This window comes from Triticum aestivum, chromosome 1D (assembly GCF_018294505.1).
Source record: "Triticum aestivum cultivar Chinese Spring chromosome 1D, IWGSC CS RefSeq v2.1, whole genome shotgun sequence".
Taxonomy (NCBI): Eukaryota; Viridiplantae; Streptophyta; class Magnoliopsida; order Poales; family Poaceae; genus Triticum; species Triticum aestivum.
In genome coordinates, this window is record NC_057796.1 from 185,565,850 (window position 1) to 185,637,938 (window position 72,089).

At 44.3% G+C, this 72,089-nt stretch overlaps 1 long non-coding RNA gene across 1 annotated transcript; it reads right to left on the reverse strand.

Annotated features, from left to right (window-relative positions):
- Window positions 1-42,402: 42,402 nt before the first annotated feature.
- LOC123167077 (uncharacterized) lies at window positions 42,403-46,325 on the reverse strand. Its single transcript, XR_006483783.1, has 5 exons — window positions 46,004-46,325; window positions 45,264-45,761; window positions 44,532-44,694; window positions 43,665-43,944; window positions 42,403-42,905 (listed from the first exon to the last, which is right to left on the reverse strand). It is a non-coding gene; the product is annotated as an uncharacterized lncRNA (long non-coding RNA).
- Between the last annotated feature and the right edge of the window lie 25,764 nt (window positions 46,326-72,089).

The following is a 72,089-nucleotide window of genomic DNA, read 5'->3' on the forward strand; positions in this document are numbered from 1 at the left end:
CTGGTCCGGCCACGCCGCGAAAGTAGCAGAGATGTCCCGCCACGCCGCTGAAGTAGCACGGAGGTCCCGCCACGCTGCGGCGGCCTGCAAAAATTTCTCGCGGGCAGGCGAGGACTCTTACAGGCGCATGCATGCGATGGTCCATAGCCAGATGGATCAGATCTCCAGCTGGGCGAGGTTGCAGGACGAGGCTACCGGCATCATCCGGCAACTAGGGGAGGGCAATGCGAAGCTCCGCGCCGAGCGCGACCTGCTGAGGGCGAAGATCGCCGGAAGGGCGAAGCAGGCAGAGGAGACCGCTGCCTTGTTGCAGAAGACGGGCGTCATCGTCAAGAAACTTATGGACGAGAATTCCATGCTCCGCATCGAGTGCAACAAGCTGATGGAGGAATCCATGGATGCTGCCAAGCAGCGTATTAAGGACATGAAACTGATGAAAGAGATCATCGCCGCTCGTCGCGAGAACTAGTCTCCGTGACCTGCAGCGCATAAAGAAAGTAGAGATCAGCGAGCCAGATCGTTGTATGCGTCTTCCTTCTTGTTTTGCCCTTGTGTATTTTGGGCGTAGCCGCATGTGGATTTTTTAATGATCTTCCTAATTATGTAAGACAATTATTATCCACTCTCGTCGTCCTTATATATATTCATCAGTCTTGCTATAAGTCGAAGTAGATGCTATATAGGTCCGTCGGATCTTACATCAAGATCGGTGCAAAAATTTCTTTTTAGATTTTTTTTCTCTCTTAAATCTCAGTCGAGTGAGACATTGCCAAGCCATTAAACAGAGGTTCGGGCGCCATTAATGGAGACCTTGGGAGAGACGTGGACAACAGATGGAGGTCAAAGGGCTCTCCTCTCGATAAGCACGCGCAGGGGTCTGATCGCACGCCTCCCGTACTCAACTAGCTACCCTGCACGGCGCCTCCTAGCTAATTAAAAAAGGGGACGCTTGGCGGCACGTAAATGGTAAATAGAACACCCACGGTTTCAATAATACTTGTGTTTCCGATTGTAACGTGACAGCACTTGTTCCAAAATGACTTTGTTGATTGTTAATGTGTGCGCCTTCGCAAATCGGACAACAAAATTACCACAACATGTTGGTGCCAAGTCATGACACCAAGCCAAGTTTCATGATTTTCATGCATGTTTCAGATTTACAGGAATTAAAAAACCAAGTTTCCCAATGTTTCCAGCCGAGCCACGACGCCCAGATGTTTGAATTTCATTCCCATTTCTTGCATGGGACCTAGAAATTTACCCGAGGACACACATGTGATTTTTCAACCAGCTTTGGTGCATTGGAGCATGTGCTTGTATTTCAAATTTGAATTATGCACACAAAGGTGACACGTTCCCTCTCAGGACCACGAGCCTTCTTGAGAGAAGCTCCGGTTTGCAAGAAACTTATACCAAAACTTGTTCCTATTCTACCAATTTTTTTACCACAGCATGGTAGTACCATGACATGACACCATGCCAAGTTTCTTGATTTTCAGGCGTGTTTTGGATTTACAAGAATTTTAAAACCAAGCTTCTCAATGTTCTCGGTCGAGCCACAATGCCCAGATGTTTGAACTTCATTCCCATTTCTTGCATGGGACCTAGAAATTCACCCGAGGACACACATGTGATTTTTCAACCAACTTTGGTGCACGGGAGCATGTGCTTGTAGTTCAAATTTGAATTATGCACATTAAATGACCAGAAACTCAACTAATGTATACAAAAGGCCAAACGAACCCGGAATAATTCCAAAATTTAACAGGGCTCTCATGTAGTTCTATGTTGCCTCTATAAAGAAACTCAAGGGGGGCAGCGTATATTGTTTCGCACTCAAAGGTGACACATTCCCTCTCAGAACCACGAGCCTTCTTGAGAGAAGCTCTAGTTTGCAAGAAGCTTATACCAAAACTTGTTCCTATTCGACCAATTTTTTTACCACAGCATGGTAGTACCATGACATGACACTATGCCAAGTTTCATGATTTTCAGGCGTGTTTTGGATTTACAAGAATTTTAGAACCAAGTTTCTCAATGTTCTCGGTCGAGCCATGATGCCCAGATGTTTGAATTTCATTCCCATTTCTTGCATGGGACCTAGAAATTCACCCGAGGACACACATGTGATTTTTCAACCAACTTTGGTGCACGGGAGCATGTGCTTGTAGTTCAAATTTGAATTATGCACATTAAATGACGAGAAAATCAATTAATGTATGAAAAAGGCCAAACGAACCCGGAATAATTCCAAAATTTAACAGGGCACTCATGTAGTTCTATGTTGCCTCTGTAAAGAAACTCAAGGGGGGCAGCGTATATCGTTTCACACTCAAAGGTGACACGTTCCCTCTCAGAACCACGAGCCTTATTGAGAGAAGCTCCAGTTTGCAAGAAGCTTATAACAATCTTGTTCCAAATCGGCCCAATTTTTTACCATAGCATGTTAGTGCCATGACATGACACCAGGCCAAGTTTCATGGTTTCCAGGCGAGCTTTGGATTTACATGAATTTAAAACCAAGTTTCTCGATGTTTCGGCCGAGTCACGACGCCCGGATGTTTGAATTTCATTCCCATTTCTTGCATGGGACCTAGAAATTCACCCAAGGACACACATGTGATTTTTCAACCAACTTTGGTGCACCGGAACATGTGCTTGCAGTTCAAATTTGGATTATGCACATTAAATGTCCAGAAACTCAATTAATGTATAAAAAAGGCCAAACGAACCCGGAATAATTCCAAAATTTAACAGGGCACTCATATAGTTCTATGTTGCCTCTGTAAAGAAAATCTGGGGGGAGGCAACGTATATCATTTCGCACACAAAGGTGACACATTCCCTCTCGGAACCACGAGGCTTGTTGAGAGAATCTCCGGTTTTGCAAGAAGCTTATACGAAAACTTGTCCCAATTCAGCCAAGAATTATATACATATGAAAACAGGGTTTGGATTATCCCGAACATCTCGCCACCTAGACCAATGTACTCTGATTTGAATTCAACATAAAATGGATACAAATATTTGAATTGGAGATCATATGTTACATGTAGTTTATAGTGAAATATGATTACTGCTATATGCATGTTTTTTGTTATCAAGATAATATTTACATGATTGTATAACTTGACAACAATCATATTCAAATAAGGAAAATTGATTCAAATTTACTCCATATGGTAGACGACAATATATATGTTCATAGGATGGAGTAAAATGATCATATATGATGGAAGATCAAAATGTAGGACTACATCCATTATAAACCGCAAGGTCACCTAACGATATATTCGAATTCAACATAACATGGATTCAAAAATTGAAATTCGAGATCCTGGCATTTGTAATCATATAAAAAGGGACACGAATGTTTCTTTTGGTGGGAATTGATTTGTTTTTTGTTGTTGTTGAGGGAAGTGCGAACCGATTTGGTACTGTACAGGGTAATCTTGTTCTCCCATTTTTTTTTACATTTTTCTTGTAGTTTTTTCAATGACGTTTATAGCAATATAGTAAAAGGGGACATGACTCTCTTGTGTCTTGTATGAATTGTTTTTTTGTACACGTTAAGTTTGTTCCGCCGAACAAGGAATCCGCGCCTTGTTATCCCGAAATTTTAAGCTCGAGTATCTTTTGTCTCATCTGCTTTGAAACCCGCCTCTTCAACCCGCGCCGCGCCTTGTTATCCCAAAATTTTGACGCGCGCGAAAAATCCCTCCTCATCCGAAATCGGTCCCGCAGCCCAGACACGTGAAATCCCCCTTCTACCCCTCAGCCGGAAATGCCGGCTCGACGTCGCGGTGTCAAAACCGGTGGGGGTATGCTGGTAACTTACCCTACATTTCGGACAAGCGCGTCCCTAAGCCATGGCTCCCCTACCTTCCCCTTCGCCCCCATTCGTACACCGAGGCCGCCAAAACCCACGAAACCCCACGCTCCTCGGTCGGCCTCCCGACCGCCGCCCAGCCGGAGACACTTCCCCGACGACGTCATCCACCGCAATAGCTCGCCGTCCCTCATCCACCGCACTGGATGAGGATCCATCGTCGATCTTGTCGTTCCGCCGGATCAGCCGCCCCGTCCTCCACCTCCAAGGAGCTACCCCGATGTTTGCCTTGTCTATTGCGCCACCTCCATCCCCAAAGCGCCGTCTTGACCTGCCCCACCGGAACCGCAGCACCCTCACCAATTCCTCCATTGAAGCCAAGTCCAACTCAGCGCCACCAAGGAGGTTCTGCACTCACCACTTCATTTTATCTTTTATTCGATCTCACAGGGCTGCCGGTGCTCGATACCGAGCAGCCATGGCAGGTCTCCATCGACGGCGCCATCGCCGGCCACTTCATCCATGGTGTCTCTCCCCCATGTCGTTGCTTCCTCGGCGGCGACTTCCACACCGGCACTAGCTGCAGCTGCTCCGGCTCTCGCTCGCGCTGCTGCTGCTGCTCCGGCTCTCGCTCGCGCTGCTGCTCCTGCTACTCCGGCTCTCGCTCGCGCTACGGCTCTATTCTTTCCGTCGGTCGCGCTGCTGCACTGCTCTTGCTTTCGTTCATGCTGCTACTCTGCTATGCTATTGCTGTCTGTCACGCTGCTGCTCCGCTCTTGCTCTCGTTCGTGCTGCTCCTCTGCTCTTGCTCTCGCTCGCGCTGCTGCTGCTTCTGCACGACCTCCGACAGCTACAGGAGTTGCCGCTTTAGCACTCGCTCGCGGTTCTGCTGCACGACTTGCTCTCTGCTAGTGCGTTCCCTGCTCGAGCGTCTGCTGATTTAGATCACTGCTTCTCTGCTACTAGTGCTCGAACGCCCTAAACAACTATTGCAATGCTCTTCTACTAGTTCAATCAGTTTCGATAGTAAAATTCAGTTTCAACTGTAAAGTTCAGTTTCTTCAGTTAAGTTTAGACTAAACTGTATTTACAGCATCTGTCGGAGTGGCCGTGGCACGGCTGATGCGTTTTACATCTAGCACTTTTTGGTGATGTATTTTACATCATCTATTGCAGATGATATTAGAATCCCACTTCAGATTAACGTTGCCTGTCTTGTCCCGCTTCAGCCTCGCTGTCGTACACCTCACCGGAGCTTCTCCAACGATGGAACCGTCCATCACAGCGGAGCAGTGCCCTCAGCGTCGTTTCCGAAGGCCTCAGATCTTCTTCCCCGCCTCCGACAGTCACACCAGCATCACCATCCTCCACGTCCAACCCAAGGATGCTGAGGTCGACAAGGCTATGCCAAAGAGGTTGTACACTCGTTGCATCACTTTGTTACTCTGCATTCATGTCGATCCCTCAGGGATCCTTTGCTATGGAACTACTATGGTACTACTATTCGTGCATTTGTTTAGGAGTGGAGCAAAGCAAAACTGGAGGATTTTTTTTCCTTTGGTGTCTCTTTCAAAGAAAAATGGTAGGAATTTTAATATCCAATTGGACGTCCTTTTAAAATTAACATGCATGAAGAACAGGACTAATTGCATTACTGGCATAATAAGATTCTTATTTTTTTCATTTTCACATGGTTTGACTTTAATTTGACCATGTTTCTCCATTCCTGTGTTCTTCCAATTCATGTGAACCAAACACCGAGGTTTAGAGAAATCCTATGTTTCCAAATGCTCTGTTTTGCACGTGCATTCTAACCTATTCATGTGTTTTTCTTGTCCCTGTGTTTATAGAATCCTCCAATTCTAAGGAGCCCTTACAGATTTACTTCATTTTCAGATAAGCGTAAAAGAAAACTCTGTGTGTTATGTCCTGCTCCTGCCGTGCCGTCATCCACCCCACCTGAGGTGCACCATCGACAGAAGCGTTCACTGCCACAGAGATTCCCCCTGCAAACTTTCTTTCGCCGCCTCAGATCATCTTCCCCGTTTTCGGCAGCCACGCCAACTGCATTACCATCATCGACTGAGCAGATGAACCTGAGGACTACACAGTTCCGAAAGAGAGGTCGCAGTCTTTCGTGTTTGCTTACGTTATACACCGGTTATTATTACCTACTACTTTATCGTTCAAACTTCAGTTTTAAAATGCCCGTGGGTCTCATATCGAGGCAGCAACAAATAGTATCTGTCTACTATCTTGTTCCTCTGGGTTCTTCTATGTGGTTCATGTTGGCTGGGCAATAAACAGTAGATGATCCATTGTCTATCTTTTTAAACTGAAGCTATAATCTACTTGTTATCATTAGTTTTGGATCTATCCACTCGTTTGCTACCATCAGTCGTGATTTCTGCATGCACCCCTTAGGCCTTACAAAATCTAACTAATTTTTTATTATGCATGTCAGTTATTGTACACAATCGTACTGAACATGTAGAGAAAAAGAGAAGACCGTTGCGTGGGAATACAATGTCGTGCAGACGCCGCTCCATGGTGGGCGAAGTGGCCCCCCCTACCGCCATTCCAGATTGTATTCCATAGGAAGATAACTATTCAGATGGGGATTCAGAGGAAGCAGACCACTCCTATTTACCACCTGAGGTGTTTGATCTAACCTGGCATGTTGATGTTGGTCATATCATGCATATGGCGCCTCGCATTGCTTACATTATTCATCTTATATGTCATCAGCTTAGTTTAGATTTGCTTTGTGTGAATGCCACCTGTTTGGTTTCTATATCATACTCCCACCGTTCCTAAATATTTGTCTTTTTACAGATTTCAACAAGTGACTACATACGGAGCAAAATGAGTGAATCTACACTCTAAAATATGTTTATATACGTCCGTATGTAGCAGTCCATTTGAAATCTCTAAAAAGACAAATATTTAGGAACAAATTGAGTATATGGGAATTATGCAATGCCATGTTTTTCAGCCAGTTATCATATATGTGAATTATGCACGGCCATGTAGCCAGGCATCATATATGTGAATTATCTCATGCCATCTTTTTTTTCATTACGTATTCCATTTGTCGACAATCTGTGTATATTGAACTACTCTTCATGTGTATCAGCCATTTGAGCCGGTTATGGAAAAATCAGGAGTGAAAACAAGGTCTTCAAAGCAGGTAATGGTACCTGTCGTGGAATTGTCATGTCAGATGTCCTAGGGTGAGGACTTAGTCGTGAGGCCAGCGCATCTATGCAGTAGCTTGAGAGGGGTTGAGCAGAATCGAGAGACGCAACACAAGACGAGTATTTAGACAGCTTCGGGCCCCGGGAAACATCATCCGGTAATAACCCTACATGCTGTTTGAGGCTAGATCTCATTACGCTCATGAGGGAGTCGTCGTAAACCGGCTCTCCTCTAATTGTGTCTAGCCCTAGAGATTATTGATTGTTGCCTGTCCCTCTTTGGGGAGCCCTGCCCCTCCTTATATATGTTGAAGGGGCGGGTTACATGTGGAGTCCTATTAGGATTAGGACTAGTCTATCTCTAATACAAACCGGATACAAGTCCAGGTCTTAACTCCTTGTAAGACAAATATCCCTCACGCCTTTCCTTGTAAACCGGCCCACCATAGTATGAATCAGCCTTCATGAACCGCCCATTGGGCCATCGAGTCTTGTCGCTCCTCTGACCCACCTGCCGGATTACCAATGAATCGTAAACCGCCAGGTCCAAACGGGTCGCCAGTGAATCGTCAAGTCTCAGCCGGGTCTCAAGTAAAACGCCAGGTCCGGCCGGGTTATACTTCCGGCTGGTTTACGCTGCGGGGTATATCCTCGACATTAGCCCCTAGTTTAATTTGGATTTATCCATGTTAAACTAATCTCGTAAAACAAATACAAGAACAAAGTTGACAGATTATGCTCCGGGTTAAGAATTCTTGTAAATCGGCATCTGATCATCCTTAAATCCTTGTCATTTCCTCCTTCTAGAAAATCCGGGTCAATAAGCCAGCTTCATACTCAATTTGCTGACGTTGGTTTCTCACAGAAAAATATTGTGAAGAATAATCCACTTGAGTCGGCTTCCAAGGCGCTGGCTTAAAAAAATTTGGTCTTCAAATACTCATCTGATATTCAGCCAGTTTGAAGATGTAAAACTTGCCGGTTTAATATTACCAAAATTGCCGGGTTATAAAAACTGATAATTTCATGTCATGATTGTTTCCAACGCTGGTTCATGATTATTGATGACGCCGGGTTATGATTGTTGCAGACACCGGGTCATAATGATTGGTGATGCCGGGTCAATCTGGTTTGCTCAAAACTGATAATCGGAAGATATTTCTCCCATATATCCATATTACCTGTAGCTCCCAAGTCTTGAACAGAACAAAGTGATGATTTGAGACTTGTTTCCATATAATTACTGCCACTTTGAAGAAATCCATGTTGTTCATCTCTAGTAAAGACTGAATACTCCATATATGTAGCCCCCAAGTACCGGGTTGTCATGCTTGCAGCAACCTGGGACTTGTAATTGCGTATAAAAACTTCAATCGATGTAGCCCCCAAGGGCCGGGTCATTATGCAATAATGAGCAGGGACTTTGCAAATATAATCATGTAGACTTGAGCAGTGATGTGTAGCCCCCAAAGGCCGGCTTAGTAAGATAATACTGAACCGGGACTTGATATATACTTCAATGAAAATAACATCTTATAATGTAGCTTCCATCATAGGGCTTGAACCCACGTCCACAAGGTTAAGAGCTTTGTGCTTTACCAACTGAGCAATGAACCCTTTAATATAATGGATTAAGGCTTGTATACCTTGAATGTTTGACAGGAGCAATTGGTAGCCCCCAAGGGTCGGCTCATTATGATGTGATGAGTCGGGTCTTCAATAAGGCCAATAAAAAATGATTTTGCATTAGCCCCCAAGTGTCATGGTGCATGCTTGGAGCGACATGAGACTTGCATGTAATCTCAATTTGAATAATGTAGCCCCCAAGTGCAGGGTCGTAAGCCTGCAGCGACTCGGGACTATTCCTTCAATTGTAGAATAAATCATATCCATTGATAATATGATAGCCATTGCACTAAAGCGACTTTGAAAACCTTAATCATAATACTGGTTATTGATAACCATAAGAAAAATCCAGCCATATTGGCTATTTGAAGATTTGAATAATATAATCCAATGATTTATGAGCGCATGATTCCAATGGCGCAATTCAAATATATACTGGCAACTTATAATCCCAAGCCAGTCCGGGCTAATAAACACTGGATAATTTATCATCATACTGGCGATTTATAGTCAAAAGCCAGGTCGGTTTAATAAACACCGGATAATTTATCATCATACTGGCGACTTATAGTCAAAAGCCAGGCCGAGTTAATAAACGCCGGTGATTTATAATCATGCTTTATTCAACCTGTTTCTGCATACAGCAAGTTTAAAGTGTCCTGGCGGTTTACCGCCGGACGGGTCATAATGCCCAACATATAACCTGGGTTGATAACCAAGGCTGCACTAAAAAATATCAAATATGAAATATATCATACCTGTGACATTAAATCACATCACTGGTTGGCCAACTTTATTGTAGTAAAAGGTGATAACCCCAATCTTGAGTACTGATAACTCCTTCCATATTGCGCCGGTTTATGATAAAACCGTACCGGGTTGTGATAAACACCGGATTAACCATATATAATACTGGCGACTTGTAGTCAAAACCAAACCGGGTTGATAATCTCCGGATCATGACTGATCATATACTGACAACTTGTAGTTGACAACCTAACCGGGTTGATAAACACCGGGTTGAAAACATCACAAATCTTATCAAAAGAAAGAGAAACTTAGCAAATGGCAAATAAAACTGTTGTAGTTGAGGCTTTTCACGGGCTGCCAGGCCCCAAATTTGATCAAGAGGTGTAGCTATGGTTCGGGTTCGACCAAGCCCCCAAGTGATGCTGTGGCATTACACCGATCAAGAGGTGTAGCTATGGTTCGGGTTCGACCAAGCCCCCAAGTGATGTTGTGGCATTACGCCGATCAAGAGGTGTAGCTATGGTTCGGGTTCGACCAAGCCCCCAAGTGATGCTGTGGCATTACGCCGATCAAGAGGTGTAGCTATGGTTCGGGTTCGACCAAGCCCCCAAGTGATGCTGTGGCATTGCGCCGATCAAGAGGTGTAGCAATGGTTCGGGTTCGACCAAGCCCCCAAGTGATCAATAATATGATAAGCCAATAAGGCATGATACCCATGTTTGAACCGCGCATCATGGCAGCAGGTCCTCTTTGGCACCCTTTAACTTTTTGCAAGAGATAAATCCTTCTTGAACCGGGATTTTGAACCGGATATTGAGAGCTTCAAAGCTTCGTGGGAGAACAGATTTCCCTTGAACCGTATTGCAAACCGGAATCTTCTTTTTCAGCCGGAAATTTTATGACGGTCTTTCAACTCGAACTTGCGAGAAGTTAATTCCTTTTTGAACCGGACATTTTTTAACCGGATTTGAGTGCTTCAGAGCTTTGTGGGAGAACAGATTTCCCTTGAACCGGATTGTAAACCGGATATTTGAGAGCTTCACCGAGACTGACTTCCCTTTAGCCAGATTTTAAACCGGAATCCTTTCTGATGACCCGGAACTTCTTCATTGAGCCGGGTTTTTGTAACTGTCATATATTTTCTAAGCCGGAAATTTTCTGACGGCCTTTAAATTTTCATCCATATGGTAGTAGCCTCCGGGACCGGGTTATCTTTCCCTCCAACGTCCTGGGGTTCTTGACTTCACTGAAAACCGGCAACAATTGCTGAGTCATATTACTATAGCCCCCGAGTCTCAAGGTGACTCGAGGAGTTGACTTGAGATTCTCCATATTTGACCGTGATATAAACCGGCATAACTCGTATATCATTGGTGTTGATAGCACGATGTGAATCCACAGAAGGTTGAGGTGACTGCGGCGGGTTATAAATGATCCCGTATGAGCCGTGTCAGCAACTCGGCCAATGGTTCCTTCCAACTGGCAATTTGAAGTTAACCAAACTGTAGTGGCGGCGACTTGTGCGCCTGCCCATTGGACCATCCAGTGCAGATGGCGGCTTATAGTATATGATAATCTGCCTCCATTTTGTTGAAAGAAAAACCGGGCTACCCAAGCTGTGACTTGCTCAAACAGCTCATGCAGATAGGTGCGGCCCGGTATATTGATGTAGACCAGGCCGCGAGAGATGGATGGTAAAGGCGACCACAACATCTGAGGCGGCACAGACAGATGAACCGGCCGTGGCGTTGTAAGCCGGTGCGGACGGGCAAGTTGTCCTCCTTGCCGGCGTGGTCGCGAGAGACGGCCACGGCGTTGTAAGCCGGTGCAGGAGTCCGTTGAGTAACGACGACCACCTGTGCCAAAATATGTTGGCGTGCCTCCATCTCCGCGGTATAATATCACTTTTTGTCATAAATAATTGCCCTGCATAAACAATATTGCAGACCAAGGCAAAGATAAACTTGTTCTTTGACAAAAACAACATGTGCTAATAAAACAAACTTGGATGGATATCACCTGATTTGTTTGGACGGTGGATGATCCGTTTATCGCGACAGAGGTGGCTCAAGCAGACCAGCAACTCAATATAGTTCCGGCAGCTCGGGCAGACCGGCGACTTAATATAACCCCGGCGGCTCAAAGCGGCAAGGGCAGCTCAACGCGGCTCCGGCGGGTTGATGTAGATTAAGCTGCACGGGCGGTGACTTGCGCACGTATCCATCCAGAACATGGCGTGAACGTGCTAGCGCAAAAATAATATTGGCGCACGCTCCTTGGTGACACCTTTGTAATAAATAATGGTCCTGCGAAAAAATACCACAGACCAGTGTAATTGTTCTCGAACAAAATATATACTGATAAAATACTTAAAAAATAGTACCTGATGTTTTTGTCGGGCGGACGTATCAGTACGATTCCTCTGGCTTCCTCTTCTGTATTATGAACCATGCCATGCATTGCCTGCCCGTCCTTTCCTCCTTTTGACTCGATAGTTGACGAGTCCACAGCGGCGACTCAGGCAGACGGCGGCTCAGCAGGGCAGCGGCCTGTCACCAGCTGCAGGGGCGGGGTCTAGCAAAGGCGAGCAGATCGGCATGAGGCGAGGGAGCGGCCGAGGCAGCTTGTTGACATGGAGGTAAGGCGGTTCAAGGCGCGGCGGGTCGCAACGGTTTGGCGCAGCTACGGAAGCGACGCCAGTGGAGGTAGCAACCCACAAGCAGGGGTGGTCCGAGGCCTGCTCTAGCAGGGGCTGTGGCGGCTCTTATAGTCTTATTGGAAGAAGTAAGGTCGGCGGCTCAGAGACAGAATCCGGCGGGAGTAGCGACCCGAGGCGAGGCGGGAGACCACGATAGCGGTTTGACGAAACGCGGTCGTGAGCGGCTCGCAGCAGAGACAAGTAGCAGAGGCAATTGATGCCACGGTGGATCACTGGAGGGTCATGCCTTGAAGTGCATCTTCGTGTGACAAACAGTAGTACAAAAGTAGTACCTTAATTGATCTTTGACGTGAGCACTTAACTAATCTTTGGTGGATGAATTGTTTTTTTCTTCACGTGGAGGAAACATATGAGGCGATTCAGGCATGGCAAGGTCCGTCGGCGCAGTCGAGCAGAGGTGAGCGGGCACAGCCGGCCAGTGTCGACGGGTCAATGGAGCTGCTGCTCAGGGCGTCTCAAGGCAGAAACGGAGTCCGGGCTCAGCGTGCTACAGCAAAGGGCGGCCTGGGCGGTGGCGGCTTGAAGCTCGGGTAAGGCAGGAACATATCCCTGGCGGCTCAAGGAAAAAAGTACGCGACGGCGATGATGACTTGGCAGCGCGGCAGTGCGGCGACTCTCCCACTGCAGCTGAAAACAGGCGGCTCAAGCAGAAACGGCGAAGCTCGGCTGAGCCAGCGGCGGGTTGAAAAGCACCGGTGCAGCGGGGGCCGCAGCCGAGCGACCATCGGAGGCCCGTCCGGCGATAGCGGCTCAGGGACCAAAACTGAATCCGTATTGACCAAGGCTTGTAAGACGTGCGGTGATAGTTTGCCTCTGATCGATCTCTTCTTTCCTTGGTATTCACTTGTTGAACTCATGTAATAGCTTTTCCTTCCTGGTAGATTCCTTGTAAGCATGTAGTAACCAAAGTTGACAAAGGGAAAACCGATTTGGCTTATGGTGACTGTCTCGACGACTCCTGTACGCGGTAGCAGCGACTCGACGAATCAGACAAAGCAACCGTAATTTGATGAATTTGATACGTACGCAGCGGCGGCAACTCGGCGGATCTTGGAAAATAATCACAACTCGGCGGATCACAAAAAAAATGGCCGGCTGATGCATATCCTTCAAACTGATTCTTTCTTCATCCAAAAATTGCGAACTTCTCAAACCCTAGAACAGATCCCTTCAAGAACTCAACACCACCGTGCGCAGGCCCCAGGGTGGGCGCCAACTGTCGTGGAATTGTCACGTCAGATGTCCTAGGGTGAGGACTTAGTCGTGAGGCCAGCGCATCTATGTAGTAGCTTGAGAGGGGTTGAGCGGAATCGAGAGACGCAACACAAGACGAGTATTTAGACAGCTTCGGGCCCCGAGAAACATCATCCGGTAATAACCCTACATGCTGTTTGAGGCTAGATCTCATTACGCTCATGAGGGAGTCGCCATAAACCGGCTCTCCTCTAATTGTGTCTAGCCCTAGAGATTATTGATTGTTGCCTGTCCCTCTTTGGGGAGCCCTGCCCCTCCTTATATATGTTGAAGGGGCGGGTTACATGTGGAGTCCTATTAGGATTAGGACTAGTCTATCTCTAATACAAACCGGATACAAGTCCAGGTCTTAACTCCTTGTAAGACAAATATCCCTCACGCCTTTCCTTGTAAACCGGCCCACCATAGTATGAATCGGCCTTCATGAACCGCCCGTTGGGCCACAGGGTCTTGTCACTCCTCTGACCCGCCTGCCGGATTACCAATGAATCGTAAACCGCCAGGTCCAAACGGGTCGCCAGTGAATCGTCAAGTCTCAGCCGGGTCTCAAGTAAAACGCCAGGTCCGGCCGGGTTATACTTCCGACCGGTTTACGCCGCGGGGTATATCCCCGACAGTACCTGTTGAAGCATATATCTCAATGGTTACAGGGAGCTCCTCAGAGGAGGATTCAGAGACAGATGACCAGTCGTATCCCCCCTCCCCCGAGGTGCATGCTCTAACTTGGCAAGGTTATATTGCTCATATCATGCATATGGTGTCTTGCATTGCCATGCCATCTGCTTAGATTAGACATGCTTTGTGTGAATGCCTCCTGTTTGCTTTCAATATCAGATATGTGAATTATGCAATGCCATGTTTCTCAGCCAGTTGTCATATATGTGAATTATGCACCGCCATGTAGCCAGGTATCATATATGTGAATTATCTCATGCCATCTTTTTTTTTATTGCGTATTTCATTTGTCGACAATCTGTGTATATTGAACTACTCTTCATGTGTATCAGCCATTTGAGCCGGTTATGGAAAAAACAGGAGTGAAAACAAGGTCTTCAGAGCAGGCAATGGTACCTGTTGAAGCATATATCTCGATGGTTATAGGGAGCTCCTCAGAGGAGGATTCAGAGACAGATGACCAGTCCTATATCCCACCTGAGGTGTATGCTCTAAGTTGCAATGTTTATATTTCTCATATCATGCATATGGTGTCTTGCATTGCTTAGTTTTGACATCATATGCACAATATTGAATTCCATCTGCTTAGTTTAGAGATCATACATGCGAGTGCCAGCTGCTTAGTATATGAATCAATTATGTCAACTATATCATGCAACCCTGTATACTTAGACAACATTTATGTGAATTATTTCATCCCAACCTATTTTAGAAAGACATCATATAGTTTTGTCATGTCATCTTGTTTAGATACTCATCATATGTTGAATTATGCCATTATATCCTGTTAAGTTATCCATCATATATCTGAAACTGTGTCATGCTATCCTGTTTAGTTAGGCATCATATATGTGAAATTGTGTCATGTTGTCATGTTTGCTTAGACAACATATATGTGAATTACCACATCTGTCTATCATACAATGTTTGTACGTTCAATTTCTTTTCTTGTTTAACAGCCATTTGAATTGGAGGGGGTGATGGCAGTATCTAAGGGAGAAAAAACCCGCTCTTCACAAAAGACAATGCTACCTGTCGATGCAGATAGAACCATGGTTGTACTGGCCCACAAACTTGCCCCACCACACATAATCGAGACTCTTCCAGATTGCACACTTACACCATTGGGCAGAGAACCAGCTACAACCCATCTAACCCCAACCCCAGCGGATAGTAACCCACTTCTAGTTGACAAAGCACCATGTCCACCACAGAGTACCCCCACACGAGCAGTTTGTAAAGCAACTGCAGTGCCCAAAGCATGGAGACCACCACAGCGAACCCAAACTCCACGTTTAAAGCAGAAGAGCAACTGTTCTCAGGTCAGATTCCGTAGCTATGGTCCATACTCCTTTGCCGTTGCATCACTGTATTTACTCATACCAACTACTTTCGAATATGAAGGATCCAATTGAAACTCCAATGGCGCAACAGGTATGTTTTAAACCTATTTCTTTAACTGGATTGTTGTTCTAACTTCTTGCTCTATGTTGATTTCAGTTTCAGTTGTATAGACAATTATGTTCTCATGTGATGCACATTACAAGTGTTGCCAATGTTGTGTAGTTTCTCACACTTATATTCTGTCTATGTTGCTGTGTCTTCAAAATATATGAGTTGAACTGTGTCTCTATCTTGATTTGGCAACATAAACTAGAATGATATGGACAATACAGTGACCATAGTACATAGATATATGTTTGTTTCATGTTGTTATCCTGTCCACCTTACTACTGAACCAGTTTACCAAAATGAGTTTGGTATACTACATGCTAAACCTGTGATGTGTCTGCTTGTTTCTCTTGTAGTATGCGAATAGAATATTGGAGAAGAGCACCGCACTATGCAATGGTAGATAAAGTAATGCAGATAAGGTTCAAGATAGTGAGACAACCCTGTTGGTCTACAAGAAAGGTGATAAAAACGATCTTGTAGATAGTGAGAAAACCCCACAGTCCTGCGTTGATGTAGTGTTCGAGTTACTGGCCAGTATCGCTAGCACAAGCTCTTCGACCTCGCTGCCTGAATCACTTCGGCTTCTTCACTCTCAGCTACAAGCTGAAAGGCATCAATCAGCGGTGCTGCGGCAAGAAGCCGAAGGACTGAGGAAGTCCCTGCAGAATTCAGATGCATACTTTCTTGTGCAACAGCAAGCGCTGTAGGATTTAAGCGCCAAACAAGAGAAAGTTAATAAGCTTGCTAAGCATCTTGCCGGCATTATGGGTACCCAGGATATTGTTTCTTGAGCTCTTCTGAAGTGGTTTCAGTTCTGGACTTGTTTTGCTGTGGCGTTTATTTGCACTGGTCGCCAACTTTGACGACCAGTGTATGTGATATGCTGCTTTGTTCCCTATATTTGCACTGGTAGCGAACTTTGATGCCCAGTGGATGTAATATGAGCCGTGCTAGCCTAGCATAAGTTGCTTGCTTATTTAGTTTGTTGTTGTCTTGTTTATATGTTTGCTTGTAGTCAGTGCAGTTCTTTTTCCGCGGTTTGCTAGTGGCCGCAATAACCTATTTTTTAAAACTAGGCCACAATAACCATGGGCTACATGTTTACTGTAGTTACCATGGGCCTCCTACGGGCCGTAGAAACAATGGGCCTTCTAAGGGCCGTAGAAACAATGGGCCTTCTACGGGCCGTAGCATCAATGGGCCTTCTATGTGCCGTATGATCAATAGGCCCATGGGCCAATAACATACCGCATTATGGGCCGTAAACGGGCTAGATTTGGAATCGTCCATTCATGGGCCAACAATAACGGGCCGTCATTAATCGGCCGTATTGGACGACGCTATGAAAACGGCCCAACGGATTAACGGGCCGCAAATGGGCCGATTCTAACCACGGGCTGAATTTGGCCCAGAAAAGGCCAATAACGGGCCGTAAGTAACCAAATGCTGCAAATGAGCCCAAGAATAAATGGGCCCTGAGAAGGCCAAAAGATAACACGGGTTGGAAATGGCTCAATGGAATAATGGGCCGTTAATGGGTATAAAGGGGTACACTGTTCATTGCGGGCCAGATTCACCACGGGCCATTAATGGGCCAAGAGTTACAAATGGCCTCGTATGGGACGAAAGACATCATGGGCCATACATGGGCCGGAAGTTACAATGGGCTGGAATCATATTGGACGGCCCAGATGAAGCTACTGGGCTTAATTCCGATAGGCCGTAACGGGCCGTAAATGGGCTATATAGGAACAGGCTTTCCGTGGGACGGCCCGTTACCTTTTTACCAAGTCAAACGGGCCGGCCTTTTCACCGGAATGGGCCTCTGTTGGGCCGTGCCACATGTCGATGTATCATAGGCGCCTCCTGTCCAATGAATGGATGACATCTGTCCCAACGGTGAGCCAACACGTGTTTCCTTCGGCCAATGAGAATTTTACACGTGGAAAATTCTCATTGGTCCGGGCTGTTAGCGGGTTATCGGATCCAAAACCGGACCCGATAGCTTAAGGCGACCCGTTACGGTGGATGTCATGTGTCGGTCACCCTTGACGAAAGCACTTCCATGACGCGTGATTTATCATCATGGAAGTGGACACTTCTGTGATGATAATTTTGGTAATGTCATGGAACACTTCTACGACAGCACAGGTATGACTATCTTGATTCTGTCATAAAATCGTCATGGATATACATGCATGACAGAAAACGTGACCTATTGTGACAAACACGTATCATCATGGAAGTGTCTTTTTTTTGTAGTGGAGGCGGATGGCTCTGCGGGCGTGCGGAGGAGGCGTGCCCGTGTTTCGGCAAGTCTACCGTCGAGGATTTCGCGAGCGTGAATAGCGTCGATCTGCTCTAAGGGGGGCTACTTCCCCCCTAAATATGATGGCCGAATCCGTGGCCACCTTAGCGAGGTGGCCAAGGGGGACAACCTCAAGTGCAGAGAAAGAACAACTGGAAGAACTGGGGGGGATGCTGTCCGAACTGGCTTGTATATATATGTCTATGCTTGTTTTATTTTGTCAGTTGGGAGCTAAACACATAGAATTTGTTTTTAGAAAACACCAAAAATGAATGACAAAATCACAGCAAAAAGTAGTCAAAATACCATCATAATTTTTCTGTAACAAAGCAACCATGTGTACCAGTGTTCCTGCACATTTTGTTGAGGGGTAACACATTTTTTTCTGTAGAGAAGATAATGCATAACAGAGAATGTTCTGCATATTTCTCACACAAGAAAAAGTCATATAGGTTCCTAGCATGGCTTGTGTACATTTATTTTCCTTATTGGCTCTCTTAGAATGATGCGAGTACACTTAATGCAGATTATTATGTTGCAGTCTAGATGAATTACAATAATGTCTTTCGTAGTGTGTATATAATTTTTTAGGATCACATGGATGTGTATCATATTTTACAACGCGAGAATTATTCATCTTCATATGGTAGATACAACAAATACGTACAGGGTTCAAATGTGAACTTTTGTTATATCGAAAAGAGATGTTGGAAATAATTTAAACATTTGTTTGTGACAAGTAATTGCCATATTATAATTTTCTGTGTGGTCAAATATATCCGTGATGAATGGAAAAATGAAATATTTCTCTTGCCTACTAAGGGGCAAGAGGGACCATCTTAAGAGAGCTCTTTAAAAAAACACATGCGTGAGTTAATTGTCTGCTAAACAAACAGTAGCTAATTGCACACTAATTTGAAGATTAGTTTATATAAAAAGAGATAAATGCTCCGACGGTACATACACAGAAAATAGCCGAATAGAAAATTGATACTTTTTGAAGTTGCCTGTTCGTTGGGTCAGTGCAACACTTATTGCTGCTGCAAATTTGGCAGACGGGCAGACTTATCCTATACAGCGGCACTATTCATATAGATGTATATGGGGTTGTATACCTCTGAAACTCTGACAGGAATGAATCGCAAAGCCCTTTCCCGGGGATACCGAGCTACCTGACGATCGGCCTCTGCAACGTCGCTCCCTACATATATAGGCATATAACAATCTGACAGACGAGGGAGTAAATGGAAATTCGTCTTGGCACTCGGGCACACATGCTATCGAAATCTGGACCGAACAGTTCTCTTGGGATTCCTAGCAACTCATGTATTCTACTCTGTTGTATGTGCTGGACGGGCACGCGTCTCCTCATGAGCCTATCATCTTCAAAGACAACCTCCCCTGATCCGATCCACCTTTCCTCCTCATTTTTTCAAAAAGGAGGAATTCCTCGGCCTCTGCATTATGTACGCACCCACAACCCCTATTGCTACATATACTGGAACAATTACTAAAGCTTGCGCACGTCAATTAAATTATTAGTTAATTTTGTTTCTTGGTAACGATTCTCATGTTCATGGGAATATGATGCTGCATAAATTGGATACATTTGTTTTGCTTACAAATGAAGGGCCCAACATGGATAAAAAGAGTGAACATTGGAGCATGATCAAGCATGGAGAGGATGGAGCACGCAAGGGAAACAAGACGGAGTTTTCAGTGGAGTTTTCAGCACTTTGGAGCTACCATGATGGCATACAAGGACATGGATGAAATATAAAAGATGACCTTTCATAAATTTCATTCATAGCCTAATATAGGTGATGTGCCACCTTATGTTTGGGCCACGCCCATGTAATTTTGAAATACACTTAATTGGCAGTTTTTAGAGTCCGTATTAATAGGGAAAATGACTTAGGACATTATTTAGTCCCACCTTGTCAAGGGTGGACGGAATTCCCCTCTGTCTCCCTATAAATACAACCATTAGGGTGTGGTTTTAGACTTGGGTTTTGTTGAAATTAAAGTTCACCATAGTGCAATACACTTCGTTTGTGTTCAGCGACCAGGCCAAGACGTTTCAGAACCCCGCTTTGATTAGTAGATCTTTCCTCTTAAATTTGCAATATCCGGATTGCAATCTCAGTTTCTTGCTTGTTCTTTGTTTGCTTGCAGGAAATAGACCCCCGTGGTCAGGTTGATCATTCTCCGGTGTGGTCAATAACCTCTCGGAGTTGGTTTAGCGATTTCTAAGGCACGACGTCTTTGTACGTTGTAGTCAGATCGTCAAAGTCCACTCCACCAAAAACGATAGGTACCATCTCATTGAAAGATGGGAGACCTTCGAACCTATCAAGTGCTATCAGATTTCCAGGTTGCTTGATGAGATTTTACTCGTTTTTCGTAGTCTAGATCACATATATTTTCATACCTACAGTCCACGAAAAATCCCTCCCAAAAATTAAGGTTAGTCCATCATATCCGAACCAATCTGAGCCTTTGCACAATCTTTTCAGTGTTTTGCTTTGTTGAATTTACGGCTGCATCATCGTGTCGAGTTGTTGGTCTTAGCGTCTAGTTACCTTGGAGTTCCGAGTTTTGTTCACAGGTTGTCACGCCACCGCCGCACCATATTCATCGCCACTGCCTTACGCCACCACATATTCGCCGCCATCACGCCAATCTGAGTCCATCTCCAACACATATCCGCCACCAGTCCGAGTCTCCACAAGATACATATCGAGCACCAAATATGTTGGAGATATGCCCTAGAGGCAATCATGTATGATGATATTTCCTATGTGTTTATGAATAAAGACTATCCTAAAAGGTCCCTAGCCGAAAGGGTTGAGTGGACGCGCAACCAACTAGACTAGCATATGACACGGTGGATGGCTCGGTCTCACTGGCCATGGAGCACTGGATGCTAGCCGTATAGTATGGACTCGGAAGGATCTGGTTGGAATCGACATAGTCAGATCTGAGTCGAGATAAGGTACGAATTGGACAGACCCGACTATGAGACACAACGATATGTCAACTATGAGTCTCTAGCACAAAATATGTTCTATGTCCTAAAACTTGAGCCGGCGCATGTACTCGGGATGGTGACAGACCTGCTTTGGGTCGACCAAATGCTACTCCGTGACTAGGTAGTTACAAAGGTAGGTTTCGGGCTTGTCCAAACCCATGCTGCGAGACATGGCCGAGCAAGATGGGATTTCCCCTCCGATCAGGAGAGGTATACCCTGGGCCCCTCGTGTGATCTGACCAAGATAAGCATAGCCATGCAACAAGGATTATGAGATAACCTGTTTAGTGGTCAGCATCACTGGAACGAGAAAGAGGTCGGGCTAGCACAAGGATGACAAACTCGGCTTGAACCCGACAACATGTATCATGTGGCAAAGGGAACATAAGTGTGACATGTTGTACAGGTTCGCCAACCGGCTTCATTATCTACTTGGTGGTTGGCACACCTTTCTAGAGGCCGCTACCAGCCAAGCAAGTCGGAGGTGATCCGACCTCCGACCAAGCCGACCTGAACCTAATGGGTCCCGCACTTAAGGGAAGGAGCGTGTGAGGCTGGATACGAATCCACGAGTCAGAAATGGTGTTACTCGGACTCGGATCCAGGCCGAACATAATTTGGGGTTTAGGATCAGTACGAGGCCCAAGTGTTGAGCCCGCAATGGGTGCCTATATATAGTGGAGGCGTGGCACACTCATTTGGTTGATCTCTTCGGTGCCGTCACTAGGGCTGTTGGGGTATGATGATCTATGGGACCAGCGAGGCCCCTTTGCAGTTCGGCTGGGGAGATCAACGAGCACGGAGAGCAAATCCAGAGGTTAATAGTATGTATGTTGTGATTCCCTTAGTGGTGTCATGTGAACGTCGACTACATGACACTTCACCATATTTGGGCCTAAGGGAATGCATTGTGGAGTAGCAATTAGATGATGGGTTGCGAGAGTGATAGAAGCTTAAACCCCAGTTTATGCGCTATTCCGTAAGGGACCGATTGGATCCAAAAGTTTAATGCTAAGGTTAGAATTTATTCTTAATACTTTTCTCGTAGTTGTAGATGCTTGCGGGAGGGTTAATCATAAGTAGGAGGTTTGTTCAAGTAAGAACATCACCTTAGCACCGGTCCACCCACATATCAAATTATCAAAGTACCAAACACAAATCAAACCAACATGGTGAAAGTGACTAGATGAAAACCCGTGTACCCTCAAGAACGCTTTGCTTATCATAAGAGACCGTTTTGGCCTGTCCTTTGCCTCAAAAGGATTGGGCTACCTTGCTGCACTTTTGTTACTACTATCGTTACTTGCTCATTACAAATTATCTTGCTATCAAACTACTCTGCTACTTATAATTTCAGCACTTACAGACATTACCTTGCTAAAAATCACTTGTCATTTCCTTCTGCTCCTCGTTAGGTTCGACACTCTTACTTATCGAAAAGAGCTACAGTTGATCCCCTATGCTTGTGGGTCATCAAGGCTATTTTCTGGCGCCGTTGCCGGGGAGTGAAGCGCCTTTGGTAAGTGGAATTTGGTAAGGAAACATTTATATAGTGTGCTGAAATTTACTGTCACTTGATACTATGGAAAACAATCCTTTGAGGGGTTTGTTCGGGGTATCTTCACCTTGACCAGAACCACAATTAGCTACCCCTCAACCTACTGCACCTACTGAAAATATTGAATATGAAATTCCTTCGGGTATGATAGAACAGCTGCTAGCTAATCCTTATGCAGGAGATGGAACCGAACATCCTGATATGCACTTGATATATGTAGAACAAATTTGTCGACTGTTCAAGCTTGCAGGTTTACCCGGGGATGAAGTTATGAAAAAGGTTTTCCCTTTATCTTTGAAGGGAAAAGCATTGGCATGGTATATGCTATGCGATGATATTGGATCTTGGAATTGGAATCGTTTGAAATTGGAGTTCCACCAAAAAAATTATCTTATGCATCTAGTTCATCGTGATCGGAATTATATATATAATTTTTGGCCTCGTGAAGGAGAAAGTATCGCTCTAGCTTGAGGGAGGCTTAAGTCAATGTTATATTCATGCCCCAATCATGAGCTCTCAAAAGAAATTATTATCTAGAACCTTTATGCTCGGCTTTCTCGTAATGATCAAACCATGCTCGATACTTCTTGTGTTGGTTCTTTTATGAAGAAGACTATTGAATTCCGGTGGGATCTTTTGGAAAGAATTAAACACAACTCTAAAGATTGGGAACTCGACGAAGGTAAAGAGTCAGGTATTAAACTTAAGTATGATTGTGTTAAATATTTTATGAATACCGATGCTTTTCAAAAGTTTAGCACTAAATATGGACTTGACTCTGAGATAGTAGCCTCCTTTTGTGAATCATTTGCTACTCATGTTGATCTCCCTAAAGAGAAGTGGTTTAAATATCACCCACCTATTAAGGAAGAAATCAAAGAACCAGTACCAATTAAAGAAGAAACCATAATTTACAATGTTGATCCAGTTGTTCCTCCTGCTTATATTGAGAAACCACCTTTCCCTGTTAGGATAAAGGAACATGCTAAAGTTTCAACTGTGGTTAACAAGAGTTACATTAGAACACCTAAACCTGGTGAACAAATTAAAGTGGAACCCAGTATTCCTACAGTTAAAGATCTCTTGGAAGAAAATGTAGATGGGCATGTTATTTACTTCTGTGAAGAAGCTGCTAGAATTGCCAAACCTGATAAAAAGGATAAACATAGACCTATTGTTGGCATGCCTGTTGTCTCAGTTAAAATACGAGATCACTGTTATCATGGTTTATGTGACATAGATGCTAGTGTGAGTGCTATTCCTTATTCCTTATATCAAGAACTTATGAATGACATAGCACCAGCAGAGATAGAAGACATAGATGTTAGTATTAAACTTGCTAATAGAGACACTATATCACCAGTTGGAATTGTTAGAGATGTTGAAGTCTTGTGTGGGAAAATAAAATACCCTACTGATTTTCTTGTTCTTGGTTCCCCACAAGATGACTTTTGTCCCATTATCTTTGGTAGACCTTTCTTGAACACCGTTAATGCTAAGATAGACTGTGAGAAACAAACTGTCGGTGTTAGTTTTGGTGATGAGTCTCATGAGTTTAATTTTTCCAAGTTTAGTAGAAAACTTCATGAAAAATAATTGCCTAGTAAGGATGAATTAATTGGTCTTGTTTCTATTGTTGTACCACCTACTGATCCTTTAGAACAATATTTGCTAGACCATGAAAATGATTTACATATGCATGAAAGAAATGAAATAGATAAGATTTTCTTTGAACAGCGTCCTCTGCTTAAACATAATTTGCCTATTGAAACTCTAGGAGGTCCTCCTCCACCTAAAGGTGATCATGTGTTTGAATTAAAACAATTGCCAGACACTTTGAAATATGCTTATCTTGATGAAAAGAAGATATATCCTGTTATTATTAGCGCTAACCTTTCAGAACATGAAGAAGAAAGATTACTGAAAGTTCTAAGGAAGCACCGAGCTGCTATTGGATATACTCTTGATGATTTAAAGGGCATTAGTCCCACTCTATGTCAGCACAAAATTAATATGGAACCTGATGCTAAACCCGTTGTTGATCACCAACGTCGGTTAAATCCGAAGATGAAAGAAGTGGTAAGAACAGAAATATTAAAACTTCTGGAAGCAGGTATAATCTATCCTATAGCTGATGTAGATGGGTAAGTCCTGTTCATTGTGTACCTAAGAAAGGAGGTATAACTGTTGTTCCTAATGATAAGAATGAACTTATTCCACAAAGAATTGTTACAGGCTATAGAATGGTAATTGATTTTAGAAAATTAAACAAAGCAACTAGAAAAGATCATTACCCTCTGCCTTTTATTGATCAAATGCTTGAAAGATTATCTAAGCACACACATTTTTGCTTCCTTGATGGATATTCCGGTTTTTCACAAATACCTGTTTCTCAACCTGATCAAGAAAAGACCCCTTTTACTTGTCCCTTTGGAATTTATGCTTATAGACGTATGCCTTTCGGTTTATGCAATGCACCTGCTACTTTTCAAAGATGTATGACTGCTATATTCTCTAACTTTTGTGAAAAGATTATTGAGGTTTTCATGGACGACTTCTCTGTTTATGGGAAGTCTTTTGATGATTGTTTAAGATGTGAACAAACAAATCTTGTCTTGAATTGGGAGAAGTGCCACTTTATGGTTAATGAAGGCATTGTCTTGGGTCATAAAATTTCTGAAAGAGGTATTGAAGTGGAAAAAGCTAAGGTTAATGCAATTGAGAAAATGCCATGCCCTAAAGATATAAAAGGTATTCGTAGTTTCTTAGGTCATGTTGGTTTATATAGGAGGTTTATCAAAGACTTTTCTAAAATTTCTAGGCCTCTTACGAATCTTTTGCAAAAGGATATTCCTTTTGTTTTTGATGATGATTGTTTAGAAGCCTTTGAAACACTCAAGAAACCCTTAATTTCTGCACCTATTGTTCAACCACCTGATTGGAACTTGCCTTATGAAACTATGTGTGATGCTAGTGATTATGTTGTTGGTGTTGTTCTAGGACAAAGAGTTGATAAGAAATTGAATGTTATTCATTATGCTAGTAAAACTCTAGACAGTGATCAACGAAACTATGCTACTACTGAAAAAGAATTCTTAGCAGTGGTGTTTGCTTGTGATAAATTTAGACCTTACATTGTTGATTCCAAAGTAATTGTTCACACTGATCATGCTGCTATTAGATATCTTATGGAAAAGAAAGATGCTAAACCTAGACTTATTCGTTGGGTTCTCTTGTTACAAGAATTTGATTTACATATCATTGATAGAAAAGGAGCTGAGAACCCCGTAGCTGATAATTATCTAGGCTTGAAAATTTGCCTGATGACCCACTACCTATTGATGATAGTTTTCCTGATGAGCAGTTAGCTGCAATAAATGTTGCTCATAGTACTCCTTGGTATGCTGACTATGCTAATTACATTGTTGCTAAATATTTACCACCTAGCTTTACATACCAACAAAAGAAAAAATTCTTCTATGATTTAAGACATTACTTTTGGGATGACCCACGTCTTTATAAAGGAGTAGATGGCATTATTAGACGTTGTGTACCTGAGCATGAACAGGGACAAATCCTACGGAAATGTCACTCTGAAGCTTATGGAGGGCATCATGCTGGAGATAGAACTGCTCACAAGGTATTGCAATCTGGATTTTATTGGCCTACTCTCTTCAAGGATGCCCGTAAGTTCGTCTTATCTTGTGATGAATGTCAAAGAATAGGTAATATCGGTAAGCGTCAAGAAATGCCTATGAATTATTCACTTGTTGTTGAACCATTTGATGTTTGGGGATTTGATTACATGGGACCTTTTCCTTCCTCTAATGGGTATACACATATTTTGGTTGCTGTTGATTATGTTACTAAATGGGTAGAAGCTATTCCAACCAGTAGTGTTGATCACAACACCTCTATTAAAATGCTTAAGGAAGTTATTTTCCCAAGGTTTGGAGTCCCTAGATATTTAATGACTGATGGTGGTTCACACTTTATTCATGGTGCTTTCTGTAAAATGCTTGCCAAGTATGATGTTAACCATAGAATTGCATCACCTTATCATCCTCAGTCTAGCGGTCAAGTTGAACTTAGAAATAGAGAAATAAAATTAATTTTGCAAAAGACTGTCAATAGGTCCTGGAAGAATTGGTCTAAGAAATTAGATGATGCACTTTGGGCTTATAGAACAGCATATAAAAATCCTATGGGTATCTCCTTATAAAATGGTTTATGGAAAAGCTTGTCATTTGCCTCTTGAGTTAGAACATAAAGCATATTGGGCCATCAAAGAGCTCAACTATGATTTCAAACTTGCTGGTGAAAAGAGGTTATTTGATATCAGCTCATTAGATGAATGGAGAACCCAAGCTTATGAAAATGCAAAATTATTCAAAGAAAAAGTTAAAAGATGGCATGACAAAAGAATCCAAAAGCGTGAGTTTAAAGTCGGAGAATATGTTCTTTTGTACAACTCTCATTTCAGATTCTTTGCAGGAAAACTCCTCTCAAAATGGGAAGGCCCCTATGTTATCGAGGAGGTTTATCGGTCTGGAATCATCAAAATAAATAATGCCGAAGGTACTAACCCGAAGCTTGTCAATGGGTAACGAATAAAACATTATATCTCAGGTACGCCCATTAATGTTGAAAGTAATATTATCCAAACTTTGACACCGGAAGAAAACATAAAAGAGTCCTTCTGAAACACTCCAGAATCCTGTAAATAAGGAAGTACATGATACGGTAAGTAAACGGACTCCGAAAAATCCGCAAAAATAATTTTTGTCAGTTTGGGAATATTTAGAAAAATAAGAAACTTCCAGGAAGCGTACCCTAGTGTGCACAAGACACCAGGGCGCGCCTGGCAAGCTAGGCGCGCCCAGGTGGGTTGTGCCCACCTGGGACACCTTCTGGACTCCGTTTTCCTACAGTTTGCTTGTCCCCCAAGATAAAAAAATCTTTATATACCCCGAACCTGTCGATCACCGTATCACGGAGAAATCTTCTGTTTTCTTTTCCTTGTTGTTTTCTATCAAATGCCATCTACCATGGCCACATCCTCCAAGGACAAGTTCTTCAAGAATGTCATCAACCCATATCTGCGGGAAGTGGTGCAGCACCCTCAGGTCATCCAGATGCATGAGGGGTTGCTCCACATCTGCGATGTGCAAGGTCCCAAAGGGACAGGAACTGTGGAGGCCAGGCTCGAAGCTATGGAGCAGGACTTCTTCCGGTGCAAGGGAATGGTAGAGCGTGGACTCAACGCCAATCACCTCATGATCACGGACCTCTCCCGTGATCTCAAGGTGGATGGCAAGCCCATGAAGGACATCGTCTTCACCCTCAACGAGCAGATCAGCTTCCTCCAAAGCTAGATCTATGTTCTCCAAAACCAAGTCTTTGAATATGAGGCGAGGTTTAAAGGTATGAGTTTGGCTGCTAGTTGCAGGACCCGTGAGACTCACTCGTCCTCTTATGATGGTGGACCACTGCCATGGAAATCCGAGGACAAGATCTCTTCATCACCAAAAGAGAATTGAGTATCGGGTATGGGCACTCCTCTTGGCTTCCGCCAAGCTTGGGGGAGGTGCCCCGGTATCGTATCATCCCACTATCTTTTTTCCTTTACTTATTTTAGTTCGAACTTTTGACTTAGATGAATAAAAGTTTAGTTCAATCCTTTCTTATTTGAGAGTTTGCTTAGTGATCTATCCTTGTAATCGTGTGCAAGATATATAATAAAGTTTAGTTTGAGTTTTTGCTTTCTTCACTTTCATGTTGCAAATAAAAGAAAGAAATAAGAAGAAAAAGAGAAAGGAAATAAATAAAAGAAAGGAAATAAATCAAGAAGATCATATACTAATCTTATGGTAGGTGATGACACCACATAAGGAAAAGTATAAGTAGAAAATTTTATTAGAGATTGACAAACATAGCATTAGTCAATGATGCAACTCATGAAAGAATTAATAAGGGAAGAGAAGATTAACATATAAATATACTATCCTAGAAATCTTTTGTGATTGTGAGCCCTCATCAAAATATTATATGCCAAAATTGTTGACGTTGGACAAGGAAGACAACTTAATGGTTTATGTTTGTTTATATTCACACAGAAGTCATATTGTCATGGATCCTTTAACATGTGGTGCTTGCCCCCTATCTTTGCTAGCCAAAAATTCCGCACTAAGTAGAGATACTACTTGTGCATCCAAAACACCTTCAACCCAAATCTTATTCAAGTGTCCACCATACCTACCTAGGGATTGAGCAAGATCCCTCAAGTAAGTTGTCATCGGTGCAAAAAGGCAATAAAAATTGCTTCTAAAAGTGTGAGATCATTTAGTGTAAGAGAAAATTGAGCGTTGTACGAACTTGTGATGGTGAAGAATAAAAGCGACAGACTGCATAATAAAGGTTGCTATCACAAGGGCCAATACAACATGACGTTCTTTTGCACCAAGGGGTTGAGCATACAAACAAATAAGCGCATGGCAACCTCTGCTTCCCTCTGCGAAGGGCCTATCTTTTACTTTTATGTATTTACTTTTATGCAAAGAGTCAAAGTTTTCCTTCTATTCCTTTTTATTTTTCTCCTTTGGCAAGCATCATGTGGTGAGGAAAGATCTAGGCACATATGTCCAGTTGAATATAGATAGCATGAGTTATTATTGTTGACAACACCCTTGAGGTGAATACGTTGGGAGGCGAAACTATAAGCCCCTATCTTTCTATGTGTCCGGTTGAAACGTTTTGCTCATGTGTACGCGGTGAGTGTTAGCAATCATAGAAGACTATATGATGGTTGAGTATGTGGACTTGCCTAAAGGCTCCGATACGTGACCCTTCCTGAAAAGATGATGAATTGTAGTTGCAAAGTTGACTGAGAACATAGTTTGTTGGTTTTTAATAGAGTTTTTGCTTTATACTTCAATAGTGTGATGAATTGTCACTTATTCATGAGAAGTCTATGATAAGAGTTTTATGATAGGAGTCTTACGTTTAAGTTTGTTGCTGTTATAATACTGAACATGATGCTTCTATGTCCATAATTTTGTTTTTATCGACACCTCTCTCTCTCTCTCTCTAAGCATGTGGACATGTTTTTTATTTCGGTTTTTCGCTTGAGGAAAAGCGAGGTCTAAACTTGGGGGAGTTGATACGTCCATTTTGCATCATGTTTCCTTACTGTTATTTATGATGTTTTTATCCATAATAATGCTTTTTGGAGTAATTCTAATGCCTTTTCTCTAATAATATGCAAGGTATACACAAAGAGGGAGAATTTCGGCAGCTGGAAATCTGGACCTGGAAAAGCTACGCCAGGCCACCTATTCTGCACAACTCCAAACAATCTAAAACTTCATAGAGAATTTTTATCAAATATATGATGAATATTGGAGCAAATAACTACCAGAGGGGGCCCACCAGGTGGGCACAACCCACCTGGGCGTGCTAGGGAGCCCAAGCACGCCCTGGTGGGTTGTGCTCACCCAGGCCCACCTCCGGTGCCCAACTTATGTAATATAGGTCATTTTGACCTAGAAAAAATAAGGAGAGAACTTTCGGGACGGAGCGTCGCCGTCTCGAGGCGGAACTTGGGCAGGAGCACTTTTGCCCTCCGGCGGAGCGATTCCGCCGGGGGAACTTCCCTCCCGGAGGGGGAAATCATCGTTATCATCAGCACCAACAACTCTCCAATATTGGGGAGGGCAATCTCCATCAACATCCTCAACAGCACCATCTCATCTCAAACCCTAGTTCATCTCTTGTGTTCAATCTTGTTACCGGAACTATAGATTGGTGCTTGTCGGTGACTAGTACTGTTGATTACATCTTGTAGTTGATTACTATATGGTTTATTTGGTGGAAGATTATATGTTCAGATCCAATATGCTATTTAATACCCCTCTGATCTTGAGCATGATTATCATTTGTGAGTAGTTACTTTTGTTCTTGAGGTCACGGGAGAAATCATGTTGCAAGTAATCATGTGAACTTGATATGTGTTCGATATTTTGATAGTATGTATGTTGTGATTCCCTTAGTGGTGTCATGTGAACATCGACATGACACTTGACCATATTTGGGCCTAAGGGAATGCATTGTGGAGTAGAAATTAGATGATGGGTTGCGAGAGTGATAGAAGCTTAAACCCCAGTTTATGCGCTATTCCATAAGGGACCGATTGGATCCAAAAGTTCAATGCTATGGTTAGAATTTATTCTTAATACTTTTCTCATAGTTGCGGATGCTTGCGGGAGGGTTAATCATAAGTAGGAGGTTTTTTCAAGTAAGAACAACACCTAAGCACCGGTCCACCCACATATGAAATTATCAAAGTACCGAACACAAATCAAACCAACATGGTGAAAGTGACTAGATGAAAACCCGTGTACCCTCAAGAATGCTTTGCTTATCATAAGAGACCGTTTTGGCCTGTCCTTTGCCTCAAAAGGATTGGGCTACCTTGCTGCACTTTTGTTACTACTATTGCTCGTTACAAATTATCTTGCTATCAAACTACTCTGCTACTTACAATTTCAGCACTTGCAGACATTACCTTGCTGAAAACTACATGTCATTTCCTTCTGCTTCTTGTTGGGTTCGACACTCTTACTTATCGAAAAGAGCTAAAATTGATCCCCTATACTTGTGGGTCATCAGGGGCTTACAAGGGGGCCAGAAGATCAGAGGCACGCCCTGGGGGGGGTAGGGTGCGCCCCCAGGTTTGTGGCCACCTGGTGGATCCCCTTCTGTTATTTCTTCGCCCATTATTTTTTATATATTCCAAAATAATTCTTCGTAAAGTTTCAGGACATTTGGAGTTGTACAGAATAGGTAACTCAAATTTTTCTCCTTTCTGGTCCAGAATTCCAGCTGCCGGCATTCTCCCTCTTCATGTAAATCTTGTAAAATAAGAGAGGAAAGGCATAAGTATTGTACTATAATGTGAAATAACAACCCATAATGCAATAAATATCAACATTAAAACATGATGCAAAATGGATGTATCAACTCCCCCGAGCTTAGACTTCGCTTGTCCTCAAGCGAAAGCCGAAATCGATAATCATGTCCACATGTTTAGAGATAGAGGTGTCGATAAAAATAAAATACGGACATGAGGGCATCATGATCATCTTTAGAACAGTAAGATATTGTCATATAATTTCTTATGCTAGAGTGATAATTCGTTCACAAGGTAGAGTATGAACCAAATACTTCATTGAAAACTAACAAACTATGATCTCGGTCATTGAAGCAATTGCAATTTATCATAATATCGGAAAGAGTCAATGTAAGAGCTTTTATGTAGCAAGTCCACATACTCAACCATCTTTTAGTCTTTCATAATTGCTAACACTCACGCGATATTTATGAGATCAAAGCCTCAATCATACACAAAGAAAGATAGGAGCTTATAGCTTCGCCTCCCAACCATTTACCTCAAGGGTAATGTCAACAATAATAATTCATCATCACCTACATTCGAGTGGATATGTATGTCTAGATCTTTCCCCAACACATAGTGCTTGCCAAATAGAGAAAGTGTAAAAGGAAGGGTGAAAATCACCATGACTCTTGCATAAAGGTAGAAAGTACAATAAAAGATAGGCCCTTCGCAGAGGGAAGCAGAGGTTGTCATGCGCTTTTATGGTCGGATGCACGAAATCTTAATGCAATGGAACGTCACTTTATATTGCTGCATGTGATAGAGAACTTTATTATGTAGTCCGCCGCTTTTATTTCTTCCATATCACAAGTCCGTATAAAGTTTACTTTCCTCGCACTAAAAGATCATACATATTTAGAGAGCAATTTTATTGCTTGCACCGCTGACAACTTACTTGAAGGATCTTACTCAATCCATAGGTAGATATAGTGGACTCTCATGGCAAAACTGGGTTGAAGGTTTTTTTGGATGCACAAGTAGTATCTCTACTTGTTGCGAAATTTTTGGCTAGCATAGGATGAGAAGCAAGCTCAACATGTTGGAGGATCCATGACATTATAACTTCTATTCGGATATAAGGGAACATAACACATTATGTTGTCTTCCTTGTCCAACATCAACTTATTAGCATATAACTAGTAAATATGCCCATGCATTGCTATGGGTGACAATCAGTTAACGAATCAAACAAATGATGAAGTTACATGAATGACTTCTTGACGATGGAAAGCATGGATAGTATCATGGGGTGACACTAAGACCTACAAAATTTTATTCAATCACTGGTAGGATAGGTGCATCAATGGATAGTATCATGGATTGCTTGGATCTCCTTCAACTTCGTGCTTCACCCACTACGCAGATGTCGGGGGAAATCGACACCTATGGAATCACTGGGATCCCTTCTACGGTTGGCGGGTGCGGGGTTGTGCAAAGAGCGGGTCTAACAGGAAGCACACGGATCGTTTACCCAGGTTCGGGCCGCGGAGATGCGTAATACCCTAGTCCTGCTTTGGTGGATGTATTTGAGTGTTCTTGTGTTCTTGAGCTAGCTACGGGGCGTAACTTGCCCAAAAGATCCGAATCCTTCTCCTGGTCGCCTCGGGCCTCCTTTTATAGGAAAAAGGGGTTGCCACAGTGGCACACATGAGGTGGAAAGGTGTACAGTAGACGAGTCTATCCTCTGGCTCCGTCGGACAAACGCATTTAATGCGCTGCCAACATGCCTCTCTCGCCTTATCGGGGACGGCAGGGAAGCACGTCCCAGCTGCCGCCGCCTCGCCTGGCTTCGACACGCGTCTGAACTGACGAGGCGTTGCCGCGCCACGTTGGCTGGCTGCTGTGCTGGCGCGGTGGTGGAGCCTTCACGAAGGTCTGCATGCCACCACGCAGGTGCTTGTTGGGTCGGTGTAGAGGCCGCTCGTCACCACGCAGGTGCCTACCCAGCTGGTTGAGCTAGCAGCTGCATGGGGACGGCGGTGGCGTCTTGGCAGACATGGGCCTCGCTGCGGCCCCGCTGGTGTCCTCGGCAAGGGTCTTGCCGGGGCCCCGGCAAGGGTCTTGCCGTGGCGTCGTGGTCGTCCTCGGCAAGGATCTTGCAGGGGGTCTTGTGGATTTCCTCGGCTAGGATCCCGCAGAGGGTCTCCGTCTTCTGGTCCTCATCTGATCTCGTGTATTTATGATCTTGACAAAGATCTGCATGGCACCACGGAGGTGCCTCCCGAGCCTTGGTTCCAATGTAGTCGTTAGCGGCGTTTGGAACCCTTGGGCTCAAGGGTGGCTCGCTCTGCTGGTGTCGGGCAAGCTGCCCTGGCAAGGCTCTTGCCGGGGCCGCGGAGGCCGCCCCGGCAAGGGCCTTGCCGGGGGAGTCCACCTCGCCCCTTTGCTCTTTAGTGTTTCTGGTCTTGGCGTTGCCTTGTTTGTCTTGTGCTTCGGTTTCCCTCCGGCTTCCCTCCTCTGCCTTGTTAAGTGTGGCCGTGGGCGCGGCTCTGACTGCCCGTGCACAACTAGAGGGGGTCAAAAGGAGAGCCCCTACTTTTGTACATTGACAGGAGCACCCGGGCCTGGGCCACACATAAGCGCGACGCGTCGTTGGGCTAGGCCCAGAACGGTGCGCGGGCAGGTGGGGCGGATTTTACCGTAGTAACTTTTCGTCCGCTGCGCTTCCCCATGACCCGCGTTGAACGTGCGACGTGGAGGGTCGTGGGTGACGTGGGGGTCATGCGTGGGGCGGTTCCCGCACGCATGCGTCACATCGTGGTAAAGAGGCGGCTCGCGCCTTCCCCATAAAAAGAGGGAGACGCAGAGGCGTGGCTCATTTACTAGGTGGACTCGGGTCGTGGTCTTCAAGGTGTCCGTGCCCCACGAACACGGGGTGGGGAACGGTCGCCTCACCCGTCCCCTCGATTCTGCTTGCTCGCCACGTGTCCCCCATGCAGGTGGCAGGCGGTGGAGGCGGGAAACCGGGCCGTCGCTGATTGGGGCAGCGGGTCGGTCTCGATTCCCTGCGCCCCCGATGGACGGATTGGTCGAGCGGGGCGGCCGAGCCCTGACCCCGCCCCTTTATAAGAAGGGGGAGGGGATGGCATCTCACATCCTTTCATCATCCATCTCCATTCACTTCGGCTCCTTTCTTCCATCTGTCATGGCGAGAGGAGGCGCCGGCCCTTCAACGGTGGCGGCGAGGGTCGCTGCTCGACAGCGCGTCCCTCCTTCCCAAGAGCTCGCGGCGGCGGAGCCGACCACGAGAGGAAGGGGGAGGGGGAGAGGCCGAGGTCACCGTGGCGCTCGGGAAAGAGGGGGATGGGGTGGCGCACTGGCCTTGCCTCCGCCCGTGATGCCTCCCCCGATGGAGGGCCACGTCAGGGACCAGCCCCGCGAGTTCTTCATCAGGTTGCGCCGGCCACCACGTCGTCGTCTCCATCTCCCTACCCCATTTGCTCGGGAGATGGAGCTCGATCCACCCCAGACCCTCAGGTTGCACATGAGGGGCTGCGGGAACGGTGGCACGCGGGTTGACGTCGACTTCCCCGCTCCTCATGTCATGTACCTCCGTCGCGGATGGAAGACGTTCGCTCACGTCCATAGCCTGACGGCGGGGCTCGTTCTCTACTTCAAGTTAATGGAGAACGGCCTGCTCTCCGTCAAGGTCTTTGGAGATCTTGGAACTCGCCTGAAGTGTTGCGTGGAGAGATCCTCCGATGATGAAGATTCCTTCTCAAGTGGGAGTGACGAGGAGGACAGCGACGCCGAGGGCACCGAGCGGCAGGACGCTGACCCCGACTCCGACTGACTGCGTCGTCCCTCCCTTGGCCACCCACCCTGCCGAGGGCCTTCCTCGTCAAGCTCTCCATCGGCGCGTTCCCCATCGCCTCCTTGGGCGGTTGGCGTAGGAGGGCCAGAGAAGGCGAAGAAGGCGGGTGGCGGCCGTCAAGTCGGAGTACATGGGCAGCGACGCCTTCGTCGCGTATTGTCGGCCCGCTGCCTCATCTTCCAGCTCCCCTCCCGTCACCGGGATGTTCTCTTGGCGCCTTCTGCTTCTCGCACCTCGCCTAGGCGCTCTTTTCGCCCTCCTGCTACCTTGCTCCATCTTCTGAGGAGAGGGACAAGAAAGGGATTACGGGCATCTTATCTCTTTTTAGTTTGTAAGCCTGCGGGCACTTGTTAGATTTAAAACTTGTAATCCCCTTGCTCATGTTTTTATCCCGTATGAACTGTACATGTATGGGACATTTTCAATGAAAAAGGGTGCTTGCCGGGTTCTTTGTGCATGAGCGAGGTCCATGCCAAGGAATGAATCCTTGTTATTTTTAAGATAAACATCGTCGCCTGGCAACAGGCCCTGCCGTCCCCTTACTTCAGTCGACCATTCTCACGCTCTTGGCGGAGGCAGGGGCGAAGTAGAGTTAGGCCCCTTGTTTATTTCCTTGCCACCGCGACTACGACTGGTCCCGACCCAGGGACTTGGGTCTAGGAACAAGGGGGAGCATGGTGGTCTAGGAGCAAAACGAGGTTTCATATGTCCCAAACTTCATACAGAAATGCACAATAGAGGATAAAAGACTTATCTGAATCTGCAGCCCCCGGCAGCCTTGGCTTTCCGTGGTTGGATTCTTGTATCTGCTGCCCCCGGCAACCTTGGCTTGCTGAGGCCGGAGCGCCGGCTCGTTCTCTTTCTTCCAAACAGCTCAGCAGAAACGTCCATGTACCCTGCGAACCAAAGAGGACGGAAAGGAACAGAGAAACGCACACTCGACCTCTATGCTAGGGGTTAGCCGCCGCTAAGCACTATCAACCCTAACCGAGGGAGAGACTTAACCTAGCATGCATGCTAAAACTTAGGGCGCCAGCGCTTCATTTATTTATGCTCAGGGTCTGCGCCTGGCTTTGTACAGAGGGTTACATGCCTTGCCGGCAAGGCTTGTACAAAAGGTGGTTTGCCGGGGGGCCCGGCAACCGCGCCTTATGGGTAAAACTTGCGAAGATGTTCGATGTTCTAGGAGTTGCTCACTGGAATAGCATCTTCGGTCTCCAGGCGGACTGTGCCGGGCCTGGTGACTCGTATTACCCGATAAGGGCCTTCCCACTTTGGCGTCAACTTGTTGGAATTCTTGGCCGATTGAACGCGCCGAAGAACAAGGTCACCTTCCTGAAAGCTTCGGGCATGAACCTTGCGGCTATGGTAGCGGCGCAAGGCTTGTTGGTAGCGCGCTGCTCTCACAGCCGCCCGAAGACGATCTTCCTCAAGGAGCGTTGCGTCATCTTGCCGCAACTGCTCTTGCTCAAGCTCGTCATAGGCGAGCACTCGAGGTGACCCATATGTGAGTTCCGTGGGGAGAACTGCTTCTGCCCCGTATACCAGGGCAAAGGGTGTCTGGCCGGTGGCTCGATTTGGCGTTGTTCTGATCGACCAAAGAACCGCCGGCAACTCATCAATCTAGCGCCTTCCGCTCTGGTGCAGCCTGTCAAAAGTCTTGGTCCTCGGGCCTCGTAGTACTTCAGCATTTGCCCTCTCCGCCTGGCCGTTGCTCTGTGGGTGTGCCACGGAAGCGAAACAGACCTTGCTGCCGAGGTCCTGGATGTACTGCATGAAGGTGTGGCTTGTGAACTGCGTGCCGTTGTCGGTGATGACTCTGTTTGGCACACCAAAACGGCAGACTAGCCCCTTCAAGAACTTGATGGCTGACTGTGCTGTCACCTTCCTCATTGCTTCCACCTCCGGCCACTTTGTGAACTTGTCGATTGCAACGTACAAGTACTCAAAGCCCCCGACGGCGCGGGGGAAAGGGCCCAGTATGTCGAGCCCCCAGACCGAAAATGGCCAGGAGAGAGGAATTGTCTGAAGGGCTTGGGTTGGTTGATGAAGCTTCTTCGAATGGAACTGACATGCTTCATAGTTGGTTACTAGTACCTGAAGGAAATATGCCCTAGAGGCAATAATAAAGTATTATATATTTCCTTATATCATGATAAATGTTTATTATTCATGCTAGAATTGTATTAAACCGGAAACATAATACATGTGTGAATACATAGACAAACAGAGTGTCACTAGTATGCCTCTACTTGACTAGCTCGTTAATCAAAGATGGTTATGTTTCCTAGCCATAGACATGAGTTGTCATTTGATTAACGGGATCACCTCATTAGGAGAATGACGTGATTGACTTGACCCATTCCGTTAGCTTAGCACCCGATCGTTTAGTATGTTGCTATTGCTTTCTTCATGACTTATACATGTTCCTATGACTATGAGATTATGCAACTCCCGTTTACCGGAGGAGCACTTTGTGTGCTACCAAACGTCAGAACGTAAAAGGGTGATTATAAAGGTGCTCTACAGGTGTCTCCAAAGGTACTTGTTGGGTTGGTCTATTTCGAGATTAGGATTTGTCACTCCGATTGTCGGAGAGGTATCTCTGGGCCCACTCGGTAATGCACATCACTATAAGCCTTGCAAGCATTGTGACTAATGAGTTAGTTGCCGGATGATGTATTACGGAACGAGTAAAGAGACTTGCCAGTAACGAGATTGAACTAGGTATCGAGATACCGACGATCGAATCTCGGGCAAGTAACATACCGATGACAAAGGGAACAACGTATGTTGTTATGCGGTCTGACCGATAAAGATCTTCGTAGAATATGTGGGAGCCAATATGGGCATCCAGGTCCCGCTATTGGTTATTGACCGGAGAGGTGTCTCGGTCATGTCTACATAGTTCTCGAACCCGAAGGGTCCGCACGCTTAAAGTTACGATGACAGTTATATTATGAGTTTATATGTTTTGATGTACCGAAGGTTGTTCGGAGTCCCGGATGTGATCACGGACATGACGAGGAGTCTCGAAATGGTCGAGACATAAAGATTGATATATTGGATGACTATATTCGGACACTGGAAGTGTTCCGGAGAAGTTTCGGATTAAACCGGAGTGCCGGAGGGTTACCGGAACCCCCCCGGGGAAGTATTGGGCCTTAGTGGGCCTTGAGGGGAGAGAGAGGGCAGCAGCCAGGAGGTGGCGCGCCCCCTCCCAGGAGGAGTCCTAGTTGGACTAGGAGAGGGGGGCGCAGCCCCCTTTCCCTCTCCCTCTCCCTCTCTTTCCTTCCCCCCTCTTTTCCTAGTAGGACTAGGAAAGGGGAGTCCTACTCCTACTAGGAGGAGGACTCCCCCCCTCTCCTTGGCGCGCCTAGGGCAGCCGGCCTCCCCCTTGCTCCTTTATATACGGGGGCAGGGGGGCACCTCTATACACACTTGATATACGATATTTTAGCCGTGTGCGGTGCCCCCCTCCACCATATTACACCTCGATAATACCATTGCGGAGCTTAGGCGAAGCCCTGCGTCGGTGGAACATCATCATCGTCACCACGCCGTCATGCTGACGAAACTCTCCCTCAACACTCGGCTGGATCGGAGTTCGAGGGACATCATCGAGCTGAACGTGTGTAGAACTCGGAGGTGCCGTGCGTTCGGTACTTGACCGGTCGGATCGTGAAGACGTACGACTACATCAACCGCGTTGTGATAACGCTTCCGCTGTCGGTCTACGAGGGTACGTGGACAACACTCTCCCCTCTCGTTGCTATGCATCACCATGATCTTGCGTGTGCGTAGGAAAATTTTGAAATTACTACGTTCCCCAACAGTGCCATTGCATCCTGGAGGGCAGTGGGCCAGAAGAAACCTTGCTGGAACGCCTTGCCGGCAAGGGCCCTCGACCCTATGTGGGAGCCACATATGCCTCTGTGTATCTCCGCCAACAACTCCAGTCCTTCCTCCCGGGGAATGCACTTCAATTTCACACCGTTCGGTCTTTTCCTGTACAGGACGTCATCAACGAACTGATGCATAGCAGACTGATAGGCTACTTTCTCCGTTTCTTCCTGCTCCTCAGGAAGCTCCCCCGCTTGGAAGAATCGGACGGTATGTTGTGCCCATGCCGGAGCCTCGGGCTCGATGGCAAGGACTAAAGGCATTTCTTCTGCCATGGGAGCGGCCGTCTCTACGGCCAGGGCTTGACGCCCTGCCGGAGTTAGTCGCCCCTCGACAGGCTCAGTACCCACGACAACATCCTTGCCGGCGGCCCCAAGGGGCTCGGCGGGAAGGTATTTGCCGGGGCCTGATTTCCTTTGCTTGTTCTGCTCTGTTGATGGTTCAACGGATGGCTGAGTTAACCGAAGCACAAAAGTACCTGGTTCCACAGGTAGCTTGAATGCAGCGCGCTTCGACAGGTAATCGGCGATGTCGTTCTCCACTTGGGGAACGTGCTCCGCTTGTATACCGTCAAAGCACTCTTCCAGCTTCCTCACCTCATCTACGTAGGCCTCCATCAACGGGCTCTGATAATCTTTGTTGACTTGCCTGACGACAAGCTGCGAATCATCCCTGACGATGAGCTTCTTAATCCTGAGGTCTGCCGCGATCCTGAGACCGGCAAGCAACCCCTCGTATTCAGCAGTGTTGTTTGTGGACATCTCCCTGGGAAAGTGCATCTGGATTACATACTTGAGGTGCTCTCCGGTGGGTGCGACAAGCAGCACACCAGCACCGGCGCCTTGCAGCGAGAAAGCCCCGTCAAAGTACATGATCCAGTTGCGACTCACTTCCTTGCCGGGGAGAGTGGTCTCCTGGATCTCTTCGTCGGGCGTCGAGGTCCATTCCACAATGAACTCCGCCAGGACTCTGCTCTGGATTGTCGAAGTGCTTTCAAATTTCAAACCAAAGCTCGACAGCTCCAAGGCCCACTCCACAATCCTCCCAGTTGCGTCTGGGTTATGCAATATCCGTTGCAACGGGAGGCGGGTGACGACGGTGATTTCGTGGGCTTGGAAGTAATGACGCAGCTTCCTCCAGGCCATAAGGAGGCCAAAGAGCAATTTCTGCACACCGGAATACCTCGACCTAGCCCCCTGCAAGAGGGAGCTGACGAAGTAAACCGGGTGCTGCATCATTTTCTTCTTCTGCACCACTTCATTTGGCTCTGCCGGGGCCCCTGCCTTGCCGGCACCAAGCCTTGTCGTTGCCACTGCCTCTTCGTCGACCTCCCTCTGGGCCACTAGCGCGGCGCTGACCATTTGATTCGTTGCCGCTAGGTACATCAGCAATGGCTCTTGTGGTCTAGGCGCAACTAGTATCGGCGTAGAGGAGAGGTATTTATTCAAATCCTGTAGTGCCGCTTCGGCCTCTGGGGTCCATTCCATTGGTCCCGCCTTTTTCAAGATTTTGAAAAAGGGAAGGGCGCGCTCGGCAGACTTGGAGATGACTGCTCATGGCGGCAACGCAGCTAGTGAGCCGACGCACATCCTTGATCCGCTTGGGTGCCTCAATTTGCTCGATAGCCTTGATCTTGTCCGGGTTTGCCTCGATCCCACGCTGTGACACAAAGAACCCGAGGAGCTTGCCGGACGGAACGCCGAAGACACACTTCTCAGGGTTCAACTTGAGGTTGATCTTGTGCAGGTTTGCAAACGTCTCTTCTAAGTCTTGTACAAGAGTTGCCTTGTCCTTGGTTTTGACCACTATGTCATCCATATAAGCTTCCATATTTCTATGTAGCCGGGGCACAAAACCAATTTGGGCTGCCTTGCAAACGTTGAGTCAGCGCTCTTCAGCCCAAAAGGCATCCGTAAAAAGCAATACGTACCACATGGGGTGATGAATGTTGTCTTCTCTTCGTCTTCTCTTGTCATGAAGATCTGGTGGTAGCCCGAGTAGGCGTCAAGGAATGACAACATATCACACCCGGCTGTGGAGTCAACAATCTGGTCGATGCGTGGCAACAGGAAGGGGTCCTTAGGACAAGCCTTATTGATATCTGTGTAATCAATACACAGCCTCCACTTCCCATTTGCCTTGCGCACCACCACCGGATTGGCCAACCACGTCGGATGGAGCACTCCTCTCACCAAGCCTGCCGCTTCCAACTTCCTGATCTCCTCTGTGGTGAACTCTTGCCTTTCCAAGGCTGCGGCCCCGCTGGTGTCCTCGGCAAGGGTCTTGCCGTGGCGTCGTGGTTGTCCCCGGCAAGGATCTTGCCGGGGCTCTTGTGGATTTCCTCGGCTAGGATCCCACCGAGGGTCGCCGTCTTCTGGTCCTCATCTGATCTCGTGTATTTATGATCTTGACAAAGATCTACATGCCACCACGGAGGTGCCTCCTGAGCCTTGGTTCCAATGTAGTCGTTGGCGGCGTTTGGAACCCTTGGGCTCAAGGGTGGCTCGCTCTGCTGGTGTTGGGTAAGCTGCCCCGGCAAGGCTCTTGCTGGGGCCGCGGAGGCCGCCCCGGCAAGGGCCTTGCCGGGGGAGTCCACCTCGCCCCTTTGCTCTTTAGTGTTTCTGGTCTTGGCGTTGCCATGTTTGTCTTGTGCTTCGGTTTCCCTCCGGCTTCCCTCCTCTGCCTTGTTAAGTGTGGCCTTGGGCGCGGCTCTTACTGCCCATGCACAAGTAAAGGGGTCAAAAGGAGAGCCCCTAATTTTGTACACCGACAGCAAATCAAAGGCCTCTCATAGTATAATTTGGTGAAGTTGCCGAAGCTTAGCTTCGTCAAGTCGAATGACACAGCTTAATATATTTACAACAACAATGCCATCGCCAAGTGGCGTTGCTTAGTTCTAAATTCCCCTTCTGACGAACCTAGTTGAAGCGCTATCCATGACATTGCCATTATTCCTTTCTCACAAGCCTTCCATCGCCAAACCGCCAACCCCCCACCTCACTCTATATAGCTCGCCACCACGCCATTGCCTCCCTCTCCTACCGTCGTCGTCCTCCCTCCATCACCCTCTTCCACATCATTGGCCTCCTCCCCGGCGCCGCCCTCTTCCCCGACATAGACCACCTACCCGTTGTTGGCCTATGCTATGTTCGTGGTCAACCCCTCAACCAACATAAGTTGACCAACACGTGCAAAACGGTGCAGCTCCTCCACGGAAGCTGGAGCGCGGTGCTGAAGCTTCAATATTTCTAAACATTTCAGAATAGGCTTATGCTGAAGAAATTGAAGGATATGTTATAAACTTCAGTGTCACTACATTTACAATCCATATGATAAACAATAGTGGCCCATAGCTCGTACATGTACAATATCCATGTTAGAAGGTCCAACACACTTTCCTGCTTCATCCTTACTACAGTTAAGAGAATAGGCATACAATGTGTTATCATTGCAATATGATAGGCAAAGTACAGACCCACAATAGTATTTCAAGTAGAAATAAGAGAGAGAATATATTGCATTACTTCTATAAGGATGCTCCCAGTGCTCCACCCTGGATGGTTCTAAGCCTGCCATGTAAGTTGAAAACTGATGTGGCATCTCAATTAAGAAGAGAGAGTCGTTTGGTAACCCCACAGAGAAACGATACCAGACGCAGGTACCTATGAGAAAACAAAGTTAATCCGATCCCGTGCACTGAACCGAGCCATCGCCCCAACTCCCCCATGCGCACCCGGTTTTAGCTTGCATCATGGACCATCGCCCGGAGAAGATCGCAGCGGCACCACCGGCTCCTCCGGCAAGTCACCACCTGGTAAATGGTAAGGGCAGGCCTACATTGCGAAAGTCCATCAATTCTGTGTTTGATATAAATTGTAGTCGTCCATTGATTTCATTATTTCATAAGTCTGGCCATCTAATTTGATAGAAATTGCAGTCTAAGTCCATCGATTCCGAGTTTCTTGCCATATTCTCTTACAGAAACTACAATCTGTCGATTTCTTTTGCACATCATGCCCATCTATTTGAGTGTTGGCAAAAGACTGCTGCATATATACAAGTCTGTTGCAATCTTTTTTACATAATCAAACTGAGTTGAGTCCAGTTTAGAATGAACAAGAAAAATTCCAAGAAACTATAGTCCATCGAATTATTTTGCCCACCGGCTGTTCAATTCAGTACATTTTTTATGGAATGCAACCCTATATTTTGTAGAACCAAATTGAGTTCAGTTAAGCCCAAACCGAGTTCAGTTCAGTTTAAAACCAAAAGCAATTTTAAGGTATTGCCATCTAGTCATACAGATTGTCAAGCAACAAGTTTTTGACACAATCAAACTGAGTTTTATTGATCTTATGGGAATGCACAAGGACGTATTGATCTGAAACCAATGATTCGATTAGATGAGGCGATGTTGTATTGTAGATTTATGAGAAATTGGTTCAGACTGACAGAGTTCTGTTAGGATTTACAGAATTACTCTGTTTTAAGAAGCTGAAGGAAAATTTGAGGTACTGCTATTTAGTCATACAAATTATCAGGCAACAACTATTTTGAAGGAATCAAACTGACTACTTCTATAAGAAACTTACGTCTTGTAGTGTGTAGACACTTGAAGAAACATGTTTCCTGTAATATAGACACTTGAAGTAGGCAAGCACCTAAAATAAACTGAATATGAAGCTCTGCAATTTCCTCATTGGTCCTGACATATTGGATCCTTTGCCATCCTGGGTTCAGGGGCTCATTCCAAGAAATTACAAAAATCTTCTTGCTTCAGTTGCTTGTTGCCTGGCATACCATGTGTCATCTCATTCCAACAAACACTCGAGGACTAATAAAAAAATAGTCCTGGTGTAGTTGAATTTGTACCTGAAAAGGAAAATTATAATATTACAAATTACAGGCTGTCCAAATAGAAAGATCAGTTTAATTTGACGATTTGACAGAGAGTTACAATACTGGAGAAACTTGGGTTTCCAAAGCCAAATGGTACCAAATAATAAAGCAAAACCAGGTTATACATCCACTTCTTTCTGTTCTGGAAAATCTATGCATTCTGCAAAACACTAAATAACTACAGAATTTGCACAATTAAAACAGCAAGCTTGTCATACACTAATCAGATTATCCCTATGGAGCTCAAACTTGTAATTAGAAATACTGGACTGGTGCAGACTGCAGTAACCATCTACTTTCGTCGACCATTACTCCAAGATCAAAATGTGATAATCATAATATAAGTTTGCTTCATGGAAAAATTGAAACATATTTGCTTACTCTGGCGATAGCTATACTCGTTCCTAAGATAACAAATATGTATTTTGACAAACTCATGAATATTTTTGTCCACTTTTTTGTGATCGGATCGTCCATTGAGCAGGCAGGCAGAGGCATACATGGGCTTTGTAGCACTGTCCTGATGTAATGTAAAGATAGAGGTGCCAACAGTTAGTCACCTGCGAAAGAAGATGTGTTCATCAGAGCCTGGACTCCTCTTTTCCCAACCTCTGTAGCCAATTCAGGTTGGAAAATTCGTGAAAATTTCTTCATCATCATCTGCATGAGTTTCTCCATTGCTTGCATCTGTATGTATACATACTGACCTGGAGTAACTCCTGTCTGTGCATAAGAGAATGAATTTCAGAAAAGGGCCATTTGGCGATGACACATGTGTGCTGCGTTCAAGCCAGTTGACCAATGTTGCAGCTAAAGCATGTCTGGAGAAAGTAACCATGCAGAGATATAGGTTATATAGAAACAAAATTCAAGCCAAAATTTTAAGATAAAACATGGTAAGCAAGAATTTTTTCACTTTTCTTCTCTTAGGGAGTTTTTTGCTGCAGCAGCCTACTACCATGACTCATGGTAGCAGGAAAATTTCAGTCCCACTGACATGCAAACAAAGTATTCACACAACTGGAGCAAAGAAGATCACAAGATGGAAAAAGTGATCATCATTATAGATAAAAATAGGATGGGTCAATAAAATAATTCTTTCTCCTCAATCCAACATAGCAAAGCATGAATACACCAAAATAGTTACATAATTTGCCTGCTTTCCATACTACCTAGATAAATATATTTGCTTGAGGGAATATGTAGAAATTAGAAAACCAACATAAAGCAAGCTGACATTGTTCTAACCTTCCAAATTGAGGTGCATCAGTAAGAAAACAGGAACTTCTTACCATGTTGCTTGCACAAGTAGCAGACTTCCTAGGTTTGAATCACTCCAAGAAATCAATAGGTAAATTGCAGCCGCTGCTTTCTTCTTCTCATTGTGTGGGAGGACGAAGTTGTTAAGACACCAACATAGGGACAGATTGCATTGCAAATTCGACAGTGAAGAACGACGGGGCACATCTCTGAAGAAAAACACATCCACGATGTGGTCTCTACTCTCTTATAGCCAGTGGAGAAAGTAGATGGAGAGCGCCATCACCAGCACAGACGCAGGGTTCATCCCTAGCAGCGATAGAGGCGACGACGAGGGGTTCATCTCCGTCACACACAACCAGTTGTCTACCGACAGGCGGCATGCCCTGTCGAGCCGGCCTCGGTGCTCCGTCAAGGCTACTATTAGTGCAGTAGCAGGTCGCCGTGCACACCTTCTCGCTTGCTTCATGCCCCTGTATTGCTTCTTGGCGTAGTATGCTTGCCGCCTACTCGTTGTCGCCGTTTGCACCCTGCACACACACACACCAGCCACCAATTAACATATATGCATACACACAACCAGCCACGCACCACATCCTCTACAGACCGAGGACAACATCTTCTACACACCCTAAATTGACGACGTAGAACGATAGCAGTACAGAAAACAATTCAGTAGTCAATTTTCATCAAACACTATGTTTGCCTCGAATTCAGAATATTATGATAGGGGGAGTGGGATCCAGGGGGTCATCAAGTAGGGGAGGTATACCAGGCGGCAAGTAGGAGGCATGCGCTGTCGAGGGGGTTGGGCGCCATCTTTAGCGGGGCCGTGGGACGGATGCCGACGAGCAGCTCGTTCGTCCTCCCCGCATGGCCGACGAGCAGCTGCGGTTGGATGTCACGGGAGATGCGGCAGATCCTGCCGATCTCGTCCAGATTCGGCGACGGCAGAGCGAGGATGGGCACCGCGGAGCAGAGGGACCGGGGCGCGGCGGCGAGTAGAGGGACGGGGGCGCGGGGTGTGCAGAGGGCTGGGGGCGAGGCGACGGAGGAAACCTCGCGTTCTTGTAAGGCTGTAGGAAACATTTTGTTTCACTTATGTTGGGCTACGAAGGAGTGGGGGTTAATTCCGATAAACTTCAGGAGGTTATATGAAAAAGTGCCGTGACGACGTACACCGAGTCGAACTCGTGCAAACCTTTTTTCCTGCCTGCCCAAGCCCATCCATCTAAACGTTTTCTCTAAACTTACTTAAAACGAGCAGAAATCTCAGCCGTCAATTCTTTATGGTTTATACACAATCAATGGATATAAAGGGATGATTTATGGAGAACTATGAAAGCTTCCATCCTTTATTGTTAGGTAAAGATATTCTAATGAGTCTTCACAATCATAAAAAATGTCCAAGATAATATATTTATATGTGAAACTTCTCTTTGTTTATTACTGTCACAGCCCTAGATTGCTTGTAGTTAGTTGCATCTGTGAGCATCCATGCATCATGTTTAAATCCAAAAGAATTTGAATTGAAAATGTTCAAATCCTAACATCAAATGAATCCAATTAGGTTCAAATAAAAATATTTTCAATGAACCCAAAATGCCCTGCAGAAAAGTTCATCATTTTTGAATTGGCTAAAAACCTCTTCCAAAAATGGTGCACATATTCCTAGGACATTCTGGATTTTTTAATTAATCAATATTATATTTGAATTGGGGCATTTAAATTCTATTAATAGTTTAAATGTTCTAATAATGGTGAAACTAGTTGAGGGCTGTTGAAGATAATTTCAAAAGTGCCCACAAATATTTTCAGCATTTTACAAATGGTTTGGTATTTTGTTACTAAATCAAAACAAAGAACAGAATATAAAAACATAAACAAATTAGAAAAGGGCAGAAACTCACCTGGCCTTACCTGAGAGGCCCAGCAGCAGCAGCAGCCAGCCCACCAGAGCCCAGCTGCCAGTCATCCCGTTCCTCTAGACAGAAGGACGCCGGGCGTGTGCCTCGCGCGCGCGACCACGCGCTCCGCCATCTCCTGCTTCCCGCCGCTGCCCCGACTCGCCTACGAGCACCATGCAGCCCCCTCGACCCTCTCTCACTCTCCCTGGATCCCTCCTCCTCCTCTGCTCTCTCCCGCAGCACCATCGACACGCCACCATCGCCGCCGCTCGCCGTAGCCACGGCCACCGTCCACCCCTCGCCTTGTCGATGCGCCCAGAAGAACCGTCATCGACTCCTGCATCGTCTACGCCAACCCATTCGACCGCGGGAGCTCTGCAACGTCGTCTTCGAGCTCATCTTCCCCGTGCCCACCGGAGATCTCCCTCGCCGCTCCGCTCGCTCCGGTGCTTCCCCAAGCTCGCCTACCCGCTCAGCGTGCTCACTGTGAGGCCACGGTCCAAACCCCCCGTTCATTCTCCTCGTTTGCACGCCGTAGTCGTTGTTTCGCCGACGACCGAGAACCGCTACCACATGAGCTCGCCGCCGTTGACGCTCCGGTGACCATTTGGTCCCAGGCATGCGTCCAACGTACTTGCCGCACCGCGTAGACGTTGTAGGTGCCAACCCCGCAACGCCACGGCCGTTGTAGCCTCGACCCCGAGCTCGCCCAAGCTTAGGCAGCCGCCAAGGTCGCTGCCGTCGTCGTCTCCGGCCACCCCGAGTCCAACCACCACCACTCGACGCGGCTCACTCCCAGCTACGCGTAGATGCCCTCCGCCGGCCATTTGGTCGTCGTCGGAGGAATCCCGAGCCCCTCCACCGTCTCTGGCCTTGCCAGCGACGAGCCCCGGGTCAACTCCGGCGAGTTTGACCCGGGTTAACCCAGTTTGACTCCCCCTCCCGAGTCACTGACATGTGGGGCCATCCCCTAACTAATTTCTAGATTAGTACTAATTAAAATAGGTTAGTTAGTTAGACACTGACATATGGACCCCACCGGTCAGGTTTGACCTGGACCAGCCCGTTGACCTGCTGACATCATTGATACGTCATGCTGACGCAGTAAAGTTTTCTGGAATTAAAATAAATCAGAAATAATTTATAAATTTTAAAAAATACCCCGAACTTCTAAAAATCATAGAAATTCAACCGTAACTCCAAATGAAATAAGTTATATATGAAAAATTATTAGAAAAATTCAATCTATCCATCTGTACCTTTTTCATGCATGTTTGAACAACTTATACCTGCTGATCACGTCAAATCAATTAAATGACATCTAAATAATCACGTGGAGTTTGAATTTGAATCTTGGATTCAAATCAACTTCATTTAAATTGTTGCTAGTTGCATTACCTCAAACCACAACATATTGCCATATCATGATCATGCATCATATTGTTGCATTGCATTGATTGTGTTCTTTCTCTGTTTGCCGGTATTTGTCCCCTCTCAGTGGACGTAATTCCGACGATGAGTTCGATGACACCGATGAAGAGCTATACTATCTTCAGAAGTGCCAGGCAAGAAAAAGCCCCTTGTTCATTCGGATACAATCCCACTCTCTCGCTCCTGCTCTCTTTTACTGCATTAGGACAACAATGATTCAACTGTTACATGTTGCGGTAGTTGAACCCCTTTCCTTTGCATGACCTGTCATTGCCACAGTAAATAGATGAAACACACTAGCATGAGTAGGAGTTGTTTGAGCCCTGATGTGCCTACTCATTCATGCTTGTTGTCATGCCTGCTACTGCTTAGAGTTGAGTCGAGTCTGATTCATCGGGAATGAATTGGAATGGTGATGAACATGTCCTACTGTGTGTGAGCTAAGTGTGTGAACACGATTTGGTAAAGGTAGCGGTGAGAGGCCATGTAGGAGTACATGGTGGGTTGTCTCATTGAAACCGTCCTCAGGAACTGAGTTCTGTGTGTTGTGATCCATGAACAGCTGCTACCACACGTTGGGCCCTGAAATATGACCCCGCTCGACTTATTAACCGCCCCTGTCCTCTGTCCAGGAGTTGCAAGTAGTTTATGGTGTTTGTACTATGCTGGAGGCCGTGCGCAGCGCTGACCCGAGGGGTGGGCTGTGATGCAGTAGGCACGTGGCCCGGTGTACCGAGTTGCCCGTTTGGTGACCCGGCAACCCTACACATATCATTCGGGGCCGTATGTGGAAACCTCGGCCGGACTCCCTGCGGATGGAACCTGAATAGGCGATAAACCTGGACTAGGGACTTGTGCGGTTAGTCAGGTCGTGGTCTACACCCACGTTGACTTTCGCTTGAAGTCTGCCGAGCACATGTCGTGTGCGGACGCTAGGTGGTGGAAACATGTGTGAAGAAGTTGTTAGAAATATGCCCTAGAGGCAATAATAAATTGGTTATTATTATATTTCCTTGTTCATGATAATCGTTTATTATCCATGCTAGAATTGTATTGATAGGAAACTCAGATACATGTGTGGATACATAGACAACACCATGTCCCTAGTAAGCCTCTAGTTGACTAGCTCGTTGATCAATAGATGGTTACGGTTTCCTGACCATGGACATTGGATGTCGTTGATAACGGGATCACATCATTAGGAGAATGATGTGATGGACAAGACCCAATCCTAAGCCTAGCACAAGATCGTGTAGTTCGTTTGCTCAGAGCTTTTCTAATGTCAAGTATCACTTCCTTAGACCATGAGATTGTGCAACTCCCGGATACCGTAGGAATGCTTTGGGTGTACCAAACGTCACAACGTAACTGGGTGACTATAAAGGTGCACTACAGGTATCTCCGAAAGTGTCTGTTGGGTTGGCACGAATCGAGACTGGGATTTGTCACTCTGTGTAAACGGAGAGGTATCTCTGGGCCCACTCGGTAGGACATCATCATAATGTGCACAATGTGACCAAGGAGTTGATCATGGGATGATGTGAGTTACGGAACGAGTAAAGAGACTTGCCGGTAACGAGATTGAACAAGGTATAGGGATACCGACGATCGAATCTCGGGCAAGTAACATACCGATGGACAAAGGGAATTGCATACGGGATTGATTGAATCCCCGACATCGTGGTTCATCCGATGAGATCATCGTGGAACATGTGGGAGCCAACATGGGTATCCAGATCCCGCTGTTGGTTATTGACCGGAGAACGTCTCGGTCATGTCTGCATGGTTCCCGAACCCGTAGGGTCTACACACTTAAGGTTCGATGACGCAAGGGTTATAGGGAAAGCATGTACGTGGTTACCGAATGTTGTTCGGAGTCCCGGATGAGATCCCGGACGTCACGAGGAGTTCCGGAATGGTCCGGAGGTAAAGATTTATATATGGAAAGTTGTTGTTCGGGTTCCGGGAAAAGTTCGGGTTTTTTCGGTATTGTACCGGGAAGCTTCCAGAAGATTCCGGAGGGGTCCGGAGGTCCGGAAAATGTTCCACCACGTCCAATACAGTAGCATGGGCTGTAAGGGGGCGCCCTAGCCTTAATGGGCCAGGGGCACCAGCCCCCCCAAGGCCCATGCGCATGGGAGAGGGGAAACCCTAAGGGGGAGGGCCTCCACTTGACTTGGAAGGCACTCCTCCCCCCTTTGGCCGCCCCCCAAGCCCCATCTAGGGCTGGCCGCACCCCTTGAGGGGGGAAACCCTAGATGGGGGCGCAGCCCTCCCCCTCCCCTATATATATTGAGGTTTTGGGGCTGCCATAGACATGAGAACGTCTCCTTTTGGTGCAGCCCTACCCCTCTCCCTCCTCCTCCTCTCCCGCGGTGCTTGGCGAAGCCCTGCGGGATTGCCACGCTCCTCCACCACCACCATGCCGTCGTGTTGCTGCTGGATGGAGTCTTCCCAACCTCTCCCTCTCTCCTTGCTGGATCAAGGCGTGGGAGACGTCACCGGGCTGCACGTGTGTTGAACGCGGAGGCACCGTTCTTTCGGTGCTTAGATCGGAATCAACCGCGATCTGAATCGCTACGAGTACGACTCCCTCATCCGCGTTCTTGCAACGCTTCTGCATCGCGATCTACAAGGGTATGTAGATTCACTCCCCTTCCCCTCGTTGCTAGATTACTCCATAGATTGATCTTGGTGATGCGTAGAAAATTTTGAATTTCTGCTACGTTCCCCAACAGAAGTACGCCCCTGCAGGGTTACAAATGATCTATTCGAATAGCCGCGTCCGCGGTAAAGGACCTCTGGGTTGCCTATACAGTTCATAGACAAGTGAAAGTGGATACTCTAAAATGCGCAAGATAAGCGTGAGTGCTATGGATGGCGTTCTCGTTGGGAGACGGGAGCGGATCCATAGTGGTGTATTGATTGGTGAATATGTGGACTCGTGTGCGCCACCTCAAAAGAGTTACTTGCAGTCATAGTTCAGGATAGCCACCAAGTCAAAGCTAGCTTGCTGCAGTTAAACTCCACCACCCCCTTTGTTGATACTGATGCATATGTAGCTAGTTCTGATGTAAGTCTTGTTGGGTACATTTGTACTCACGTTTGCTTAACTTATGTTTTGCAGAGAGACTTCAGTCTCACTAGTAGTTCCGCGTGGACTTCGATGTTTAGCTTGTTACCTCAGCTACGATCTTGTGCCCTCGGCAGGGTCTTGTAGATAGTCAGGCTTCTCAGCCTTTTCATTTGTAGTTGTCTGTACTCAAACAAGTTAAGCTTCCGCTTGCGCTTGTTTCTTGTATGACTTGAATGCTGGGTCAGCAGACCCATGTTTGTAATATCTGGCTCTTCGGAGCCTAATGAATAAATACTTTGAGTTGTAGAGTTTTGTTGTGATGCCATGTTGTATTTGCACATATCGAGCATATTGTGTGTATGATTTGAAATGCTTGGTATGTGTGGGATCCGACAACCTAGTTGTTTATCCTTGGTAGCCTCTCTTACCGGGAAATGTCTCCTAGTGCTTCCACTAAGCCATGGTAGCTTGCTACTGCTCCGGAACACTTAGGCTGTCCGGCATATGTCCTTCGTTCCCGTGTCTGTCCCTTCGGGGAAATGTCATGCGGTGTCTACCGGAGTCCTGTTAGCCTGCTACAGCCCGGATTCTTCGGAGTCCTGTTAGCCCAGCTGCTACAGCCCGGATTCACTCGCTGATGACCGACACGTTCGTTGCTGGGTCATGTATGCCTGTCCCTGTAAGTTAGTGCCACTTTGGGTTTACGACTAGTCATGTCGGCCCGGGTTCTCAGTCACATGGATGCTAACGACACTATCATGTACGTGAGCCAAAAGGCGCAAACGGTCCCGGGCCAGGTAAGGTGGCACCCGTGGGAACACCGTGCGTGAGGCCGCAAAGTGATATGATGTGTTACATGCTAGATCGGTGTGACTTAGGATCGGGGTCCTGTCAATTACTTCCTATTAATTGCAACAATGACCAATACTATGTTTGTCAACCCTCAACAAATTTTATTCATCATACTCCTTATATGTGAAGTCATCACTCTCCATAAGATTATTATATAATATTTTATTTCTTTTATTCTTTTTCTATTCCAAGATCAAGGAAAGGAAGCAAAACCCTCAACTCAAAACTAATCTTTATTATATAACTCTCACACTTGATTACATAGATAGATTACAAAGCAAAAACTAAAAGACTAGATCATACTAAAACTATTATGCTACTAGATCAAGATATAACCAAAATGATCGAACTAAGATAAATGATACAAATAAAGATGTGATGGTGATACGATACCGGGACACCTCCCCCAAGGTCGGCACAAGCCAAGGAGAGTGCCCATACCCATGTACTCAAGTCTCCTTCTTCGGAGGTGGTGATGATGAAGTTGACGATGTGGGAGGCTTGTCCTCCGTCTTCCAAGGCATAGTCTCACCATCATAAAAACATGAACGAGTCTCCGGGATCCTCAGATATACACCCAAACTCATCCTCTTAAATCAATATTCATACTCACAGTTTTCGTTTTACAGGTCACATATCTGGGCTTGGCGATGCTCAGTTTTCTCATGAAGCTTGAAGATGGCCTCTCCAATACTATTGTTGTCCATCTTGTGATCGCGGGTAAAATCTGTAATCATGGAGTGGTTGGTGTTGAGTCCGCGTTTCACCATCCCTTGGCACTTGAAGACCTCCTACTCCACCGCTTCAAGCCCAGCCTCCACGCTTCTGGTCCTCCTTGGCCCTTGAACATCCTGGATTTGAAGCACCCCCTGTTGCATCTCAATGATTTGTGGGTGTTTCATCACCTTCGGAAGGTAGGGGTTGATGACCTTCTCATAGAACTTGTCCTTGGGACGCTTGAGGACGTCATGGCGATCTAGATATGTGAGAAAAATAGTTCAAAACAAGAACATAGGATATTGCAATGAGACGGTGGTCAAAACCTTAGGGAGATTATATAATGAATTTTTACCGTGCAAAACAAGTATTCTGGAGAAAACGGAGTCCAGAGGGCACACGAGGTGGCCACAGGCTTGGTAGGTGATACGTCTCCAACGTATCTATAATTTATGAAGTATTCGTGCTGTTATATTATCATTTTGGATGTTTTACAATCATTTTATAGCAACTTTATATCATTTTTGGGACTAACCTATTGACCCAGTGCCCAGTGCCAGTTGCTGTTTTTTGCTTGTTTTTTACATCGCAGGAAATCAATATCAAACGGAGTCCAAACAACGCGAAACTTTTTGTGGATTTTTATGGACCAGAAAACCACCAATGGGCCAGAGCAGCACCTAGGGGGTGCCCCGAGGGGGGCACAACCCACCAGGGCATGCCTGGGGGCCCAGGCGCGCCCATGTGGGTTGTGCCCACCTCGGTGGCCTCTCACACCCCCTCTTTACCCTCTAAATTCCCAAAAATTCCAGAAACCCTCGGGGTTAACCTTGATCAGAAGTTCTGCCGCCGCAAGGCTCTGTAGCCACCGAAAACCAACCTAGGCCCTTTCCGGCACCATGCTGGAGGGGGAATCATACGGTGGCCATCTTCATCATCCCGGTGGCCACCACGATGAGGAGGGAGTAGTCCACCCTTGGGGCTGAGGGTTTGTACCAGTAGCTATGTGTTTAATCTCTCTCTCTCTCGTGTTCTTGAGATGTCACGATCTTGATGTATCGCGGATTTTGTTAATATAGTCGGATCATATGCTGTTTTCCCCTCTCTATCTTGTTGTGATGAATTGAGTTTTCCCCTTTGAGATTTATTCATTGTTATCGGATTGAATACTTTGATGGATTTGAGAACACTTGATATATGTCTTGCAATTGAATACTCGTGGTGACAATGGGGTATTGTATTGATTCACTTGATATATGTTTTGGCACTCAACTCGCGGATTCCCGAGGTGACATTGGGGTAATCTATGCATAGGGGTTGACACACGTTCTTGTCTTTGTTTCTCCGGTAGAAATATTGGGGCACTCTTTGAAGTTCTTTGTGTTGGATTGAGTATTATGAATATGAATTTGCTTTGGTGTTATTTTAGTACGAACTCTAGGATAGATCGAACGGAAAGAATAGCTTTGTGTTATTTTAGTACGAACTCTTGAATAGATCGAACGGAAAGAATAGCTTTGAGTTGGTTTCGTACCCTACAAACAATTTATTCTTATGTTCTCCGCTAGATAGGAACTTTGGAGTGATTCTTCATCGCACTTTGAGGGGTGGTTATATGATCCAATTATATTGGCACTGTTCGGAGATTGCACTAGCGAAAGTACGGACCCTAGGCCTCATTTTCAAGCATTGCAATGTTGTTTTTGTGCCCATTTTCTATTTGCTACCTTGCTGTTTTTATTTATTCAGGTTATAAAAATATATTTCTACCATCAATATGACACTTTTATCACCATCTCTTCGCCAAACAAGTGCACCTATACAATTTGCCATTGTATTAGGTGTGTTGGGGACACAAGAGATTTCTTGTATTTGATTGCAGGGTTGTTTGAGAGAGACCATCTTCATCCTACGCCTCCCACGGATTGATAAACCTTAGGTCATCCACTTGAGGGAAAATTGCTACTGTCCTACAAAGCTCTGCGATTGGAGGCCCAACACGAGTCTACAAGAATAAAGTTGCGTAGTAGACATCAGGAGGCACGCCCCCAAGGACCTCGTGCACTATTCAGACTACTTATTTTTCTAATTTTTTAAATATTCCAAAACGGAGTAAAATTGCTTTCGGAAAACTTTTGGAGTCGGTTTACTTACCATATCTCATACCTATTCCTTTCTAGAGTTCTTGAGCGTCCTAGAAGCTTTCCCTTATGTACTCTTCCAGTGTTATGGTATGAATAATATTAGTTTCAATGGGCGTGCCTAAAATATAATGTTTGTTTCTTTGGCCAATCACCACCTTCGGGTTATTGCCCTCGGCATTGTTGATCTTGATGGCATCGGAAGATAAACTTCTTCGATATGTAAGGACCTTTCCATTTGGAGAGAAGTTTTCCTGCAAAAAATCTTAAACGAGAATTGTATAGCAAGACATGGTCACCTACATTAAATTACCGATTTTGTATTCTTTTGTCATGCCATCTTGTAACTTTCTCTTTAAACAGTTTGGAATTTTCATAAGCTTGGGTTCTCCATTTGATCAAGTGAGCTAATGTCAAATAACCTCTTTTCACCGGCAAGTTTGAAGTCATAGTTGAGTTCTTTGATTGCCCAATAAGCTCTGTGTTCTAATTCAAGAGGTAAGTGACATGCTTTCCCATGAACCATCTTATAGGGAGACATACCCACATGATTTTTATAAGCAGTTCTATAAGCCCATAATGCATCATCAAGTTTCTTACACCAATTCTTCCTAGATCTATTTACAGTCTTTTGCAATATCAATTTTATTTCTCTATTACTTAATTCTACTTGACCACTAGACTGAGGATGATATGGAGATGCAATTCTATGGTTAACATCATACTTAGCAAGCAATTTACGGAAAGCACCATGAATAAATTGTGAACCACCATCAGTCATAAATATCTAGGGACTCTAAATCTCAGGAAAATAACTTCTTTAAGCACTTTAATGGAAGTGTTGTGATCAGCACTACTAGTTGGAATAGCTTCTACCCACTTAGTAACATAATCAACAGCAACTTGAATATGAGTATGCCCATTAGAGGAAGGAAAAAGTCTCATATAATCAAATCCCCAAATATCAAATGGTTCAATAACAAGTGAATAATTCATAGGCATTTCCTGGCGTCTACTAATGTTACCAATTCTTTCACATTCATCACAAGACAAGACAAACTTACCAGTATCTTTGAAAAGAGTAGGCCAATAAAAACCAGATTGTAATACCTTGTGTGCAGTTCTGTATCCAGCATGGTGTCCTCCGCAAGCCTCGGAGTGACACTTGCGTAGGATCTATTCCTGTTCATGCTCAGGTACAAAATGTCTAATAACACCATCTACTCCTTCTTTATAAAGGTGTGGGTCATCCCAGAAGTAATGTCTTAAATCGTAGAAAACCTTTTTCTTTTGTTGGTATGTGATACTAGGTGGTATAAATTTAGCAACAATTAAATTAGCATAGTCTGCATACCATGGGGTAGTCCAAGAAGTATTTATAGCAGTTAATTGTTCATCGGGAAAGCTATCATTAATAGGTAGTGGGTCATCAAGAATATTTTCTAACCTAGACAAGTTGTCTGCTACGGGGTTCTCAGCTCCCTTTCTATCACTAATATGTAAATCAAATTCTTGTAACAAGAGAACCCACCTAATGAGACTAGGTTTAGCATATTTCTTTTCTATAAGGTATTTAATAGCAGCATGATCAAGGGAAACAATTAATTTGGAATCAACAATGTAAGATCTAAATTTATCACAAGCAAACACAACTGCTAGAAATTGCTTTTTAGTAGTAGCATAATTTCTTTGAGCACTGTCTAGAGTTTTACAAGCATAATGGATAACATTTAATTTCTTATCAACTCTTTGTCCTAGAACAACACCAATGACATAATCACTAGCATCACACATAATTTCAAAGGGTAGGTTCCAATCAGGTGGTTGAATAATAGGTGCAGAGATTAAGGCTTTCTTAAAGATTTCAAATGCTTCTACACAATCATCATCAAAAACAAATGGAACAACTTTTTGTAAAAGATTGGTGAGAGGCCTAGAAATTTTAGAGAAGTCTTTGATAAACCTCCTATAGAAACCAGCATGACCAAGGAAACTTCTTATACCTTTGATATCTTTAGGACACGACATTTTTTCAATAGCATCAACTTTACCTTTATCAACTTCAATACCTCGTTTGGAGATTTTATGCCCCAAGACAATACCTTTCATTAACCATAAAGTGGCACTTCTCCCAATTCAAGACAAGATTAGTTTCTTCACATCTCTGCAAATCTAGATCAAGGTTGCTCAAGCAATCATAAAAAAATTCCGTAAACGAAAAAATCATCCATGAAAACCTCAACAATCTTTTCATAAAATTCAGAGAATATAGCAGTCATACATCTTTGAAAGGTGGCAGGTGCATTGCATAAACCAAAAGGCATACATCTATAAGCAAAAGTATGAAAATGGCATGTAAAAGTAGTTTTTTCTTGATCCTCTTATGACACGGGTATTTGGGAAAAACCAGAATATCCATCTAGAAAACAAAAATGTGTATGTTTTGATAGTCTTTCTAGCATTTGATCAATAAAAGGTAGAGGATAATGATCTTTCATAGTAGCTTTATTTAATTTTCTAAAATCAATTACGATTCAATAACCTGTGATAATTCTTTGGGGGATCAATTCATTTTTATCATTAGGGACTACGGTAATACCTCCCTTCCTAGGGACACAATGAACAAGACTTACCCATCTACTATCAGCTATGGGATAGATTATACCTGCTTCCAGAAGCTTTAATATTTCATTTCTTTCCTCTTCCTTCATCCTAGGATTTAATAGTCGTTGGTGATCAACAACGGGTTTAGCATCAGGCTCCATAGTAATCTTATGCTGACATAGAGTGACACTAATGCCCTTAAGATCATTAAGAGTATATCCAATAGCGGCACGGTGCTTCCTTAGAGTTTTCAATAATCTCTTTTCTTCATGCTCTGAAAGTTTAGCACTAATAATAACAGGATATATCTTCTTTTCATCAAGATAAGCATATTTCAATGTATCAGGTACTTGTTTAAGATCGAACACGGGATCACTCTTGGATAGAAGAGGATATCCAACTCCAAGAGTCTCAACAGGAAAGCTGTGTTTCAAAACAGGCATTTGTTCAAAGAATATCTCATCTATTTCGTTTCTTTCATTCATAAACATATCATTTTCATGGTCTAGCAAATATTGTTCTAAAGGATCAGTAAGAGGCACAACAATAGAAGCGAGACCAGTAATTTCATCTTTACTAGCCAATTCTTTATCACGAGGTTGTCTACGGAATTTGGAGAAATTAAACTCATGAGACACATCACAGAAACTTACACTAAGAGTTTCTTTCTCACAATTTTTCTTAGCATTAACCACTGTTCAAGATATCTTCCGATATTCCAATAAATCGGCTGATTTATCGCTTACCGTGTCTGACCGATAAGATAATTTGGCCGATAAATCAGCCGATATGGCGATAAATTGGCCGATATGCTGACAAACTGGCCGATTTACCCCATATCATGGGTCGACCGATAAGTTCCTGATAAGCGATATCCCCAACATTGGCATTAACAGTGTTCAAGAAAGGTCTGCCAAATATAATGGGACAAAATCATCTTGTGCGAAACCAAGAACTAGAAAATCAGTATGGTATTTTATTTTCCCACATAAGACTTCAACATCTCTGAAAATCCCAAGTGGTGTGACAGTATCTCTATTAGCAAGTTTAATAGTAACATCATTATCTTCTATTTCAGTAGGTGCAATATCATTCATAATTTCTTGATATAAAGTAAACGGGATTGAACTCACACTGGCACCCAAATCACATAAGCCATGATAACAATGATCTCCTATTTTAATAGAGACAACATGCATGACAACAACATGTCTATGTTTATCTTTTTCATCGGGTTTAGCAATTCTGGTAGCTTCATCACAGAAATAAATAACATGCCCATCTATATTTTCACCCAAGAGATCTTTAACCATAGCAACATTAGGTTTAACTTTAATTTTTTCAGAGGGTGTAGGTGTTCTTGTATAACTCTTGTGAACTACAGCTGAAGCCTTAGCATGTTCTTTTATCCTAACAGGAAAAGGTGGTTTCTCAATATAAGAGTAGGAATAATTGGATCAGCACTATAAGTAATGGTTTCTTCTTCAGCTTTAGCAGGTTCTACTATTTTTACTTCAATGGTAGGATGATATTTAAACCACTTCTTCGTAGGGAGATCAACATGAGTAGCAAAATATTCACAAAATGAAGCTACTATCTCAGAGTTAAGTCCATATTTAGTGCTAAATTCACGAAAAGCATCGGTATCCATAAAAGATTTAACACAATCAAACTCAAGCTTTATGCCTGACTCCTTACCTTGGTCGAGCTCCCAATCTTCATAGTTGCATTTAATTCTTTCCAAAAGATCCCATCTCAATTCAATAGTCTTCTTCATAAAAGAACCAGTACAAGAAGTATCGAGCATGGACTTAAGCCTCCCCCATTAAGAGAAAGCCGAGCATAAAAATTACGAATAATAATTTCTCTTGAGAGCTCATGATCGGGTCATGAATATAACATTGACTTAAGCCTCCCCCAAGCTTGAGCGATACTTTCTCCCTCACGAGGACAAAAATTATATATATAATTCCGATCACGATGAACCAGATGCATAGGATAAAACTTTTGATGAAATTCCAATTGCAATCGGTTGTAATTCCAAGCTCCAATATCATCACATGGACTATACCATGTCAATGCCTTTCCCTTCAAAGATAAAGGGAAGACCTTCTTCTTGACTTCATCTTTGGGTAAACCTACAAATTAAATAATCCACAGACTTCATCCACATAGATTAGATGCATATCAGGATGTAGTGTTCCATCTCCTGTATAAGGATTAGCTAGCAGTTTCTCTACCATACCCGAAGGAATTTCATAATAAATATTTGTAGTAGGTGCAGTAGGTTGAGGAGCAACTCTTTGTTCTTCCAGTCGAGGTGAAGATACCCCGAACAAGCCCCTCAAAGGATTATTTTCCATGGTGACAAATGACAATAAATTTCAGCACGTAATATAAATTTTTCCTTACCAAATTCCACTCACCAAAGGTGCTTCACTCCCCGGCAACGGACCCAGAGAAGAGTCTTGATGACCCATAAGTATAGAGGATCAATCATAGTCCTTTCTATAAGTAAGAGTGTCGAACCCAACGAGGAGCAGAAGGAAATGACAAGCGGTTTTCAGCAACGTATTTTCTGCAGGCACTGAAATTATCGGTAACAGACGTAACGGGTGACAAGTAACAAGTGTAGGTAAGGTGCAGCAAGGTGGTCCAATCCTTCTTATAGGAAAGGATAAGCCTGGAAAAACTCTTATATAAAGAAAACCGCTCCCGAGTACACATGGGAATTATCGTCAATATGGTTTTCATCATGCTCATATGTTTCGAGCTCGTTACTTTGATAATTTGATATGTGGGTCGACCGGTGCTTGGGTGTTGTCCTTACTTGGAAAAGCCTCCCACTTATGATTAACCCCTCTCGCAAGCATCCGCAACTATGAAAGAAGAATTAAGATAAATCTAACCATAGCATAAAACATGTGGATCCAAATCAGCCCCTTACGAAGCAACGCATAAACTAGGGTTTAAGATTCTGTCACTCTAGCAACCCATCATCTACTTATTACTTCCCAATGCCTTCGCCTAGGCCCAAATCATGTTGAAGTGTCATGTAGTCGACGTTCACATAACAACACTAGAGGAAAGACAACATACATCTTATGAAAATATTGAACGAATACCAAATTCACATGATTACTTATAACAAGACTTCTCTCATGTCCTCAGGAACAAACGTAACTACTCACATAGCATGTTGATGTTCAAGATCATAGGGGTAATAAATATCATTAAGGATCTGAACATATGATCTTCCACCAAATAAACCAACTAGCATCAACTACGAGGAGTAATCAACACTACTAGCAACCCATAGGTACCAATCTGAGGTTTTGAGACAAAGATTGAATACAAGAGATGAACTAGGGTTTGAGAGGAGATGGTGCTGGTGAACATGTTGATCAATATTGGCCCTCCCTCCATGATAGGATTGTTGGTGATGACGACGGCTTCGGTTTCCCCCTCCCGGAGGGATGTTTCCCCGGCAGAACAGCTCCGCCGGAGCCCTAGATTGCTTCTGCCCGAGTTTTGCCTTGAGATGGCGGTGATTTGTCCCGAAAGCTTCCTTCTGATTTTTTCTAGGTCAAAACCCTCCATATAGGAGAAGATGGGCACCGAGGCTTACCAGGGGGCCCACAAGCTCAGGGGGCGCGCCCTGGAGGGTAGGGCGCGTCCCCCAGGCTTGTGGCCACCTGGTGGGTCCCCTTTTGTTATTTCTTTGCCCATTATTTTTTATATATTCCAAAATAATTCTCCATAAAGTTTCAGGACATTTGAAGTTGTGCAGAATAGGTATCTTAGATTTGCTCCTTTCCTGCCCAGAGTTCCAGCTGTCGGCATTCTCCCTCTTCATGTAAATCTTGTAAAATAAAAGATAAATGCATAAGTATTGTACCATAATGTGAAATAACATCCCATAATGCAATAAATATCAACATAAAAACATGATGCAAAATGGACGTTTCTCGACCCATGCCCAAGTAGCCATGGGCCTCCTTTTATAGACGAGAAGGGGTCACCATAGTGGCAACATGGTCATTACATGTGTGGAATAGTGGCTTCGACATCATCCGACCTAATCCCGCCGGACTAGGACAAGGGCATTTAATGCAATGTGAGCTGATGACGATCCTTGGCAAAAAATGTGTGTCTCCTTCTATGTCATCGGTCTGGGGGAGCCTATCATCTTGACACGTCCACTAGAAGGGTGTCAATAAAGTAAACTTTTATGCAACATACTAACACGCGTCCTGATGATCCTCCCTAAGCCGCCTGCCCGCTCGACAGCTAATCTTGACAAGGCATCAACATTTGATGATGTGGAGCGGCCAAAAAGCGGAAGGGAGAACTTCCTGGCAAGGAGCTTGTCGAGTCTTGGCTTGCTGGTGCAAAGCTTGCCGACAACTGGAGTCTTAACGTTAAATAGTAACTTAGTACTTCTCAATGACCTACCGGGAGGTCTTCTTCACGGTCTTGTGAATTGAATCCTGAGTCTTGTATGCAGTAGTCCTCCTCCGGCAAGCCTTGCTGGCGGGCAGGCTACAACTGCCTGTGCACAAGTCAGGGTACTAAGCCACCCATATCTTAGTGCACCGACAGGAGCCCCCAGGCCTGGGCCACACACGCATGCAAGGCATCATTGGGCTAGGCCCAAACAGTGCGCAGGCACGCGTGGCAGAGGATAACTATTGTAATCTTCTTGTTTACCATGCCCCCATGACACACATTAAATGCAAAACGTGGGAGAGGTGGATCAAAACGGTCACCACACGTAGTGCGCCTGAAAAGCGCAGCCACGTAGGACAGTAAAGAGCCAGCCTCCGCGCCTTTCCCATAAAAAGGAAACTGCGAGGGGCGTTGCTCATTTATCCCTATCGCCTCCAATCTAGCATCTGCCTCCTTCGTCTTCTTCCTTGCGCAAGAACAAAGCACGCTGCTCCTTTCTGCGCCACTCCACCGCGTCCTTCCTCAATCCCCCACCCCCTGCTATTGCCATGACTCCGAAGAGAGCAAAGAAGGCAGTCGATTGATACGTCTCCAATGTATCTATAATTTTTTATTGTTCCATGCAGTTATATTATCATTCTTGGATGTTTTATATTAATTTTATAGCAACTTTATATCATTTTTTGGGACAAACCTATTGACATACTGCCAGTTGCTATTTTTTGCTTGTTTTTTACTTCACGGAATATCCATATCAAATGGAGTCAAAACGTAGTGAAACTTTTTGGATATTTTTCTGCCCAGAAGACAAATTGGGAGCCAAGGAAGTGCCAGACGGGAGGCCCGTGGAGCCCATAAGGCACCAGGGCACGCCAGAGGCCCCTGCGCGCCCTGGTGGGTAGTGGGGCTCACGGGAGTCCTTTCCACCGCCTCTCAGCTCTATAAATATGCAAATATTCCAAAAACCCTAGGGGAGTAAACGAAAAACAATTCCAGCCACCGCAAGTTCCAGAACCACGAGATCCAATCTAGAGGCCCTTTCTGGCACCTTGCCGGAGGGGAACACGATCAAGGCGGGGTTCATCATCCTCATTGGTGCTTCTCTGATGATACGTGAGTAGTTTACCATGGACCTACGGGTCCGTAGGCAGTAGCTAGATGGCTTCTTCTCTCTTTTTGATTCTCAATACAATGTTCTCCTCGATGTTCTTGGAGATCTATTTGATGTAATGACTTTTTGCTGTGTGTTTGTTGGGATCCGATGAATTGTGAGTTTATGATCAAATCTATCTATGAATATTATTTCAGTCTTCTTTGATCTCTTATATGCATGATTATTATAGCCTCGTATTTCTTTTCCGAAACTTTTATTTTGTTTGTCCAAATAGATTGATTTTTCTTGCAATGGGAATAGGTGCTTTGTGATGGGTTCGATCTTGCAGTGCTCAATCTCAGTGACAGAAGGAGAAGTGACACACATGTATCGTTGCCATTAAGGATAAAAAGATGGGGTCTATTCCTACATGAATAGATCTTGTCTACATAATGTCATCGTTCTTATTGCATTACTCCATTTTCCCATGAACTTAATACACTAGATGCATGCTGGATAGCGGTCGATGTGTGGAGTAATAATAGTAGATGCAGGCTGGAGTCGGTCTACTAATCTTGGACGTGATGCCTATATACATGATCATTGCCTTGGATATTGTCATAATTATTTGCTCTTCTATCAATTGCCCAACAGTAATTTGTTTACCCACCGTATGCTATTTTCTCGAGAGAAGCCACTATTGAAATCTACGGCCCCTGGTCTATTTTCTATCATACTGTTTTCAAATCTATTATTCCAAAAACCCAAAATATCTTGCTGCACTTTTTCTTTTTGTGTGCTTTTGTCAGATCTATTTATCCAAACTCATACAATTTAATCTATCTCAATACTGAGGAGGGATTGAAAACCCCTGTTACACGTTGGGTTGCAAATATTTGTTATTTGTGTGCATGTACTATTTACATAGTGTTGCTTGGTTCTCCTACTGGATTAGTAACCTTGGTTTCATAACTGAGGGAAATACTTACCGTTGTTGTGCTGCATCATCCTCTCCTCTTCGGGGAAATACCAATGTAGATACAAGCAATCGGGAAGAATTTCTGGCGCCATTGCCGGGGAGGATCAAGTCAAGGTAGTCTCCCGTCAACTTGCCAATTTCTGGCGCTGTTGCCGGGGAGACATCATCAACATCTATCAGGTACCCAATAACAAATATCATCCCCTTGCAATTACTTTATTTGCCATTTGCCTCTCATTTTCATCTCCCCCGCTTCTAAAACATTTTTACAAAAACACAAAAATATTTGCCTTTTTATTTTGCCTTCTTTTCCGTTTGCCTTTTTGCGTGTTTTCTTGTTTGCTATCATTGCTTGTGTTACCATGTGCCTTCTATTTGCTTGCATCTTCGCTTGCCAAATATCTATTGATATGGATCCTCATCCACTTGCTAATCTTTTTAAAATATCCAATTATGATGAACCAATTGCTAGTTATTTGAGTGCACTAGATTATCTCTATGAAGTTTTGCTTGAGATTCGTGAATCTGAAAATTGTGATGAAGTGTTAAAAGAAGAAATTTATAAAGTGATTCACGATAGCTCCTTGAATGAAAAGCATGATTGCAATGATGTTATTATAAATTCTATTAATGTTAGTTATGCTAATAATATGAAAAACCCCAAGCTAGGATGCTAATTTTGATATGACCACTACTTATTGCAATGATCATGATTGGGGAGATAATGTTTCTTATGATCTTGAAAATTTATTTAGGCCTCATGATGAATATAATATTGATAATAATGTTTGCAATAATATTGAAAGTGGGTTTGGAAGAGCGGCAACTTTAGGTAAAAATAATCCCACATATTTGGAGAGTGTTCAATCTTATGAAGTTTTTTTTTATAAAAGTGGGCTTGGAGAGGTCATTACTTTATTTGATGATAATCCCAGTATTTTGGAAAAGTGTCAACTTTGCATGCATGTGGATCATGTAGAGAATAATTTATGTGATAGCTATATTGTTGAATTTGAATATGATACCACATGTAATTATTAGGAGATAGGAAAATATGGTTTTAGAAATTTTCATGTTACTAAGTTACCTCCCGTTATGTTGAGATCGCTATTGTTTCTTTCCTCATCCTTGAATATTTAGATATTTCTTGTCTTGACAATTTCTTTGCCTACAAAATTCCTATGCATAGGAAGTATGTTAGACTTAAATGTGTTTGTCATGAGTTTTACGATGCTCTCGTTGTGCTTCAATTCTTGTCTTTCATGTGAGCATCATTAAAATTTCAAGCCTATCTTAATGGCTATAAAGAAAGAGCTTGTTGGGAGGCAACCCAATTAACAAAATATATTTTTCTCTTTTTGTTTCTGTTCTTGTGTGTTTACACAATTATGCCTCTGTTATGATTGTGCTTTTATGTTTTAATTAGTGTTTGTGGCATGTAAAGCCTTTAGGATCATGTTGGGTGATAGTTGATTTGATCCTGTTGAAAAAACAAAAACTTTTGTGTTCAGTAGCTGAATTTTTAAAAATCACAGAAGCGACAAAAAATTCTAATTTTTTTACACAAGATTGATACACAAATTGCCTACGGTGTTCTAATTTTTCAGAATTTGAGTTACAGAAGTATGGAGAAAGTCCAGATTAGTACAGACTATTCTGTTTTTGATAGATTCTATTTTTGGTTGCATTGTGTGCTTATTTTGATGAATCTATGGATTGTATCGGGGGGTATAAGCCATGGTAAAGTTAGAATACAGTAGGTGTAATGCAATAATAAAATATGAATGGATTTGCAACAGTACTTAAAGTTGTGATTTGCTCTATTATACTAACGGATCTCATGAAGTTTTTGTTGAGTTTTGTGTGATTGAAGTTTTCAAGTTTTGGGTGCGATCACGATGGATGAAGGAATAAGGAGTGAAAAGAGCCTAATCTTGGTGATGCCCATGGAACCCCTAGGTAATATTTAAGGACAACCAAGCAAGTAAACTTGGGGTTGCCCTAGAAGGCATCCCCTCTTTCTTCTAACGGCCATCGGTAATTTTACTTGGAGCTATATTTTTATTCGTCACATATCATAAGTTTTGCTTGGAGCGTCTTGTATTATATGAGTATTTGCTTGTTTTGCTTTTTAGTTTGTCACAATCATCCTTGCTGGACACACTTGTTTGATAAAGCCATAATGATGTTATGATTTGTTAGAATTGCTCTATGTGCTTCACTTAATTTTTTTGAGCTATGGAATTGCTCTAGTGCTTCACTTGTATATTTTTTAGCATGGTGGTTCTTTAATGTTTGAAGAAATACTCTCATGCTTCACTTAGATCAATTTGAGAGTTAGTAAATTTTGAAGAAATTCTCTCATACTTCACTTATATTATTTTGATAGATGAAAAAAATTATGCTCATGTTCTTCACTTAAATTTATTTGAGAGCTTGTTATAAGCAATGGTAATATACTAAATTAGTGTCAAAGTGATAGATACCCAAGGGGGGTATAATGAAAACTTTCGTGAAGGTCATTGGACATTATAAAGTTGATTCCTTGTAATAGTTTTGAGATATGATGATAGTAATATGTGAGTCATGTTGGTGAGTAATTATGCTTTAGTAAGAATATTGGTGTTAAGGCTTGTGGTTCCCTATGCAAGCAGGAAAGTCAATAGTTATGCAATGAAATTATATCCTACTTGTGGTGCATTAGTCAGTGTTAGTTATGCTTAATGCTTGTTTATGATTGTTTTTGTTTCTTGGTTGGTTGCTTCTCAATCTATTTGCTAGCATGTCCTTGTACTAATTGGGAATACTACTTGTGCATCCAAAATCCTTAAACCAAGTTGTGCCATATGAGTCCACCATACCTACCTATATATATGCGATATTTCCATGTCATTCCAAGTAAATTTGTATGTGCCAACTCTAATTTTCAAAATGAATTTCCTTTTTGTGTGCTTGTACCGCTCATGAAGCGGCACGGGGTGGCGAATATTTTTCCATGCTAGATGTGTTATTCTCAAGATGAGTGTTTATTCACTTGTCATTGCACGAGAGTGTGGCGGCAATAGGGATGCCCAGTCCCGAAATAAAAAGAAATTTACTTTATGTTGTCAAACAATAAATTCCTTGGAAAGTCTTGGTATGGAAGGCACCTGTGGATACGGCTAACCATGGATTGTGAAAGAACGGTGGAAAAAGGAATAAACTTTATTTTATGTTTGGGAACCACCTATGATGTATCTAGCATGGAAAGTATTGGGAATTCTCGGTCATTTTTGTTGACGGGAAAAGCATGCCTCTCAAAACATTTTATCTCTCAATTTAAGCTTTGAGATCTGGCTCCTCTACAAATCTCTTCTTCACTCTGTGAAGGGCCTATCTATTTACTTTATGCAATTTTTATTTTTTGAGTCTCCATCTTCTCTAATAAAAGCACCAACTAGGGAGCACTATGATCATACTTGGGCATTGGATGTAGCTAATATTTGAGTGCGTTTCATGAATGGATCAACGATTGAGAATGACGGGCTAGGGATAACTTTCTTTAGTGTTGATATTTTGAAAGACATGGTTGCTTGTTGATATGATTGAGTATTGAAATCTTCATGTCAAATATAGACTATTGCTTTGAACCATCTAAACAAATGTCGATGCTACAAAAGAAAAGAATATGTGATGAACATGTTAGGCAGCATTCCACATCAAAAATTCTGTTTTTATCATTTACCTACTCGAGGACGAGCAGAAATTAAGCTTGGGGATGCTGATACGTCTCCAACGTATCTATAATTTTTTGATTGTTCCATGCTGTTATATTATCATTCTTGGATATTTTATATTCATTTTATAGCAAGTTTATATCATTTTTTGGGACTAACCTATTGACATAATGTGAAGTGCCAGTTGTTGTTTTTGCTTGTTTTTTACTTCGTAGAATATCCATATCAAATTGAGTCCAAACGTAGCAAAACTTTTTGGAGATTTTTTCTACCCAGAAGACAACTTGGGAGCCAAGGAAGTGCCAGAGCGGAGGCCCATGGGGCCCACAAGGCACCAGGGCGCGCTAGAGGCCCCATCGCGCCCTGGTGGGTAGTGGGGCCCATGGGAGTCTTTTCCACCGCCTCTCAGCTCTATAAATACCCAAGTATTCTAGGATCCCTAGGGGAGTCGACGAAAAACAATTCCAGCCGCCGCAAGTTCCAAAACCATGAGATCCAATCTAGAGGCCCTTTCTGGCACCTTTCCGGAGGGGAACACGATCACGGAGGAGTTCATGATCCTCATTGGTGCTTCTCCGATGATGCGTGAGTAGTTTACCATATACCTACGGGTCCGTGGGCAGTAGCTAGATGGCTTCTTCTCTCATTTTGATTCTCAATCCAATGTTCTCCTCGATGTTCTTGGAGATCTATTTGATGTAATGACTTTTTGCGGTGTGTTTGTTGGGATCCGATGAATTGTGAGTTTATGATCAGATCTATCTATGAATATTATTTGAGTCTTCTTTGATCTCTTATATGCATGATTATTATAGCCTCGTATTTCTTCTTCAAAACTTTGATTTGGTTGGGCCAACTAGATTGATTTTTCTTGCAATGGGAAGAGGTGCTTTGTGATGGGTTCGATCTTACGGTGCTCAATCTCAGTGATAGAAGGAAAAGTGACACACATGTATCGTTGCTATTAAGGATAAAAATATGGGGTCAATTCCTACATGAATAGATCTTGTCTACGTCATGTCATCGTTCTTATTGCATTACTCCATTTTCCATGAACTTAATACACTAGATGCATGCTGGATAGCGGTCGATGTGTGGAGTAATAGTAGTAGATGCAGGCAGGAGTCGGTCTACTAATCTTGGAGGTGATGCCTATATACATGATCATTGCCTTGGATATCGTCATAATTATTTGCTCTTCTATCAATTGTCCAACAGTAATTTGTTTGCCCACCGTATGCTATTTTCTCGAGAGATGCCACTAGTGAAATCTACGGCCCCGGGTCTATTTCCTATCATACTGTTTTCAAATCTATTATTCCAAAAATCCAAGAACTTGCTGCAATTGTTTTGTGCTTTTGTCAGATCTATTTATCCAATCTCATATAATTTAATCTATGTCAATATTGAGGATGGATTGACAACCCCTCTTACGCGTTGGGTTGCAAGTATTTGTTATTTGTGTGCTGGTACTGTTTACATAGTGTTGCTTGGTTCTCCTGCTGGATTGATATCCTTAGTTTCATAACTGAGGGAAATACTTACCACTGTGGTGCTGCATCATCCTCTCCTCTTCGGGGAAATACCAATGCAGATACAAGCAATCAGGAAGTTTTGCCCTAGTCATCTTCCCAGCTTCACAAGCACTAGACAGATGGTCCTTGTTGAACTTGACGCCCTCGATGCCAATGATGTGCTTCCTCTTCACGAGAGTGTGCAAGTTCCTCATACCCGCATGTGCTAGCCTTCGATGCCAAAGCCAGCTTTCTGAAGCTTTTGCTAGAAGACATACGACTAGTTGTGGTCCTGCAGAGAAATCTACCATATACAGATCACCTCTTTGATTACCTTTGAAAGCTTGAGATTTGTCAGAAGCCATTAGCACAAGACATCTATATTTTCCAAATATCACAATCATGTCAAGATCACAAATCATTGAGACAGATATTAGATTGTATCCAAGGGATTCAAGAAGCATCACTTTATCCATGTGTTGATCCTTTGAGATAGCAACCCTACTAGACCCAATACCTTGCTTTTACTAGTGTCAGCAAATGTGATATGGCTTTTTGTAAACGGTTGAAGAGTATAGTCCGTGAGAAGACTTCGATCACCAGTCATGTGGTACAGCGCAACCATTGTCCATGATCCATTCAATGGCTTTCGGAGTTGTACCCTACATAGAAGTTAGTAGGATAGTCTTCACCAAGAGTGTTGTGAAGAACAAAAGTGTATCAATAGAAACGTTCATCATAGGTAATTTTGGTTGAGGATATAGTAGGACGATCATCAAGGAAACCATGGCTGAAATAAATGGTAAGCCCATTTTGACATTTTATCTTGCGCCCAACAAGATTTTCCAGATCCCGACATTGTCTTCAGAAGTCAATGTTTTTCGGCTAGAGACACAAACCTGCAAGAGAAGTTAATTCTTCTTAACCACCCTGTAAGTGCATCTAATGCCACCCCTAGTTGGTTTTGGAGTATTGACGACAAACATGGTTGAGGGACTAATGTGTTTGTGAGAATTGCAGGATAACACGGGTTGTAGTCCCTCATTGATTCGGTTTACGTACCAGAGATGGCCCCTAAAAATGTATGGAGACAGTGAAGACAATGGTGGTTCATGAAGACATTCACGTTGAAGACAATTACGTGTGAAGACATTCACTTGAAGACTATGGAGTGCGAAGACATAGTTTCTTTCGTAGTTTCATTTTCTTCTTTTTGAGTCATAGGAACCACTGTACTGTTAAGTGGGGTCAAAGTGAACAAAGTCAGAAGACTGACGTGATGCTCAACCCAAAACCTATGTCTTCGAGCGAAGACAATGAGAGCAAATCTTATCCAGAATTGGATGAGTCAGCTTTGCTTGTAGCCCAAGCCAAGCTGTCGCGTGTGTTTGAAATCCAACCGTTGGACACGTGTCGGTTCCTTAGTGACCCAGGGTCATTTTGGACATATCATGTCGGGTTGCCTCCTGGCTATAAATAGCCCACCCCCTACACCATAAATTGGTGGCTACTCAGAGTTAGTGCATGGCTTTTGTCGGTTGAGAGCAACCCACCTCTAAAGCCTTTGAGAGAGAGAGAGATCCTTGTGAGGACAAAGCCCAAAACACCCAGAGCCAAAGAGTGTTAGGCATCACTGAAGTCTTTCTATCCACGTGACTTGAAGACTTGTTACACTTGAGGACTATGTATCCTCCAGCCGGTTAGGCGTCACGTTCTGAGGATCCAAGAGTCATTGTGGATCGCCGGTGAACAAAGTATGTGAAGGTTTGGAAGTCTACCTTGAAGACTTATCAGAGTGATTGGGCGAGGACTGGGTGTCCTTAGCTCAAGGGGAATAAGGTGAAGATGTGGTCTTCTGAGTTCAATCTCAGCCTCCCTAACCAGACGTACAGTTGTCACAGCAACTGGAACTGGTCTACCAAATCCTTGTCTTCACCAAGCTACTGGTTCTATCTTCCAACTCATTTACATTTCAGTTTGTCTTCGTGAAGTCATTCCTTGCTTGCCTGATCTGATTGACTTCATTGTGTTAAGACAATTACCTGTTTGGCTTCATTCTATCTTCCAATGCGATATGTGCTACCTAGCTGCTATTAGTCTTCGTGCTTTCATTATACTACTTACTTGACTATGGCCTGTATAGTGTAGTTTATCTTCCACTGCATATCATATAGGTTCAATTTGATTGTTTGTCTTCAAAGACCTCGTGATTTCAAGACTTACATAAAAATCGCCTATTCACCCCCCTAGTCGATAACTAGCACTTTCAATTGGTATCAGAGCAAGGTGCTCCCTTGTTCTGTGTGATTCGGTTTAACCACTTGGAGTTTTAGTTATGTCGACTGCAGGGATAATCAAGGTCTCTACTGTGTGCCCCGT